The sequence below is a fragment of the Cynocephalus volans genome, chromosome X (assembly GCF_027409185.1).
Source record: "Cynocephalus volans isolate mCynVol1 chromosome X, mCynVol1.pri, whole genome shotgun sequence".
Lineage (NCBI taxonomy): Eukaryota > Metazoa > Chordata > Mammalia > Dermoptera > Cynocephalidae > Cynocephalus > Cynocephalus volans.
Window position 1 is genome coordinate 123,167,319 of NC_084478.1, and position 72,089 is coordinate 123,239,407.

General features: G+C 36.6%; 1 pseudogene; it reads left to right on the plus strand.

Moving 5' to 3' along the window:
* The first annotated feature begins 22,084 nt into the window (after nucleotides 1-22,084).
* Nucleotides 22,085-52,769, plus strand: LOC134368320 (large ribosomal subunit protein eL8-like; annotated as a pseudogene).
* Nucleotides 52,770-72,089: the final 19,320 nt, after the last annotated feature.

Below are 72,089 nucleotides of genomic sequence, written 5' to 3' on the forward strand. Positions count from 1 at the left end.
CAGCCTGTTACTGTTTGACTTTACAAGTTCCTGCATACCCTTGAACAAATTACTTAGTCTTTCTCTGTGCTTTAATTTCCCTATCTATAAAGTAAGGCTATCAAGAGTATCTACTGCATAAGGTTGTTTTGATGATAAAAAGAGATGCTATATATACAGTGCTTCAAAAAGTAACGAATATGGGGTGTCACTCAATAACTATAAATCATTATTAAATTGTAGATTTCCTAGCATTTTTACCCAGGTTTATGTTTTTCCATTCAAAGTTCCTTAGTGTTCTCTGCTCTTAGAAGTCTTTGCAACTGTAAATTGTTTGGCCTCATTTTATTTGGCATTTTGCATGAATTAAACATGAGGAAATTGCTTTTCACTTCTCTCCCTTTGGAATATTTTGATAAACTATAGAATAATAATAATTACTTTGTGTCCAGATCAGAATATATCAAATATTCCTATCTTACAGTATTATTTCCATTTATTGGATCACTTACAGTTCATCTATGAAATCTGACTGATGTGACCTCACATTTCTGGGTAAGGAACAGAATATTTTATGAAGTCAGTAGCCATTTGTTTGATGTAAACACTCAGTTATGCCTCCTGTGATTTTTGCTATCAGCTAATGAAGTTGCTTCTTTTTATTTTAAATTGAAATTCTAACTGTATTTAGTAATATGCACAGACAGACATACACTTACGTGTACATGAGAATAACGAGAACATGCATAGTGGTTAAACAATGCATCAGTTACTAGAATATTGATACCTCAGCAACATAAGTAACCTCAAGCAAAAAAAAAAAAAAATTCTGGAGGAAACTACAGGTTAATGAGAAAAACCTTTTTGGTCAACCTTGATCCTTAGACCATATCTAATACAATAAACCTTGCCCTTTCCTGTTTGAATAACCTATATTTTTATCACATTAACATGTTTATTTATTTATTTAAAAACAAACATCTTTACTAAGAGTACATGTACAAAATCAAAAATCATTTATCTCTAGATTAATTGAACTTTTAAAAATTTGCATGTACTTAAAGTATATTTATAATTATAGTTCACACATATCCTTGATCATCTGAAATTTATCCCTATTTTAAATTGAGCATTTGAAATTTGTTTGTATTTCTTTTTAAAAAAATTTTTATTGAATCAAAATTAATTATACATATTTTTGGATTTCAACATTGAGATATGTTGATCAAATCAATATTCCTAGCATATATATTGTTACAAATCATAATTATTCTTTATACCCCTTGTACAATCTGTCCCCATCCACCTCTCCTCCCCCCTCCCCCCTCTATTAACCCTAGATTTCTTCTCCTCTTCTGAAAGAGTAATGGTTAATCTGTTGATTTGTTGCTTAGATGATCTGTCCAATGCTGAGAGGTATGATCAGGTCCCCCAATATTGTCATAGAGCAAATGCTTCTTCTGTCACTCTGAAATGGGCTTTGTGGAGAGAGATATCCCTTCTTTTCTTTATATCTGATGGTGACTCCCCTTGTGTCAACGCACACCAGTGGCTGGCGAACCATCTGCATGGTTGTTGTGGCATCTAGCCACTTTTGTGGCAGTCATGGTTATTGTGATGGCTGTGGTGGGCCACCCACATGGAAGTGGTGTTTTTGGCATGTTCCTCGGTGCTGGCAGTGTGCCAAGTTGTGAGTCGGGGGAGTCCAGTCTCCAGCTCTATTCCCCAGGCTCCTGGGCAAGGTCCAGAAGCACTGGCGGTGTGCCTGGTTGTGGGCAGGGGTGGGTCCCGTCCCTGGCTTCATACCCTGAGTCCCCAGGTGGGCTCTGGGGTGCTGGCATGGTTCCTGCCTGTGGGAAGGGTGTCTGATCTCCTTCTCCATGCCTCAGGTCCACAGGAAGGCCCCAAGGTTCTGGCACAGTGTGCCTGGTTGTGGGAGGGGGGTCTGGTCCCTTTCTCTATGCCTTGGTTCCCCAGGTGGCCCCGAGGTGCTGGTGTGGTGTTCCTGGTTGTGGGAGGGTGTCTATTCCCTGGCTCCATACATCATGTCCCTTGGTGGGCCCCAAGGTGCTGGTGGTGTGCCTGGGCCAGAACTAATTTTTTGTCCTTTGCTTACTTCTAAAATGGGGGAACATCCTGTGGGAACCAGTACTTGAGCTGTGTTGTTCAGCTAAATTGCTGCTTTGCTGCTGCTTCCCTAAGGAAGGCATTTTGCAGCTCAGGGTTTAATAGTTGACTTCATAGGTACTTCCAGCTCTCCAGATACCCGGTGCACCTGGGTTGTGTAGAAACTCTGATCTGGGACTGAGGTTTTTCATCAAACTGCACCCCATGCACTTCTGCATTCCTGACCAGTCTCCTCTGAGTGGTCCTTTGCTGATTTGGGGGTAGGTTGGCTGTCCTTGCTCTGTCCCAGTGTTCTCCTGGTGGGCTTGTCTCGACCACCACTCATGCTCCAAACACTTCCCATGGGACGAGCCCTGCGCCAGTCCCTTGCAATTACTCACCAGCCTCTGAATGGCTCCCTTTTTTCTGTTGTTCTGGCTCCTCGCTCCTGCGTGGGTCCATGGGAACCCTATTAATGGTCTTGCTGTCCTGGGGGCCACCACAACCCTCTTCTCCCCTGCCACCTCCAGGTAACTCCATCTGAAGGGCACAGCTGTGGCTTCTGCTGGCTCCTGCTCCATGTGTTCATCAGCTCGAGCCTTAAAGCAGCTGCGGCCCGAAATGCTCAGAGTAGCTTTTTCTTTCTCTCATCATGGTTTCTCTTACCTTCATGAACTCTGTAGGTCTCTCCTCCTCTTCCCCTGAGCCCCAGCTGCCCCAGATTGGCTGGTGTTACATTTTTGTAGTTGTAAATTGATTGACTTGTGGGAGAGAGTGACACTGTGGACTGTCTATTCTGCCATCTTGACTAGAACTCTTCCAGACATCTGAAGCTGCCTCTTAGGAGGCAAAGGAAAAACTCTAATTATAATTTAGAAATGCATCAGTGGTTTTAGAATGATATTCCTTGAAATATTCCTATCTCCAGTAGACTAAGGAAGTATTTTTCTTTGGAGGTAAATGTTCATATACACTCTTTATAGCATATTTCTCTTCTACCTTTTTGGAGGGATCATTTTATATGTACTTTATACAGTGTATGTTGTGTTTTTCAGAATAAGGCAATCTCTTTTCTCTGATTAGGTCTGACTTTTATATTGAGGGTAGATAGATTCCCATCTCCACCCTCACCACCCTTGTCCTGGATGAACTATTTGGATTTTGAGTGGTTGGAAGTTAGACAAGGGTTACACAGAGATCATGCCCTACTATAATTCACCCCATGATGCATTCAGTGCTAAAACTGAGAAAATGGCCATGGTGAGAAGGAGAACATGGTGCATTTGCCTTGTCACCCTTTACACTTTTCAGAGTATTTTCACAAAGTCAGTAGACAGGTAGAAAAATGCAGAGCTGGGGAAAGAAATAGAGAAGAAAAGGGCTGGAGAGAGATCAGTAGATAGGAAGGAGGGCAAGGGTATGTTGGAGAAGAAACTTCTCAGCCTCCTCATCTGTCTCCTGGAAGTCATCCCATAGTTTCACCTGTCTCCATATAAGAGGGTGTGATCAGACATTGGATGTAGGCCCCTTTCAACCAATGTGGGTAGCTCTGAAAAACAATTAACTTCTGATTCCAGCACAAAAGATCTTTAAAATCTTGATACTCTTCAATACCCTGTACTTTTTCAATACCCCAATTACTCCATACTCCCTCAACTTTCCAGTCTTCTCTCCTTGACTGTACCCTTGATCCTTTCCTCCAGATTCCATCCTTCTTACACTTGGCCCACCTCTCTCAGTCCCTACTTTCTTCTTGTTACTCACTTCCCTGACCTGCTGCTAAAAAAGCCGTGATTCCTGTTTATAAATAGCTACTAAAGCAGCAGGTGGTGAAGCAGCAGGGTGAAGTGCTACCTATATAATGCACAGAGGTCAAAATATGAATTTTCATAGAGAAAAATGCTGATAGACTAGTAAGTGAGCATGAATTGTTGTCACTTATTAGAACTGTAGAAATGAGAACTCTTTTAAATTCCCTAAACGCCATTTCCCTTCCACAGTTTGTTTGACTCCTTTCTCATTCACTGCTCACCAGCAATCCCTCACAAGGTTAGATTACTTCCAGTCTCCTATTCTGCACCTCCATAGTCTACCTGGCCCTTCCCCTGCATAGCCATAGCATGAAAAGTGTACTTTTACATCGATCAAGGTAATGAAATAGCAGAATGATTTTATTGTCTTTGATTGATGAGGATATCCTATCAATTAAATCAAATCTGCAAGTTGACAGAGAATGCTACAGTATTTATTTTAAAAGGGACATGTAAAATGCATGCTATGGAGTGCGTCACTCATTTTATTATGCTTCCAGCAACTCCTGTAAAAATGAGGACATGGCTTCTGCCCTCAAAAAGTTGATCATCTTCTTGGTACGACTGAACATACACAATGGTAAAAATTTAACAAGCAAATTATCAACAACTGCAAGTTGATTTTCTTACAAATTGGGCCCCTAGTAAAGGTGAGACCCTCTCCTAGGGCAATAAAGAAAGAGGTCTGATGGGTGCCAGTTATACTTTAAAAGGTATTACATGGAATCATGTGAGTGAATTAATTTACAGAGAAAACAACCAGAGGGCTTAGGACTAAACCCTGGTGCCTTCCAAAAGTCAATGGGTAAACCCAAATTTGAATTCATCACCATCTAGTGATTAATCACTGTGTCCTAGGCTTGGTGTTTTACATATGTTATCTCGTGCAGTTATCATAACAGCTTTGTGATGATACTAATTCTCAGAAGGATTATGTGAGTAGACAAGATCACACAGCTGGAAATTGATCATTTGGATTCTAATGCTTGATTTCTGACTCTAAATCCAGAACTTTTAAAATTATACTCCATGAAAAAGAAGGGAAATGTGAGAAGGAAGCAGAGAAATAAAATCTTGAAAAGCAGAAATGATAATGCAGCTAAGAATCAGACAATCTGAGAGGGGACCATTAGATTTGGCTAAGTAACATAGTTTGTTTTCAGTGAAGGATCCACATAAAAACAAGCTAGCAGATAAGTGCTAATTCTCACTCAGGGAGAGCACTTTGTGGAAACTTCAGCAGCATTTCTACATTCTTTGCATTAAGAAGGATTCATTGCAAATTTTTCAGGCTACAATATTTTCTTTGGTAAATTATGATTACTGTCTTTCTCCAATATTGATGTGTGCAAATTGAATTCACAGTAATGTAAATTGTATTTGTAATGTATGTTGCCTTTGCATTCTGACAACTTGAGGTTTGTCACCAAGAAAGAAAGAAAATAAAATGGGCAAATGAGCTAAATAGGCATTTCTCAAAGGAAGATATACAAATGGCCAACAGACACATGAAAAAATGCTCAACATCACTCAGCATTCGGGAAATGCAAATCAAAACTATACTGAGATGCCATCTCACCACAGCTAGGATGGCTGTTATCCAAAAGACTCCGAACGATAAATGTGGTGAGGTTGTGGAGAAAAGGGAACTCTCATACACTTTTGGTGGGACTGCAAAATGGTGCAGCCTCTATGGAAAATGGTATGGAGGTTCCTCAAACAATTGCAGATAGATCTACCATACAACCCAGCTATCTCACTGCTGGGAATATACCCAGAGGAATGGAAATCATCAAGTCGAAGGTATACCTGTTCCCCAATGTTCATCGCAGCACTCTTTACAATAGCCAAGAGTTGGAACCAGCCCAAATGTCCACCAGTGGATGAGTGGATACGGAAACTGTGGTATATCTACACAATGGAATTCTACTCAGCTATAAAAAAGAATGAAATACTGCCATTTGCAACGGCATGGATGGACCTCGAGAGAATTATATTAAGTGAAACAAGTCAGGCACAGAGAGAGAAATATCACATGTTCTCACTTATTTGTGGGAGCTAAAAATAAATAAATAAATTCACACACACACACACACACACACACACAAAAAAAAAAAAAAAAACCGGGGGGGTGGAAGAAGACTTAACAACTACAATTCCTTGAAGTTGATATGACAAGCAAACAGAAAGGACATTGTTGGGTGGGAGGGGGGAGAGGGAGAAGGGAGGGTGGTTTCGGTAAAGGGCCACAATAATCAACCACATTGTATATTGACAAAATAAAATTAAGAAAGAAAAAAAAACAAAACCCACAATGAGATATCACTGCATACTTATTAGAATGGCTAAACTTTAGAAGACTCACTATGCCAAGTGTTGGCAAGGGTATGGTAAAACTGGAACTTTGTACACTGATGCTGGGAACATAAAACTGTACAGAAACCTCGGAAAACAGTTTGCCACTTAGAAGTTAAATGTCCACCTATCATATGATCCAGCCATTCTACCTATAGGTACTTACACAAGAGAAATAAATGCATATGCCTCTAAAATTCTTTTTGCATGAATATTCATAGCAGTTTTATTTGTAATTTTCAAAAACTGTAAATAACTCAATGTACATCAACAGGTGAATGGGTGAACAAACTGTGTTACATTCAACATTGATACATGCAACAGCATGAATGAGTGTCTAAATATGCTGAATGAATAAAGCCAAACAAAAAGAGTTCATATTGTATGATTCAACTTATATGCAATTCTAGAAAAGGAAAACTAATTTATAGTGGTAAAACACAAATCAGCAGTTGCTTGGTGGAGAACTTTAGGAAGAGTAGGATAGGATTACAAAAGAGCACAAAGAAAGTGTTGATGGAGGTGATGTGTTCATTAGCTTAATTGGAATGGTGGTTTCTTGCATTGGTGTATCAAAACACATCAAACTGTACACTTTGAACATGTGAAGTTTATTGTATGCCAATTATACTTCAATAAAGCTGTTTTAAAAAGTAAGGAAAAGGTTCATTGACAAGATTCCACCCTCTTTGGGGACCAGGACCTCTCACCCTGCAGAACCCAAAATTGTGGAGCTGGAAAGTCCAAAGTACTCCTTACTGGATGTAACAGTAAGGGGATCACTCCTTCTTCTACCTCTTGGTAACTGGACTCATATAGTCTTCCTCTTGGGGACACAATTCCATACAGAGATCTCTAATTTAATATATCTATACTGCTTCCTGGAGGATGATGCCCCTCCTTTTCAGAGCATTGCTTTATCTGTGCGCTTAAAAGGCTATTCCAGTGCTCTATAAAGCCAGTTGCTTCTGGATGGTGCAGTATGTGATACCAACTGTGAATGCCACGATGATGAGCCATTGCTGCACCTCCTTTGTTTTGAAGTGTGTACCCTGGCCAGATGTTGAATGCAATGTTGTGTAGGATTCTATGTCAATGGATTGGACCTCCCTTAAGCCCCTGGATGGTAGTGCTGGATGGGCCTCTTCAGACAGGAAATGAAAGCCCATACCTGGAATAGATATATATTCCTGTGAGGATGAATCACTGACCTTTTTCAGACAGATAGGACCCAATGTAGATGACTACCACCAAGTAGATGACTGGTTGTATTAGTCCATTTTCTGTCATTCATAACAGAACACCTGAAACTGGGTAATTATAAAGAAATGAAATCTATTTATTACAATTTTGGAGGCTAGGAAGTCCAAGGCCACGGGGGCATATCTGGTGAGAGCTTTCTTGGTGGGGACTTAGTACAGAGTCCTGGGGCAATGTAGGGTATCACGTAATGAGAGCTGCGTGAGAGTGCTTCTTAACATGCTCATTTGCTCTCCTTATAAGACCACCAGAGCCACTCCCTGATAACCCATTAAGCCATTAACCCATTGCTCCATGATGGCATAGATCTCATGATCCAATCACCTCTTAAAGGCCTCACCTTTCAAATACCATATTGGAAATTAAGTTCCAACAAGAGCTTTGGAGTAGAAAAATATCCAAACCATAGCACTGTGGGATAACAAGAGCTCAGCATTGATTTCTGTTTGCTGACAGGTTAGAGGTTCAAAGGCAGCACTAAATGGACTAGCCTTAGAAAGTGGTAGTCCATGCTGTTAGGCCTATATAGCCTCCATCTCTGCCACCCTGGCCATTCTGTTCATGTGCCCATTCTGTTCATGTGCCCTAGTATTAAGTATCCAATGGCAAAGGTTGGCTAATGACAACTGACTGAATTATTTTGTTGCTTGTTTGTTCTGTGCCTGTTCCATGGTGGTTGCTTTCTGATGGGCATTAAAATGTAATACAAAATCACTTTATATTTAGTGCCCACTCCCATATGTTCATCTGTATAGCTCTACCCCAGACCTTTTTGTCTCTGATCTTCCATTTCTTTTCCTTTTAGGCTACTGACCAGATGGCCAAAAACTTATCATTTCCTTTATACGTTTTATTCATACTCCTTCTAACAGCTTGGAAGGAAATACACTCTATTTTCATACTTTTAGTAATTACCTTTAAAAATGTAAGATGCATGCTTAATGGATGCTAAAGTCAGTCACTATTTTTATGCTCCTCTTGAACAGTCTCAGGACTTAGAACGCTGTAAGTCTGATCACCCGATCCCTATCTTAAATGTTACTGCTGTCTTATATTTTAGTTTTATCTTGTCTTTCTTTTTACTCACCTAATAAGACATTGCTACTTTTTGCTCAGTTAACATTTGCTTATATTTGTGCATATCCTCATTCTTTTTTCATCATCCCTCTTTGTGTTTTAAACCTTCCTTTTGGGATAATTTTGCTTCTTCCTGAAGTACATCCTTTAAAATTTGTTTCAGTGAAGGTCTGTTTTATGTAAATTCTCTCCATCTGTTTCCCCAAAAAAGTGAATTTGGAATGAGAGCTGATTTGAATGTCAGATTATAAACTGAATTATATTCTTTCAGCATTTTTTGTTATTGTTACATTGTCATGTTTTCTATTACTATCCTGGAAAAGTCTGTCAGTTTAATAGTCATTCCTTTAAAGGTATTTTGTCTTTTCTCTGTAGATGTTTCTAACATGTTTTTGTTTTCATGTCCTGCAGTTTCACTATGACTTGCCAGATGTGGACTTCTTTTAATTTATTCTGTTACGACTCATTGTGTTTCCTCAAACTGAAGGTTGAGTCATTAACTCTTTGACTCTTGTCTCTCCCCCATTACCATAATTCTCTTCTTCTAGGACTTCTATCATACCCTCACTGGATCTTCTTATTTTACTTCTATGTCTCTAAACTTCTCTTTTAATATTTTCCATCTCTTTGTTTTTCTGGACTACAATTTTTGGGTAATTTCTTCAGATGTATCTTCTAGTTCACAGATTTTTCCTTTAGTGGTGCCTATTCTGCTGTCTAATCCATTTATGGAGATTTATTATTTTAGCTCACATTTTTTCATTTCTAGATGTTTTATTTGGTTTTAAAACGTAGATGTTCTTTTAAAAATAATGTCATTTTCCTTGCTTAAGTTTTGATTACCTCTTATTTTTTAACAAGTACTTTATGTATTTTCTATCTTGTATCCATTACTTCCACTCTTTCATATCTTTGAGGATCTGACTTTATTTCTCATTTTATCTGCCACCTCACTGTGATGGCTTATTTAATTGTATGCTTTGTAGATTGGGATTGTGTGGGAATATGCATGAGGGTTTATCTGTGGAACTCCATGGAGGTGCAGATCCATGTCTAATTCTTTCACAGAAATTTTCGTTTGCTTCTGCTAGTCACTTCAGGGTGTTACCAACTTAAAGCCATTTTAAGTTAATTTCTTCACTTGGGATTTTCAGGGTCATGCAAAAGGTATAAATTTAACCACAAACCTGTGTTACAGGCCTGTGGTTATGAGTTTTCAGGGGAGATATTTTTCTATCAAGAAGCCAAGTTGAAACAAACAAGTAGTCTTTTCATCTCTCTTTCCTAGCGGGTAGATTTTTCTCAGTTCATTATTTCACTGAAGCATGAAACTTTGAGATTCTCACTTTTATGTGGTGTCTCAATTCCTATTCTCCACCTTGTTCAAACTTTGTCTTTTTTCCGTATTTGGCTATTAAGCCAAACATCTTAATTTTTGGTATTAGTAAATCTATGCCAAGCAGCTGAAACTTCATGATCAGCTTAACCTTCTGATTTCTTTTTCCTTCTCTCTCCCTCTCTCTCCCTTGGTCTCTCCCACTCTCTCTCCTCTCTCCTTCCTTCTCTGACTTGAAAATTTGCTTGCTTTCTTGGGATCTTATACATGAATGTTTTAAATTTCATATTTTTATCAGCTGTAAATTCAAGATGTCCAATCTGTCATATTTCTAGAAACATAAGTTGACTTGCACGACCTTTTTTTTTTTAAAAAAGTAATAAAACTAATTAACACCATGTGTACTAACTTGGGGTTATTAGTTAAGCGAATTTTTCTTGACTTCAATCTAAGTGGTAATAACACCAGGCAGTGGCAAAGGACCTGAAACTTTTTCAAAGCATTTTCATATTCTACCTAATTTGATCCTCACAAAACACCTGTAATCACTTTGATTTTACAGAACAGGAAACTGTGCCCCGGGGAGATGAGGTTACTTGTCCAAGGTCACGTAGTGAGTTAACAGGAACCCAGACTATTATATTCTAAGGCAAACACACTCCTTGCTATCAATTGTTCACAACGTATGGTGTTTGTTTCTTTGCCTGAGAAAACTCTTCTTTGATGTCAGAAATCCAAAGATCTACAACTACTTCTTCCTATTAGAAAGCACATGTTGGATGCTAAAGCTTGTGATTTTGGATTGGAATGTACAAAGGAAACTACACTAGAAGCCCTGGTTGCAGTTTTCTTTGGGTTATGAAAGCAGAACAGTTTGTTTATACTTTTTTGGCATTCATCATGTCATCTATTAGCAACTGTCCTTCTGTTCCTATGTACTTTCATCACCCAAATCACTAGAGTTTAGCCCTGTGCCCCCTGCTATTCAACATGTAAAAGCATCTCTAGGCCCACCTTTCAGTCACAGTGACATTCTGCATGGCCTGACATGCAGATGGGTACTTCATTGAATATAATCCAGAAGGAATGCATCTGGAAATTTAACCTCAATGGAAGTTAAACTGATTCAAACACAGGTGGTAAAAACCAAAGATTTCTTTTTTTGTGTGTAAATAGTATGAGTTGGTTTCAAGCTAAACAAACCTATGTAGGTGGCCTCTGTGAGTTTACTAGCTTGAGACTTGTCAGTGTTTCTTGTCAGTGCTTGCAGGACATACATAGAAACAAAATCCTTCCATTAATCACCTGAAGGTGACTAGGCAGGAGAGACCTGGGATAAATTTAAAGAAGGAGGGAACAAAGGCTAAGTGAGGACTTTTTGTTTGCTTGTTTGTTTTAGTTTACTGGAATGGGAATTAGGTCAAAAGTTTATTTCCTTTAATTGGGAATCCAGTGAATAGGTAAAAGTGGCAAATATAGATCACATTTCTATGTGGATTTAGGCAGTATGTTCTCTGGACTTTGAATACTGAGTTTTAGAACATGGCTGATCATACATACTGCATGATACAATAATATAGCAACAATTAATATTTATTGAGCACTTATTATGCAACAGGCACTGTTCTAAGCCCTTTACATATATTAACTAGATGCATTTTCAGAACAAACATTAGGTAGTACTGGTATCCATATTTCACAGATGGGGACTGAGTCTCAGAGAGGTTAAGTAGTTTGTCAGGGTTACAAACCTAGTAGTTAAACCTAGGATTTGAACCCAAACACCTGGCTTCTGTGCTTTTTGCTATCTCCATTTCTCCAGAACTCTTATCTAAACCTTCTTTTCCTCTCTCTTACAGGGAACGCCTACTGCTTCTGGGCACAGAGGTCCTATGGTGCCTGTATAATGGGATTAATATTAAAACTGTTTTTAGGATACTATCAGAAAGTGCCACTAACCAAAAATGTTTCCACATTCCAGGTGAAAGTTTCAGGTGTTCATTAGGAAGTCTACTGAAATGGTCTGAAAATTACAGATCCTGTGAGATGACATGTGCAGTAGAAGGCTGATGTAAGTTATCTCAGTTCGATTGAGGTTTATCTGGTTTTGCTTTCAAAAACAGGGCCACAAAGAGCAAGGACATTTTTCTAGTGCAGCGGTCTGAGTTCCGGAAGTTCTTTCATAACGTAGGCCTTTCTTTTGGTTCTTAATTCAGCAAATATTTATTGACTGCCTACTCTGTGCCAGGCACTGTGCTAGGGACTGAGAGTATGCTGATGAGCATGGATGGCATGTCACATCCTTTCATAAAGTTTGTGGTCAGAGATGAAAGCAGACAATCTACCAATCCCACAAACAAATGTGCAGTTACAAACTGAGACATGATTAAAAAGGGAAGGCAGTTGAAACCATAGTAGTGTTCGTAGCATGGAAAGAATATGGCCTCATCTAGAAAATTAGACACTTCTTTGAGGAAGTGGCATTCCAAGTAGAGGAAGCAGCATGAAAAGTACCTATGACCCTTGTTCTTAGTGTCTAAAATGAAAAATAAATTCATAAAACAACTATGCTTATAACTTTGTGTACCATTCATCATTTTTAAAGAGGTAGACATGCTCTGTTAGCTTATTGTTGGTAAAAACAAAACCAAGTGAAGCAACTTTCTTGCGGGAAATGTTTAAGTCACTTCTGTTTTTGCTAAGATCCTCAAATTAAGGAAACTGTCATCTATTCATCAGGCTACCTTCTCAAGCTTCTTTTTCCTCTCTCCTTTTTTTTCACCTTTACACAAAGACTTATCTATTATGTGCCGGGTAATCGGATTCTTCTCTTCACAGCCAAACATCTTGTTCAAGAACTGTACACTGCTGCCTCCATTTTCTCACATTCTTTTATTTTCCCATTTGAGATCTGTGATAATGATTTTATTTAAAAATTTTTTTCTCATATTTCTGTTCTTAGATTTTACTTAGTCATTACTGTTGACAACCATTCTTGGCATGGTATTTTAGTAAGGGATAAACTCAAACTTTGGAATTTTAAACTTTTAGAATTTATGTGGCTTTTGGTAGCTCAGGATTCTAATCTGTTTTATGAAGTAAATAAAAAGAATTCATGCTTTTGTTCCATGTTTATTATGAAGACCAAATTTTGTGTATTTCTATACATCTCTGCCAGCTTCTGACACCATAGGTAGCTTACCCACCCTCTCCCATGTGATAATAATTTTATTTATTTTTTGTTATTTTAACATTTACTTGTACATTTTTGTGGGGTGCAATGTGTTGTTTCAATACATACATATACTGCAAAATGATTCACTTTGAGTAGATAGCATAGTTTTGTACCCATTAGTCCACCACTTCTCCTCCCGCCCACTCTGCTCCCCTCCCAATCTGTGGTAAACATTATTCTACTGTCTACTTCTATGAGAACCACTTTAAAAAAAAAAATTCCACATGTGAGTGATATCATGTAGTGTTTGTCTTTTTATACCTGACTTACTTCCCTTAACATGATGGTTTCCAGTTCCATCCATGTTTTTGCAAATGGTAAGATATCATATCTTTTTATAGCTGAATAGTATTCCATTGTGTATATATACCACAGTTTTTTTTTTTATCCATTCATCCATTGACAGGCATTTAGATTGATCCCATCTCTTGGCTATTGTGAATAGTGTAGTGATGAACCTGGAAATGCAGGTGTTTTTTGATATATTGATTTAATTTCCTTTGGGTATATATCCAGTACTGGAATAGCTGGGTCATAAGGTAGATCTATTTTTGTTCTCTGAGAATCTTCCAAACTTTTTTCCACAATGGCTGTACCAATTTACATTGCCACCAACAATATAGGAGGGTTCTCTTTTCTCTGCATCCTCTCCAGCATTTGTTATTTTCTGTCTTTTTGATAATAGCCATTCTAACTGGGGTGAGATGATATCTCAATGTGGTTTTGATTTGCATTTCTCTGATGATTAGTGACGTTGAGCATTTTTTCATACACCTGCTGGTCATTTGCAAATCTTCTTTTGAGAAATGGAAATATATGCAATGGAATACTTCTCAGTCATAAAAAAGAATGAAATTGATCTCATAGAAGTAGGGAGTAGAATAGTGGTTACTACAGATTGATGTGGAAAGGTGGGAGGGGAAAGGGGAGAGGGTGTTCAGTGGATACAAAATTGTAGAAAGATAAGAAGAATGAGATCTAGTGCTCTATAGCAATATAGGGAGACTGGAGATTACAGTCAACAATAAAGTACTGTGTATCTTTGAATAACTACTTAAGATGATGTTGAATGTTCCTAACACAAAGAAGTAACATATGTTTGAGGTGATGGATATACTAAGTGCCCTGATATGGTCATTGCACACAGTATGAATGAACCCAAATATCATATTGTGCTCCATAAACATATATAATTATCATAGGTCAATTAAGAAAAATAAATTAAAAAGAGAAAAAAAAAAGAGAGAAAGAAATAGAAAATAGAATAGACCAGTACAAAGTTACAAAGTTACAGTTAATTAGGAAGAATAAGTTCTGGTGCTCTAGGGTGACTACAGCTAATAATATTGTATTGTATATTTCAAGATAGCCAGAAAAGAAGATCTTGAATTTTATAACCATGAAGAAGTGATACATTTTGAGGTGATAGATATATTAACTATTCTTATTAGATCATTATACAATATATGTATGTATTGAAACAGCAAACTGTACAATGAAAAAAATTTAAAAAAGAAAAACTAAGAAAAAGATAAGGTTAAATAAAGTTTTATCTAAAGAGTTGAAAAGTATAATACATATATTCAAAGAAAAAAAATATATATATTTGACAGTTGCAATCATATGGAGAAGTATACATGCATGGTTAAATGATCTACACTGTAAGAAGGGTGAAGATGGGGCTCTATCAGCGTGGTTGGAGTTACTGAAGCCAGTTAAGACTATCATAGAAATACAATTTTTAAGAGGTTTTGGAAACCTTAGATATTGTCTAATATCTAATGGTTTTGTTTTATAGATGAAAACACTCCAGACCAGAGAAGGGACATCACCTATCTAATGACTATCAGTTAGTATGTGATAGAGCCTGGACTAGAATCCAAGCATGAAAAGCTTCATATAGAAGAGAATTTAGAGTTTGGGCTTGGGTGCTCTGTAGGTGCTGGTGACTCCCCAGAGCAGTGAGTGTATATGGGGCCAAGGGGAAGAGCAGTGGTGTTTGGAGGGTTTCAGGAGACTTCAGCCAACCTCAGGGGACAAGGGAGAAAGGACATGGGGCACAGAAGGTAGAGCATTATTTGGTTAGAGTCATATGTTGGATGGGGAGCCTGGACTGAATGACATGAAAAATAGTGCTACAAAAGTTGTATTGAAAATAGAGGTGCCTGGGGATCTCAGGAACCACCACAGGCAACCCCCCACCAGGTAGATGGCAGGAATGTGCTAAGGCACACCATGAGCTCCCATGGGTAGCCCCCTGCCTGGCAGATGGCAGGAGCACACTTGGGAACTTCAGGAGCTGCCATGGGCAGTCCCACCACTGCCACAGACACAACTTCCATGCAGGTGCTCTGCCATAGTCACTGATACTGCAAAGCAGTTATGGCCTCTGTGCAGGCAGCCTTCCAACCACTTGACTGCACTGATACAAGGAGAGTCACCAGTGGAGTCCAGGGAAAGAGGTGAGCAAGTACAGACCCATGACCCAGTGACCCAACCCACAGGGGGAATTTTGCTACTACATGTGGTAGCATACCTGGGGGTGGGAGGTACATGTGAAGCCCACTTGACTGCCTTGATTTGGGGAGAGACACATTCAGAACAACCAAAGAATGCAGAAACCGAGGATACCCAAACAGATTAAGAACAAAAATTCCCAATTACCACCAACCCAACCCCCAGTCAGGGAAAGCAAGGATCCTGAAGGAGCCTCTACCTGTAGAGAAGGGGAAAGAGAAACCCCACCCAGGGTCACTCATTCAAACTGAGGAGCTCCAGTATACACCAGTGTACCAGTCAGAGTCACATGACACTAGCCTGGGTGTCAGAAAGCCCAAACTGGGACATTCATCCCAGCCAAAGAGTGACAGGTCACCCAGGAATGTCTTCCAAAAACTCAAGAGCTTTCCCACATCCTTGATGACTCAACATGGTGTCACTAATCTCAGCAAGGAATCACTAAGTTCCCCAGTGCCTAGGCCATGGAGGCACCCACACCCAACTCCAAGACTGAATATGGCTGAAGTACCCACACAGATACTACACTACTGCAGCTACCTGGAACCAATACTAAAACACCCTAGTCTATGGTGAATATAAAACATACCTACAAGAGGAAGTCGCTCTACTCAAAGCTCATTCAAAAGTAGTAGAAGAAGCAACTGCTCTACCAGATGACCAGACACCAACAAAAAGATACTACAAATACACAAAAACAAGAAAATATGACACCACCAAAGGAATGCAGTATTTCTCAAGTACTAGACACAATAGAGCAGGAAACCCTTGAAATGACCGAAAAGGAATTCTGAGCAGCAATCTTAAGGAAACTCCATGAGATACCAGAAGACTCACTTAGAAATGCATTGAAAGGAGAAAAGGGATCCAGGATATGAAGGAGGAAATTTACAAGAGATTAATACCTTAAAAAAGAATGTAGCAGAACTCCTTGAACTGAAGGATTCATTCAGTGAAATAAAAAACATAACCTAGAGCTTAAGCACCAGGCTAGAGCAAGCAGAAGAAAGAATGTGTGATCTTGAAGATGGTCTTTTAGATATAACACAAGTGGACAAAGAAATAAAAAAGAAAAACAAACTTAATTAGATGAAGACAATCTAAGAGCTAGCAGACAACTACACAAACATCCAAACCATGAGTGTTCTGGAAGGGGAAAAGAGAGGAAAAGGCATTGAAAAGCTACTCAATGAAATAATAACAGAAAACTTCCCAGGTATGGGGAGAGACAAGGATCTTCAGATCCAGAAGGCTCAAAGATCTCCAAACAGATTCAATCCAAAAAGATCTTCTCCAAGACACATTATAGTCAAACTGACAAAGGTCAAAGACAAAGAAAGAAAACTAAAAGCAGCAAGAGAAAAGCCTCAAATTACCTATAAGGGAGCTGCCATCAGACTAACAGCAGACTTGTCAACAGAAACTATATAGGCCAGAAGAAAATGGGATGATATATTCAAAATACTAAAAGAAAAAAAAAATGTCAGCCAAGAATACTATACCCAGTAATGCTATCCTGGAAATGAGGGAGAAATAGTGTATTTTCCAGACAAACAAAAACTATGGGAGTTCACTGCCACATGACCATCCTTGCAAGAAATCCTCAAGGGAATCCTGCATCTGGAATCTGAAAAATGATAACTACTACCATGAATATACAGAAAGAACAAAAAAGCAAATGAGAAAGAGAAAGAAACTAATCTTTTCACCTCACACACACACAAAAAAAGGCAACAAACACCAAAAACAAACAATAAAAGGGCTAGAAAGGAACAAAATTTATTTAAAACATCCAAAGGAAAAGCAATAAAATTCCAGGAGTAAGACAATTCCTTTCAATAACAATCGTAAATATAAATGGATTAAATTCCCCACTCAAAAGACACAGACTGACTGATCGAGTTAAAAATCTAGATCCAACTATATGCTGTTTTCAAGCAGCTCACCTCGTGTGTGAAGACACACAGACTAATAGTGAAGGGATGGTAGAAGGTATACCACGTGAATAGAAACCAAAAACGAGCAGGAGTAGCTATTCTTATATTGGGTAAAATAGACTTCAAACCAAAAACCATAAAAAGAGACAAAGAAGGTTACCATATAATGATGAAGGGATCTATCCTTCAAGAACTCATAACAACCATATGTGTATATATATTTACCCAATACCAGAGCACACACACATATAAAGCAAACACTGTTAGGTCTAAAGAATGAGATAGACCCAAATATGATAATAGTTGGGGACTTGATCACCCATCTCTCAGAACTGGACAGATCATCTGTCCAATAACTCAATAGAAAAACAGGATTTAAGCTAAACTTTACACCAATTAGATCAGGCAGACATCTACAAAATATTTTATCCAACAACTACAGAATAGATATTCTTCTCATTAGCACATGGAGCATTTTTTGGAATAGACCACATATTAGGTCACAAATCAACTCTCAGTAAATTTTAAAAACTTGAAATAATTTCAAGTATCTTTTCAGATCACAATGGTTTAAAACTAAAAATTAATAACAAGCAAAACTCTGGAAACCTACAAATACATGTAAATTAAATAGCATGTTCCTGAAGACCTATGGGTCCAAGAATAAATTAAACAGGACATCAAAAAATGTCTTGCAACTAATGAAAATAAAGACACATCATACCAAAACCTGCGGGATACTGCAAAAGAAGTACAAAAAGGGAAGTTTATTGCAATAAATGCTTCCATCAAAAGAATATAAAGATCACAAATAAACAACTTATTGTTATACCATAAAGAACTAGAAAAACAGGAACAATCCAATCTTAAAATTAGTAGATGGAAAGAATTAAGATTAGAGTGGAACTAAATGAAATAGAGACCCAAAAAATGATACAAAAAGCTCACTGAAACAAAAAGTTGGTTCTCTGTGAAGAGCAAGGCTAACTAAAAAAAGAAGAGAGAAGAACCAAATAACCAACATCAGAAGTAAAAAAGGTGACCTTACAACCGATACTACAGAAATACAAAGCATTAACAGACTATTATAAACAACTATATACCAACAAATTTGAAAACCTGGAGGAAATGGGTAAATTTCTGGACACATACAAACTACTAAGACTGAACAAAGAAGAAATAGAAAACCTGATCAGACCAATAACAAGCAACAAGATAGAAGTAGTAATCAGTAGTCTCCCAACAAAGAAAAGCCCAGGACAGATGGCTTTACTGCTGAATTCTACCAAACCTTTAAAGAGGAATTAATACTAATTCACATACATCAGGGAAAGGACTGCCTCTTCAATAAATGGTGCTGGGAAAAGTGAACAACCATATGTAGAAGAATGAAACTAGACCTGTACTACTCATCATATACCAAAATCAACTAAGAATGGATTAAAGACTTAAATATAAGACCTGAAACTATAAAATTTCTAAAAGAAAACATAGAGGAAACACTTCAGGAAGTAGGACTGGGCAAAGACTTTTGAATAAGACCCCGAAAAGCACAGGCAACAACAGAAAAAATATAAAAATTGGGTTATATCCAACTAAAATGTTTCTTTCACAGCAAAAGAAACAATTGACAGAGTGAAAAGACAGCCTGCAGAATGAGGAAAAATATTTGCAAACAATGCATCCGGCAAGACATTAATTTCCAGAATATATAAGGAACTAAAACAACAGTAAAAAAACAAGTAACCTGATTAAAAAATGGGCAAAGGAGCTAAATAGGCATTTCTCAAAAGAAGATATACAAATGAAAAAATGCTCAACATCACTAAGCATCTGGGAAATGCAAATCAAAATCACATTGAGATATCATCTCACCCCTGTTAGACTGGCCATTATCAAAAAGACGGAATAAAAAGTGCTGGTGAGGAAGAAGGGAAAGGGAAACCCTCCTACACTGTTTTTGAGAATGTAAATTAGTACAGCCATTATGGAAAATGGTATGAAGGTTTCTCAGACAACTACAGATAGAATTGCCATATAATCTGGCAATTCTATTGCTGGGTATATACCCAAAGGAATGGAAATCATCATCTCTCAAAGGTATACCTGCACTCCCATGTTTCTTACAGATCTATTTACAATTGCCAAGATTGGAACCAACCTAAATGTCCATCAACAGATGACTGGATAAGGAAAATGTGCTATATATACACAATGGAATACTACTTTACAATAAAAAAAATAAAATTCTGCCATTCACAGCAACATGGATGAACTTAAAGAAGATTGTGCTAAGTGAAATTAGCCAGGCTCAGAAAGAGAAATGCTGCATGTGTTTACTCATAAGTGGGAGCTAAAACAAACAAATAAATGAAAAAAAGGACAAAAGATAGAACAATCACAATAATCTGTTGAACTTTCAAAAGGAGAGACCATTAGAGGTGAGAAAAGGGGAGAGGTTAGTGAGAAATTGGTAAAGGACCACAGAAACGATTACATTCTGTAATGTTAAATATCCTAATTATCCTATGAGGATCACATATTGCACACAGATATGGATATTCAAATCTGTACCCCGCAGATATGTACAATCAATTATGCTTGAATTAAAAAAAGAAGAAGAAGAGAATTTAGGTGTATGAGATATGCTTTTGCAAAAAGGTAATGGAATCGTGTCAAAAATGCAGAGAATAATAATCTACCCAACTCAGGAAGAGAGCATAAAGTGGTTTGTGCCAGCAAGTGAGGGTATTAGGTAAATAAGTTTGGGGGAGATGTCTTTGATACTCACAAACAACAGTTTTTATTCTTTACCAAATATATCAGTAACAACTGTGAGGATTAGTTAAGAACTCTCCAGAGGTCCTAGTCCTCAGTCTGGGCTATAGTTGCCAAAATTTATGGAGCCTTGCCCTCTGCTGTTGCTCCTATTTTCTCACACCAAAAGGGCTGTTTAAAACTGGAGCAAAAGGCAGAGAACCTATTCTATTCAAAGAAACAGAAAGCCTCTTAACTCTTTCTGTGTTAAAAATGGGGTCACAAATACAGATGACAACAGGGGCCAGGCAGATAAAATAAACAAATCTGGCCTCTCTTTGATAGTAGGGAGTGGTGGAGACTTGCCAATGCAGGCAGGTAATGCTCAGCTCCAGTCAATTATTACCATGCGTGAATGTACATTCAGTTTTACCAGGTATTCCACTTCTTTAGAAAAGATAGAAATCTTGATTTCTATGTGACATGTCCAGATTACTTAATGTTCAACAACTAATTTTGAAAAAAAAAAATGCCATGGGAAGCTAAACAAAACACATCTGTGGGCTACATTTAGCCTGTGGGTAGCCAGTATGTGACCCATGATATAAAGGACACAAGGAGGCAATTTCCTAGATATGCAAGAACAGGAAACCAAAAGTATAGTTTTGCTACCTTGGTATTGGAACTGGAAAGTTTAAAACTGAGGATACTCTTTCTGCCTTTTACAGAGCCAACTGATCTGTTACCTACATGCAAGCCCTGTTTCCCAGTGTTGCACTACAATCTTGATTTTTCTCTGTTTACTAATGGCTTCTTTGATCTCATATGAGTTTGGTTTGTCATCGCACCTCTTCTAGCCTTAAGTATCCAGTCCATAAACATGGGATATCTTTTCATTTATTTAGGTCTTCTTTAATTTCTTTCAGCAATATTTTGTAGTTTTTGGTGTATAAGTCTTGCACGCACTTGTTTAAATTTATTCCCAAGTATTTTTTCCATGCAATTGTAAATGAAATTTTCTTAATTCCCCTTTTGAATTTTTTATTGCTACTGTATAGAAATACAACTGATCTTGTATTTTGCAACTTTGCAGAATTCATTTATCAGCTCTGATAGATTTTTAGTGTATTCTTTAGGATTTTCCATATATAAGATCATGTCATCTGTGAATAGAAATACTTTTAACATTTTCCTTTGCAATTTGGATGCCTTTTATTTCTTTTTATTGCCTAATTGCTCTGGCTAGAACTTCCAGTACCATGATGAATAGAAGTAATAAAAACAGGCATTCTTGTCTTGTTCCTGATCTTAGGGTGAAAGCTTTTAGTTTTTCAACATTAAGTATGATGTTAGGTATGGGTTTTTCATAAATGCCCTTTATCAGGTTGAAGTTCTTTTCTATTCCTAGTTGAGTGGTTTTGTAATGAAAGCATGTTGAATTACTCAAAGAAGTTGTTAATATTAGCAAGAGAAAGGTGTATTATAAATGTTTTGCTCTGGGACTGGACTAGATGGGGCCACTTCTTCCCTTCTCCTCCAATGCTTATGACTCACAGGATCTGAAGTAATAGCACCTCCCCCTGACCCAGTTCTATCAAGAGAGAAATGAGGTGTAACTAGTTACCTAACAGTGAAAAAGCAGAGGTCTAGAAGAAGGAAGCAAAAGATCTGTACCCTAGGGAGAAGTGTAGAGAAATAATGAGACCAAGGAGTTATGGGAGAAGAGGAAAAGAAGGAGGGAGAACTTAGAGGAGGTCTCTCTGTCCCTGATGACCATCAGAAGCAGACTAGATCTAGCTTGTTAGACAACTATATTGGAAACGTAAGTAGTATGATGGTACTTCAAAAAGCTCATGGGAAGATTTGTATTATCTTTTAATTACATTTTTTTCACTAACTTTTTGAAGTACCCTTGTATTTTGAAGCATCATTTGGATTCCATATATAGTAGTCCACACTTATCCATGGGGAATACATTCTAAGACTCTTAATGGATGCCTGAAACCACAGATAATATCTAACTCTATATATACTGTGTTTTTCTTTCTGTACATATGAGTACATATCTACAATAAAGTTGGATTTAATTAAGATTAAGTTAATCCAGTGCACCTTGTTGCCATCAATCAGAACACGTTTTCTGTTGATGTCTTCCACCCACAAATGTAATGCCTTTTTTCTACCTTAACTAAGCACTCATCACCCTCTGTGGCTGTAACTTTTGCCATTTGAGGTATGACAGCAAAACTAGCACAGATTTGTTTTTCCTTCTTCACAATTTCATGGATAGATTTGTTCTTATCATAGATCTTAGCAACCTCAGCATATGATTTTTCTCTTTCCTTATCAAGTTGAGAACTTTCACCTTTTCACTTAAAGGGAGTACTTTATGACTTCTGTTTGGCATATCCAAGTTTCCAGTATCACTACTCTTACACTTTGGGGCCATTATGACACAAAATAAGGGTTACTTGAATATAAGCACTGTGATAAAATGACAATTGATCTGACAACCAAGAAGGCTACCAAGCAACTAATAGGCTGGTGATGTCTACAGCATGGAGATGGTGGGCAAAGGGATGATTCATGTCCCAGGTAAAACAGGGCAGTATGGCACGAAATTTCATCACACTACTCAGATCAGTAGGCAATTTAAAATTTATAAATTATTTCTGGAATTTTCCACATAATATTTTTGGGCCCCGGTTGACCCCAGGTAACTGAAACCACAGAAAGTGAAACCTCAGATGGGGGGGAGGGCTACAGTACAAACTTGATCATCTAAAAACAGTATTTTCTTTTTGGTAATAAACTGTATTTTAACACCCCTTCCAAGTATTAGTTGCATAATTTAGACATTATAATTGGATCTGGAGAGGTGAGGAAGAATTGGTGGTCACATGTCACATAGTGCTACTGTTTGCCCTCCTACCTAACTGTATGATGACTGAGTCAGCATACCCTTGTTAAGTTGCAGAAACCTAATGGACATCTATATGTAGGCAACAGGCATTCAGGGAAGATGTCAATGCTGGGAATATATGCTTGAGGGTCATCAGCACAATTAATAAGACTGGATGATATCACCAAGGAATGAAAGATAGAGGAGAAAGAACTCTAAGGACTAAGTCCGGAGGCACATCAGTATTAAGAAGTGACCGGCATGAGTGCGCATTGCTCAGAGAGGCACGCAGCCAGAGAAGTGGAAGATCTGTGGAGACCACGTGCCTTGCAGTGCTAGAGCATGATCCAGCAGATAGGCCTTCCTGCTGTTGCCCGACTCCATCCCCAGCCCAGCCGAGTTCATGCTGACCAAAGAGGTGACTCCCCAGAGAGTCCCAAGACCCAAGTTGACCATGCACCCAAGGCACTAGTGGGCAACCAAGCGGATAATGAGGCAGCCATATGAAATTGGCAGCCCCAGCAGTATCCTAGCCATACAATACTGTCAAACCAGTGGACTGTGAAATCCCCTGCCACAATGACTAAACATCAAAGGAAAGATAACAGGAATATGAAAAATCAAGAAAGTACACCACCAAAGGGTAATAACTCTAAAGTTCTAGATCCTATAGAACAAGAAGCCCTTGAAATGCCTGACAAGGAATTTCAAGTGATAATTCTAAGGAAACTAAATGAGGTACAAGAAAACTCAGCAAGACAACACGATGAAATGAGGAAAAGTATACAGGACCTGAAAGAAGAAATGTACAAGGAAATCAATGCCCTGAAAAAGAATGTAGCAGAGATTGCCGAGCTGAAGAATTCATTCAATGAAATGAAAAACACAACAGAGAGTTTAACCAGCAGGCTTGCAGAAGCAGAAGAGAGAACTTCTGACCTTGAAGATGGGATGTATGAAATAACAAAGGCAGACCAAAAAAAAAAAAAAAGAGGGAAAAAGAATTAAAAACATTGAAGAAAATCTAAGAGACATATCAGACAACCTTAAGCACTCAAATATCTGAGTCATGGGTATTCCAGAAAGGGAGGAAAAAGGAGATTGCATTGAATACATATTCAACAAAATAGTGGCAGAAAACTTCCCAGGTATAGGAAAAGACACAGATCTTCAGATTCAGGAAGCTCAAAGATCCCCAACTGTATTCAACCCAAAAAGGTCTTCTCCAAGACATGTTATAGTCAAATTAGCAAAACTCAAAGACAGAGAGAGAATCTTAAAAGCTGCAAGAGAGAAGCATCAAATCGCCTATAAGGGAGCCCCGATCAGACTAACATCCGACTTTTCATCACAAACCCTAAACGCCAGAAAGGAATGGGATGATATATTCAAAATACCAAAAGACAGATATTGTCAGCCAAGAATACTCTACCCTGCAAGGCTATTTTTCCGAAATGAAGGGAAAATAGTATATTTCTCACACAAACAAAAACTGCAGGAGTTCACCACCCCATGACCACCCTTACAAGAAATTCTCAAAGGAGTACTGGGTTTGGTTCCTGGAAAATAACTACCACTGCCATAAAAACTCAAGAAAAATCAAAAACCACTAGTAAAATAAAAATGACAACAATGAAGAGAAAAAACAGTTTATCTACAACCCAAGGAACCATCAAATACAGAAGACAAATGGTAAATCAGAAAGAAAGGAACAAAAGACACTTAAGACATCCAAACAAAAATCAATAAAATGCTAGGAATAAATCAACACTTTTCAATAACAACTCTTAATGTAAGAAGATTAAAATCCCACTCAAAAGACACAGACTGACTGACTGGATTAAAAAGGAGGATCCAACTATATGCTGCCTTCAAGAGACCCACCCAACCCATAAAGACTCACATAGACTAAGAGTGAAAGGATGGAAGAAGATTTACCATGCAAACAGAAAAGAAAAATGAGCTCGAGTAGCTATTCTTATATCTGATAAAATAGACTTTAAACTAAAAACCATAAAAAGAGACAATGAGGGACAGTACGTAATGATAAAAGGACTGATCCATCAAGAAGACATAACAATCATAAATATATATGCACCCAATGTTGGAGCAGCCAGATTTATATAGCAAACTCTATTAGACCTAAAGAAGGAGATAGACACTAATACCATAATAGCAGGGGACCTGAACACCCTACTATCAATATTGGGCAGATCATCTAGGCAAAGAATCAGCAGAGAAACACAAGATCTAAACAACATTCTAGACCAGTTGGACTTGGGAGATATCTACAGAACATTCCATCCAACAACCTCAGAATATTCATTCTTCTCATTAGCACATGGATCATTCTCCAGGATACATCACATGTTAGGTCACAAATGAAGTCTCAAAAACTAAAAAAAATTGGAATAATTCCATGTATTTTTTTCAGACCACAATGGATTAAAATTAGAAATCAGTAACAAAGGAAATTCTGAAAATAATGCAAACACATGGAAATTAAACTGCATTCTACTTAATGACATATGGGTCCAAGAGGAAAACAGGAAATCAAAAAATTTATTGAGAATATTGAAAATAATGATACATCATACCAAAACCTGTGGGATACTGCAAAAGCAGTACTAATGGGGAAATTTATCACATTAAATGCTTACTGCAAAAGAATGGAAAGATGGCAAGTAAAAAACCTTACACTTCACCTTAAAGAACTAGAAAAACAAGAACAATCCAAATCCCTAGTTAGCAGACAGAAAGAAATCATTAAGACCAGAGGAGAACTTAATGAAATTCAAACCTCAAAAAACAATACAAAAGATCAATGAATCAAAAAGTTGGTTTTTTGAAAAGATAAATAAAATCGACAAACCATTAGCACAGCTAACTAAAAAAAAAAAAAAGTGAGAATATCCAAATAACAAAAATTAGGAATGAAAAAGGTGATATTACAGCTGATATTTCTGAAATACAAGGAATCATTAGAGACTACTATAAACAACTATATGCCAACAAATTTGGAAATCTGGAGGAAATGTATAAATTTCTGGACACATACAAGCTACCAAAACTGAGCCAAGAAGATGCAGAAAATATGAACAGACCAATAACAATAAAAGAGATTGAAGCTGTTATCAGAAAGCTCCCAACAAACAAAAGGCCAGGAGCAGATGGATCCACAGCAGAATTTTACCAAACATTCAAAGAGGATTTGACACCGATTCTCTACAAACTATTCCAAAAAATTGAAACAGAGGCAATGCTCCCAAGCTCATTCTATGAAGCAAACATCACCCTGATACCCAAAAGAGATAAAGATACAATTAAAAAAGAAAACTACAGGTCAATATCCTTGATGAATATAGATGCAAAAATCCTAAATAAAATACTAGGTAACAGAATACAGCAGCACATATGCAAAATTATACAGCATTATCAAGTGGGATTCATCCCAGGGATGCAACATTGGTTCAACATACACAAAGTAATAAATGTGATACACCATATCAATAAAATAAAACACAAGGACCATATGATCATCTCTATAGATGCTGAAAAAGCATTTGATAAAATTCAACCCTCATTCATGACAAAGACTCTATAAATTTAAGTATAGATAGAAAGTATCTCAAAAAATTAAAGCCATTTTTGACAAACCCACTGACAATATCTTCCTGAATGGGGAAAAGCTGAAAGCTTTTCCTTTAAGAACAGGAACTAGACAAGGATGCCCACTCTCACCACTCCTATTCAACATAGTGTTGGAAGTACTAGCCAGAGCAATCAGAGAAGAGAAGGAAATAAATGGCATCCAGATTGGAAAAGATGAAGTCAAACTGTCTCTGTTTATAGATGACACAATCCTATATATAGAACAGCCTAAAGCCTCTACAAAAATACTCTTGGAGTTGATAAAGAATTTCAGCAAATTTCCAGGATACAAAATCAACACACAAAAATCTGTAACATTTCTATTCTCCAATAGTGAACATGCAGAAAGAGAAATCAAGAAAGCTTGCCCATTTATAATAGCCACTAAAAAATAAAATACTTAGGAATAGAGTTTACCAAGGATGTGAAAAATCTCTATAATGAGAACTACATACCACTACTGAAAGAAATTAAAGAGGACACAAGAAGATGGAAAGATATCCCATGCTCTTGGATTGGAAGAATCAGCATTGTGAAAATGTCTGTACTACCCAGAGTGATATACAAATTCAATGCAATCCCCATCAAAATTTCAATGACATTTTTCTCAGAAATGGAAAGAATTATCCAGACATTTATATGGAATAAGAAAAGACCATGTATAGGCAAAGCAATGCTGAATAAAAAAAAAAAATAAAGCTGGAGGCATACCATGTCACCTGAATTTAAACTATACTACAAAGCTATAATAACCAAAACAGCATGGTAGTGGCATAAAAACACACACTGATCAATGGAATAGAATAGCTAACCCAGAAATCAACCCCCACACCTACAGCCATGTGATCTTTGACGAAGGCACCAAGCCTATACACTGGGGAAGTGACTGCCTCTTCAGCAAATGGTGCTGGAATTACTGGATATCCATAAGCAGGAGATGAAACTAGACCCATACCTCTCACCATATACTAAAATAAACTCAAAATGGATTAAAGAATTAAATATACACCCTGAAACAATAAAAATTCTTAAAGAAAACATACAAGAAACACTTCAGGAAGTAGGACTGGACACAGACTTCATGAATATGACCCCAAAAGCATGGGCAACCAAAGGAAAAATAAACAAATGGGATTATATTCAACTAAAAAGCTTCTGCACAGCAAAAGAAACAATTAACAGAGTTAAAAGACCACCAACAGAGTGGGAGAAAATATTTGCAAAATATATATCAGACAAAGGATTAATATACAGAATATACAAGGAACTGAAACAACTTTACAAGAAAAAAACAAGCAACCCAATTAATAAATGGGCAAAAGAGCTAAATAGGCATTTCTCAAAGGAAGATATATGAATGTCCAACAGACATATGAAAAAATGCTCAACATCACTCAGCATCCAGGAAATGCAAATCACAACCACACCGAGATACCATGTCTCCCCAGTCGGGATGGCTAAAATCCAAAAGACTGTGAATGATAAATGCTGGCAAGGTTGCGGAGAAAAAGGAACTCTCATACATTGTTGGTGGGACTGCAAAATGGTGCAGCCTCTATGGAAAATGGTATGGAGGTTCCTCAAACAATTGCAGATAGATCTACCATACGACCCAGCTATCCCACTGTTGGGAATATACCCAGAGGAATGGAAATCATCAAGTCGAAGGTATACCTGTTCCCCAATGTTCATTGCAGCACTCGTTACAATAGGTAAGAGTTGGAATCAGCCCAAATGTTCATCATTGGATGAGTGGATATGGAAACTGTGGTATATCTACATAATGGAATACTACTCAGCCATAAAAAAAGTGAAATACTGCCATTTGCAATGACATGGATGGACTTAGAGAGAATTATATTAAGTGAAACGAGTCAGGCACAGAAAGAGAAATATCACATGTTCTCACTTATTTGTGGGAGCTAAAAATAAATAAATAAATAAATGCAGTAAAAACCGGGGGCGGGGGAGGAGGGAAGAAGATATAACAATTACAATTCCTGGAAGTTGATACAATAAGCAAAGAGAAAGGACATTTTTGGGAGGGAGGGGGGAGGGAGGAGGGAGGGAAGTTTTGGTAATGGGCCACAATAATCAACCACATTGTATATTGACAAAATAAAATAAAATTTTTAAAAAAGAACACTAAACATTAATGAATCCATAATTAAATGTAGAAAAGCTAAAAAAATAAAAATAAAAATAAAAAAAAAATGGACTAGCAAAGAAAATGTAGAAGGAGTGACTTGGGAGAAAAACCAAAGAATATGGTAGTGTGAAAACTAAGGCAGTAAACTATTTCAAGGAGTGAGTGAATGTTTACTCTCTGATATGCTGCTGATAGCTTAAGATGATGACTGATAACCTAGGGTTGCCATAACAAATTACTACATATTGGGTGGCTTAAAAGAGCAGAAATTTATACTATCAGTTTTGGAGCCTGGAAGTCCAAAATCCAGGTGTAGGCAGAGTTCCTTCCTTCTGGAGGTTCTGAGGATATTTGTTCCCTGTCTCTCTCCTAGCTTTTGGTGGTTACTGGCAATCTTCGGTGTTCCTTGGCTTTTAGGCACATCACTCTAATCTCTGCCTTCATCTTTATATAGTGTTTTCCCTGTGTCTTCTGTTATCTTCCCCCTGTGCATCTGTCTCTGTGTTTTTTCTCCTTTTCTTATAAAGACACAGTCACATTGAATTAAGGCCTACCCTAATCACCTCATCTTCTTAATTACATCTGCAAAGACCTTATTTCCAAATAAGGCCACATTCACAGGTACCAGGGGTTACGTCTTTAATACAGCTTTTGGGAGACAAAATTCAACTCATAACTGATGTGTTCAAGAAAGGATAGGAAGAGGAGAATTTGAAACATTTTTTAAAAAGAGTGGTTTTGTTGTTTTCTTAGTTTTATTTTATTTTTTGCTTTGTTTTTAAGATGGTAACGATGTATTTAAATGTTGATGGAAATAATCTGGTAGAGTGAAAAATCAGTGCTTCAAGAGAGAAAGAGGAAAATTTCTGCATCAATGTTTTTGAGTAAATGAGACAGGATGGGATCTAGTAAAAAAGCAGAGAGACTGGCCTTAGCTAAGAATGTAGATAATTCATCCACAGTAATAGGAAGGAATGCTGAGTATATAAGCATTGATGTTGGTAGGTTGGTGCATTTGGTATTGAAAGCTTGTGAAATATTTCTTCTCATTGCTTTAGTTCCTCATTTCTAGGTGATATTCTTTGTGGTGCAGTATTATTAACTAAGAATTTTAGTATTTCCTTAGAATTAAAGCTTGTTATATTAGTTATCCATTGCTCTATAACAATTGTTTTTCACAGTGTCTGTGGGGTCTGAATTCAAAATGTTGGCCCAGTCTTGTCTGAAAAAGAATTTACTTTAGTGGTTGCTGAAAGGATTCTATCTTTCAACAGTTGTAGTACTTGAGGGCCTCAGTTTCTCATACGCTGTTGCCTGGAGTCTATACCTTCAGTCAGTCCCTTGCCATGTGAGTAGGGCAGCTTGCTTTATCAAAGCATGTAAGCTGAGAAGGCAACAGCAAGAGTCTGACAGCAAGACAAAAATCACACGTAACATCTCATCATCTTTTCCCTCTTCTATTAGTTAGGAATACCTCAAAAGGAGGGGATTAAACAAGGGCACAAATGCCAGGAGGGAGAAATCATGAGGGTCATCTTAAAAGTCTGCTTACTACAGTTGCTTTTCTTTCTTAAGCCTCACATTTGTCCTCCTTCTTTGCATATTTACAGGCAATGGCCTAGTTTGACTGCAAGTTCTGAGTTGTGTTGGCTATTGTGTAGGTAGTAATAATATTTCTGTATTTGCTTAGCTGGTCAGCAGATAGAGAAGAGTGGAAAATATGCTTGAAAACGACCTGATCACCCTAGCAGTATACTAGTTAGATTTGCTAAAATGATACCAAAGTCTTCAAGTTACTTGAATGTAGAAATTTCCCTATACAATCTCCTCCAAATTCTTTTGTTTTTGTAAATTCTTTCTATCCTATGGAATTTCTACAAAAAAGTGAAAAAACACAGATAAAATGAAATTTTCTCCTATGGGCTGACCTTGTGCCTTTCACAAGCTAAGTTAAATAGATAAGAAGGTTAATTTTTCTTTTGCAGATAAGGCATTTGTCACAGCAGTTTCCAGGAGAAATAATGTGATTTGACTGGAGAAAAACTCATTCTGATCAGTCAGACTATATCTTTTAACATATCAGGACTGAGCCTCAACAAGTACTTAAGAATTCTGTTTCCTGCAGACTGCTTTTTGTCCCCCAAAGACTTTGCTTATTATTCATTTTCATTTTCCATTATCTGAACATTAATGGTGTGTTATTGCTTCCTTTTTCTCATGCTGGTAAGTAATTCAAATAGAAAGTTATTCATTGTATTTGCAGAGAAAAATTTAAATAAAATGTCAGGAAGCTTGTAGCTTTTACAAATATCCCCCTGTAAGGAAAATCTTATCCTTAAACCTCAATGGTTCATTGATTATAAAAGTGCTTTCTATTTTCCTTCGGGTTAGCCATACTGAAAATGATCCATTATTTTTGCTTGAATGTTCTTGATGAAATTCATCTTTTCTCTTATCTCCTCTTAAATAGTGTCTTTACAATAGAACCTTTTGCAAAAATGTGAATATTGTAGCCTGGTGTGTGTGTGTATATATATATATATATAGTTTACTTTTAGATCTTCTATTAATTAGACAAAAAAGCAAAACCTTTTAGTTATATTTTCTTAAGCTAGGTTTCCATAGTCAAAGCTGTTGGCATTGTAGTTATCTAAATGCTCTGTAAAGAACAATGAGGATGTGGTTAATCTGGAGGATATTTTTATATAAAGTAGAATAAAGGCAGTCTCTAATCAAACATCCCAGTCTACATAGTCACCAGGCTCTTGCATGCAATGTGGGTTCTTGCTCGAGCAAAATGAGGGATTTTAAAAAAGGGTACAACTAACAACACTATTCCAAGTTTTTTGCTCTTTCCATATTTGTGACACATACTTAAGGTCTAGTTCATAGAAGCCATGGAATCTATGCATAAAGAAAAAGGTAGTTCAGTAACTTTACTTTAACTGAGTTTGCTTTTCTTAAAAACTTAACCAGAAATACCAATTAAACCTAAAGTCAGGACCCTGGCTTGTGTTTCTTTTGCTCCAAGCTCTATCGCTTATAAATAATGAGATGAAAAAATTGCTTAATCTCCCTGAGCACCATTTTGCTCATCATTTGATGCTGTGTCATAGGTTCAGATAAGATAATGGATGGGAAGGAACTATGGAGTTGTAAATAGTGAGTGTTTAAGTACGGGAGTGAGGGTGAAGTGATGGTATTAGAAGATGATGTAGCTGCTTAATCTGGACCTGTTTTGTTGAAAATAAGTCAAGTTCCTTAGTAGAAATCAAGTCACATGAAAGCACATGTGGCCTAGAATCAGAGTCAAATGGAAGGAACCCAAGTTAAAAATCTGTCATGGTGAACTTACAAAATACATCTTTGTTCCCCCAAGCCTTGAGGACCTGACCAAAGATTGTACATCAAATCAGACATTCCGATTGGTTTAAGTGGGATGATATCTAGCTGTGTTGGCAAGCTTTGACATTATTGCACCAGCACAGTCAGTCAGCTGCCTAGGCTTTTACTTTTGTTGTTTTTAGTCTTTTATCAGTTTGTTTTTTACAGCCTGACTTAAAAAAGTTTCTATGCTATTTATCTGTGTAATAAAATAAAACATCATATGAATTTACAAAGTTTTCTGGACCCCTTCCTTAACCCCAGATGTAACTACCCTTACATGTTTGTAGCATATTCTCTAGAACTTTCTTATTTTTTTCCCACTTTGTAGCTTTTAAAAAAACCCTTCTTGTTACTTGTGGTAGACACTGCCAATTGTCTACTCATCATCTATTTTCTTTCTTCATTATCTACAGAATTCCTAATTAATTCAGGATGATGAAGTCTCTAGCTCAAAACAACTTGACTTCCTTGGTTCCCCTGTAGCTATGATTGGCTTTGTGACCCAATTTTGGCCAAGGAGATATATGTGACGTTCTATTGGTTGGGGCTCTCAGTAAAACTATTGTTTTCCTCATCAAAAGGGACAGGACTCAACTGGCATGTGCTTTTCACCATTCTCTCTTCCCCCTCCTCCTGCAACCATCCTATAAGCACAAAGATGGAAGTCTGCATCTCGGATGATGTTGTAAAGGTGCTGCAACAGTCTTTAATAGCTACCTCCAGAATTCTTGTTACACGAGAAAAGGAAACTGGTGTGTTTAATCATGTTATTCTGATTTTCTGTTATGTAAGGCTTAGAACTATTAACTGACATAAAAGCTTTTTCTTTTTGTGTGGGTTGCAAAGTCCTGGGAACTCCTCATTTGGAAACTACATGTATCTGATCCTTACAGGAAAGATTTCACAACTCCTGAATTGCATAGGCAAAGACAAATCTATATTGCAAGGCAGGAAGGGGATGATAGGGAGACTTGTCACTTTGGGATCTATGTGAACTTACGGGAAATTCCTGAAATTTAGGGTCACATTCCTGGTCATAGGCAAATCTGTGGGAGAAAGGAAGGGTGTCTTTGGTGCCCCATTCACCACGCAGCTGAATTAGTGGTTAGGCTACAGTACCAAGACAAAGAAATGCAGTGAATAAATTCATTCCAGGTTCTAGTGATAGCTAAGCTTTCCTTTACCCTTTTAGGAAAGGATTAAAGGATTTCTAGGCAAGATTTGATTTAGTCGATTAATATGAATTTCTCCTGGTAGAAGTATAGGGGTCTGTGGTACCAGGTGGAGGGGCTGTTGTGGATCAGAGGGCCTTTCTGTGGCTGCTAAGCTCACACAGCACTGGTGCTTCCTTAATCCACCTGCTGCTGGTACTGTCTTTAGTAATGTGGAAAGAGAAAGGAATTTTACTTTACTTCTTGTTTGCCTAGTGGTTGCTTTTAAGAATTATTAAAGACTAACAGATATTTGCTAACAAGTCTCCTTTTTAGCCTTCAGGTTTCAAGCTTTTCTAGCCTTCATTTTAATACAGAAAAGCTTAAATTCTTACACAGATTTATGGTTTCTAGCTCTGCTAGGCCCTCAGCATTGCTTGCTGATTATTGTACTCGTCCCTAGTCAGTCAAATGATGCCATATGTGGCTGTTTGGCTGTTTCAAACTTCAGTGAATTTCTTCCGCGATTCTGTATCATTTATTCCTCCTTGCCTCATACTCCAAAAGAAGAGGCTGTCTTTTGGGAAATCGCCACTTTCTCTTTATGATCTTGCATTTCTTTAATTTCATGCATCTTGTGTCCTTCCTACCTGCTCAGAGCAAAGATTTCCTTTTCTTCAATGCTAATTAATTCAGTACCACATTCCAAGCTGTGTTTTCAGGAATCTTTTTCCCTTAAGTCTGTCCCTCAACCTGGTCAAAACTACTTCTTCCGCAGCAGAATTAATGGGAACTTATTTCAATTAATGACATCTCAATTAATGGCATTTTCATTAATGGCAAATCTATTATTTTAATTGTTCTGGTCAAAAGTCCTGGGGTCATTCTTTTTTTTATTTTACTTCTCAAAATACATTGTACTTGATTTTCATGTGCCTTTACCCATTCCTCTCCACCCCTCCTTCCCCTCCAACATCATATCTATTCACTTGACTTAAATAGTTCAAGGAATTTTTGTACTTATTCTGTCTTCTCCCCCCCACCCTTTATTTATTTTTGTGTTTATTTATTTTTAGCTCCCACAATTAAGTGAGAACATGTGGCATTTCTCTTTCTGTGCCTGACTTGTTTCACTTATTAAAATTTTCTCTAAGTCCGTCCATATTGTTGTGAATGGTAATATTTCATTCTTTTAAATAGGAGAGTAGTATTCCATTGTGTAGATATACCACAGTTTCCTTATCCACTTATCAGATGATGGACATTTGGGCTGATTCCAGCTCTTGGCTATTGTAAATAGAGCTGTAGTAAACATTGGAGAACAGGTATCCCTTCAGCATGATGATTTCCATTCCTCTGGGTATATTCCCAGCAGCGGAATCACTGGGTCATATGGTAGATCTATCTGCAATTGTTTGAGGAACCTCCATACCATTTTCCATAAAGGCTGCACCATTTTGCAGTCCCACAAACAGTGAATGAGAGTTCCTTTTCTCCACAACCTCACCAGCATTTATCATTCACAGTCTTCAGGATGTTAGCCATCCTAACTGGAGTGAGATGGTATCTCAGTGAGGTTTTGATTTGCATTTCCCAGATGCTGAGTGATGTTGAGCATTTTTTCATGTGTCTTTTGGCCATTCATATATTTTCCTTTGAAAAATGCCTATTCAGCTCCTTTGCCCATTTTAAAATTTAGTTATTTGGTTTTTTGTTGTAAAGTTGTTTCAGTTCCTTGTATATTCTGGATATTAATCCTTTGTCACATGTATATTTTGCAAATATTTTCTCCCACTCTGTTGGTGGTTTTTTTTACTCTGTTGATTATTTCTTTTGCTGTGCAGAAGTTTTTAGTTTGATATAATCTCATTTGTTTATTTTTCCTTTAGTTGCCTGTGCTTTTAGGGTCCTATTCATGAATTCTGTACTCACTCCTACTTCCTGGAGAGTTTCCCCTATGTTTTCTTTAAGGATTTTTATTGTTTCAGGATGTATATTTAATTATTTAATCCATTTTGTGTTGATTTTGGTATATAGTGAAAGGTATGGGTCTAGTTTCATTCTCCTACATATGAGTATCCAGTTTTCCCAGGACCACTTGTTGAAAAGTCAGTCTCTTCCCCAGTATGCAGATTTGCTGCCTTTGTCAAAGACCAGATGGCTGTAGGCATATGGATTGATTTCTGTGTTCACTATTCTATTCCATTGGTACATGTGTCTATTTTTATGCCAGTACAATGCTGTTTTGGTTATTATAGCTTTGTAATATAGTTTAAAGTCAGGTAGTGTTATGCCTCCAGCTTTATTTTTTTTGCTCAGGATTGCTTTGGGTATGCATGGTCTTTTGTTGTTCCGTATAAGTGTCTAGATAGCTTTTTTCATCTCAGAGAAAAAATGTCATTGGAATTTTGATGGGGAATGCATTTAATCTTTAGATCACTCTGGGTAATATGGACATTTTCAAAATGTTAATTCTTCCAATCCAAAAGCATAGGATATTTTTCCATCTTCTTGTGTCCGCCCTAATTTCTCTCAACAGTGGTTTGTAGTTCTATTCGTAGAGATTTTTCACATCTTTGGTCAGCTTTATTCCTAAGTATTTTTTTTTTTTTTTTTTTTTTTTTGCTATTTTAAATGGGCTAGCTTTCTTGATTTTTTTTTCTGCATGTTCAGTGGTGAAGTATAGAAATGCTACTGATATATGTGTGTTGATTTTGTATCCTGCAACTTTGCTGAAATCATTTATCAACTCTAAGAGTTTTATTAATAGAAGCTTTAGGCTGTTCAATATATAGGATCATATCATCTGCAAAAAAGGACAGCATGAGTTCATCCTTTCCAATCTGGATGCCCTTTATTTCATTCTCTTCTCTGATTGCTCTCCCTAGTATTTCAACCCTATGTTGAATAGGAGTGGTGAGAGTGGGCATCCTTGTCTAGTTCATGTTTTTAAGGATGTTTTCAGGATTATATTGGCTGTGGGCTGATCATATATGGCTTTAATTAGGTTGAGATACTTTCCATCTATGCCTAACTTGTAGATGGTCTTTATCATGAAAGGATGTTGAATTTTTTCATGTTTTTTCAGCATCAATAGAGATGATCATGTGGTTTTTGACTTTGCTTTTATTAATGTGGTGTATCACATTTATTGATTTGCATATGTTGAACCAACCTTGCATCCCTGGGATGAATCCCAGTTGATCATGGTGTATAATTTTCTGTGTGTGTTGCTGTTAGCTACTTTTTTATTGAGGAATTTTGCATCTATATTTGTCAAGGATATTGGCCTCTAGTTTTCTATTTTTGATGCATCTTTGTCTGGTTTTGGTATCAGGGTGATGTTTGCCTCTTAGAATGAGTTTCAGAGAATGGCATCTGTTTTAATCTTTTGGAAAAGTTTGTAGAGAATTGGCATCACTTTCTCTTTCAAGATTTGATAGAACTCTGCAGTGAATCCATCTGGTCCTGGGCTTTTCTTTGTTGGGAGCCTTCTGATAACAGCTTCAATCTCTTTTATTGTTATTGGTCTGTTCAGATATTCTATATCTTCTTGGCTCAGTTTTGGTAATTTGTATGCATCTAGAAATTTATCCATTGCCTCCAGATTTTCAAATTTGTTGGCATTTAGATATTTATAGTAGCCTCTAATGATTTCTTGTATTTTAGATGAATCAGTTGTAGTGTCACCTTTTCCATTTCTAATTTTTGTTGTTTGGGTCTTCTCTCTTCTTTTCTTATTTAATCTTGCTAAAGGTTTGTTGATTTTGTTTGTCTTTTCAAAAAATCAAACTCTTTTTTCATTGATCTTCTGTTTTGTTTTTCGGGTTTCTATTTCATTTAGTTCTGTTGTGATCTTAATTATTTTTTTCTGTCTACTAACTGTACATTTGGATTGTTCTTGTTTTTCTAGATCTTTAAGGTGAAGTGTTAGGTTATTTATTTGCCATCTTTCCATTCTTCTGAAGTAAGCATTTAATATGATAAATTTCTCCCTTAATACTGCTTTTGCAGTACTCCACAGGTTTCGGTATGATGTGTCATTATTTTCATTAGTTTCAAGAAATTTTTTGATTTCCTGTTTAATTTCTTCTTGGACCCACATGTCATTAAGTAGAATGTTGTTTAATTTCCATGTGTTTGAATAGTTTCCAGAGTTTCATTTATTATTGATTTCTAATTTTAACCCATTGTGATCATTAAAAATACACGGAATAATTCCATTTTTAAAAAATTTGTTAAGATTTGCTTTGTGACCAAACATGCAGTATATCCTGGAGAATGTTCCATGTGCTGATGAGAAGAATGAATATTCTGAGGTTGGGTGGAATGTTTGGTAGATATCTGCCAAATCCAATTGGTCTAAAATATTGTTTAGATCTTTTGTTTCTCTGTTTATTTTTTGCCTAATCTGTTCAATGATGAGAGTGGGGTGTTGAGGTCCTCCACCATTATGGTGTTAGTGTCTATCTCTTTCTTTTTATCTAATAGTGTTTGCTATGTAAATCAGGCTGCTCCAATGTTGGGTCCATATATATTTATGGTTGTTATGTCTTCTTGATGGATAGATCATTTTATCATTATATAGTGGCCTTCTTTATCTCCTTTTATGGTTTTTGATTTAAAGTCTATTTTATCTGGTATAATAATAGCTACTCCAGCTCATTTTTCATTTCCACTTGCATGATATATCTTTTTCCATCCTTTCACTCTTAGTCTATGTGTTTCCTTACAGGTTAAGTGAGTCACTTGGAGACAGCATATTGTTGGGTCCATCTTTTTAATTCAGTCAGCCAGTCTGTGTCTTTTGAATGGGGATTTTAATCCCTTTACATTTAGAGTTATTATTGAAAGGTGTTGATATACTCTTAGCATTTTACTGATTTTTGTTTAGTAGTCTTAAGTATCTTTTGTTCCTTTCTAATTTTCTGTTTGTCTTCTGTATTTGTTGGTTTCTTGGGGTGATAGATAAACTTTTGCTTTTCTCTTTTCTTAGCATTTTTGTTTTGCTGGTAGATATCGTTCTTTCTTGTGTTTTCATGGAAGTGATGGTTGTTTTTGTGGTAACAAACCCAGTACTTCTTTAAGAATTTCTTGTAGGACTGGTCGTGTGGTAGTGAACTTCTGCAGTTTTTGTTTGTCTGAGAAACATACTATTTGTCCTTCATTTTGGAAGGATAGCCTTGCTGGGAAAACTATTCTTGGCTGGCAATTTTTCTCCTTTAGTGTTTTGAATATATCATCCCATTTTTTTCTGGCTTTTAGAGTTTCTGATGAAAAGTCTGATGTTATTCTCATTGGGACTCCCTTGTAGATGATTTGCCACTTCTCTCTTGCAGCTTTTAAGATTCTATTTTTGTCTTTGAGCTTAGTCAGTTTGATTATCACTTGTCTTCGAGAGTACCTTTTTGGGTTGAATGTGTTTGCTGATCTTTGGGCATCCTGAATCTGGAGATCTGTGGCTTTCCCTATACTTGGGAAGTTTTCTGCTATTATTTCATGGAATATGTTTTCAATGCCATTTCCTTTTTCCTCCCCTTCTGGAATATCCATGATTCAGGTATTTGAGCGTGTAAGGTTGTCAGTTGTCTCTCTTAGATTTTCTTCAAATTTTTTGATTATTTTTTCTTTTTTCTGGTCTGCCTGTGATAATTCAAACAGCTTGTCTTCAAGGTCAGAAATTTTTTCTTCTGCTTATTTAAGTCTGCTGGTTAAACTCTCTGTTGTGTTTTTTATTTAATTGAATGGATCCTTCATCTCCACAAGCTCAGCTACATTCTTTTTCAAGGCATTGATTTCTTCATACATTTCTTCTTTCAGGTCCTTTATACTTTTTTTCATTTCATTGTGATGTCTAACTGAGTTTTCTTGTATCTCATTTAGTTTCCTTAAAATAGTTACTCTAAATTCCTTGTCTGTCATTTGAAAGACTTCCTGTTCTAGAGGATCTAGTCCTTGAGAGTTATAACTTCCTTTGGTGGTGATGTACTTTCTTAATTTTTCATATTTCTCATGTCTTTCCTTTGGTGTTTTGTCATTGTGGCCGGGGGTATCACAGTCCACTCATTTCACCCTGATATCTGGCTTGGATCCTGAAGAGACTGCCACTTCTTGGCAGCAGAAAGTAGCCTGCGCCAGAAGTCCTGCCCTGCCTGCCTTCTCCAGCTGGGCTGCCTCGAGGTGTGGGGGCTCATAGGCTGTTAAGTCACTCTCAGAGGTTGGGACCAGCCTGTGCCAGAAGTCCCGCCCTGACTGCCTTCTCTGGCTTGGCTGGCTCAGGGTGTGGGAGCCCTGAGGCTTTTATGTCTCTCCCGGTGGTGGGACCAGCCTGGGCCAGAAGTCCCACCCCACTTGCCTTCTCTGGCCTCCAGGCTTGGGGCACATGGGCCCAGAAGCTCCAAAGTCTCTCTCTGGAATGGAGAGCAACCTGAACTGGGGTCCTGTGGTGGGCGGCTCCCATCCGCTCCAGTGCAGATCTCAGGCCTTCCATCACTGCTCCTCAACAGCTGCAAATTGGTTGCTCTGTGGGAGAGAGCAACACCAGGAACCAACTATTCTGCCATCTTGACTGGAACCTCCTAGAATTGACCTTTACTGAACTTCTTGGGGTCATTCTTGATTTCTCTCTTTCTCTTACCTTCTAATCTATTTTATCAGCAAAACCTATTGGTAAAAATTGGTTGTATGCAGCACAGATTTCAGAGATAGGATGGATTACATTTTCTGGTGGATGGTATGTGAAGTATGAGAGAAAGAGACAAGTCAAAGTTGTTGTCAGGGATTTTGGCATGAGCAACTGGGTAGATTGTGGTCCCATGTAGTGAGATAAAAACCACTGTAGGAGTTACAAATTCTAAAGATGGGATCAAAGGTTCTGTTTGTACTATTATATTTTATATTCCTATTAGACATCCAAGTGGATATGCGTGTTAAGCAGTTGTATATGTGAATCTGTGTTTCAGAGGTGAGATTAGAGCTAGAGATACGTACTTGACAGATACAGCAAAAGCTATCCATCACCTCCATTTTCTTCCCTCTTTCCATGAAGATATTCACTAGGCTGAATATCCTTCCTCTGAATGTCTTTTTGTTTATTTTTAATTTTACTATATAGGAATATAAATATATGGTATTATTTTGTATGCTTTCAAAATTTAATGGCATGCATATATACATTTTTTGCAATTTTCTTTTGTAATTCAATTTTGTTTTAGAGATTTACTTGGTTGATCAAAGTATCTATGGTTCATTAAGTTTAACTGATCTCTAGTAATTTATCATACACCTAAATAAAATTTTAATTATTAATTTCTTCTCTGAAAGTGTTAGATTCCGATTTTTTTTCTTAATTCAATCAGTGCTACAATGAGCATCCTTATACACATTTTGTCATGGGCCAATGTGTACAAGTTCCTTTTGGGAATATAACTCAAAATACAATTGTTGGATAACAGGGCATTCACATGTTTAGCTTTACAAGATGTTTTCAAATATGTCTCCACAGCTGCATACCAATTTACATATTCTATGGCAAGGCTTAGAGTTCCTCTCTGCATACCTGAAATAAGAATAAGTGTGATCAAGCATGATGTTTGCATTATGTTTTGTTAAATGCATTTCATCTAGCTAAGAAAGTCTCCATAGACTTGTAATTTGTATCTCATTTTATTAAGAATAGATGTCAAATTTCATCATCTGCATCCAGTGAAATTGTCATTTTTTTGTTTCTTTAATCTGTTAATTCGACAATTTGCATTAGTAGATTTTCTAATGTTTATCAAGTTTGCATTTTAGGACATATTATAATTGGTATCTATCTATCATCTATCCATCCACATCTCAAGATGGGTATCAGGATTATTGTGATGCATATACTTCCCTCCTATTCAATTATCTGGAACACAGTGACTAATACAGGGATTATCCCTTAGTTTGGTGTATTTACCTGAAAAATTGTGTAAGCCTGATACCTTTGTGTGTATGTGTGGTAAAAGATTTTTGCTTTATGAATCAATTTCTTTAATAATTATAGATCTATTCAGGTTATCCATGAGTCTTTTTCTATTTTGCAAGTAATATTTATTTAATAAATTGTCCTTTTCATTTGTTTTCCAATATATTGGCATAAAGTTGTTATTAGTAATTTTCTATGGTTTTTAAGCTTTTTATTGTATATTCTAATATGTTCTTTTTGTTTTTAATAAAATACTTATTTTTGCCTTCCTTTTATTCTTGATAATTCCTATCAGAGGTCTAATCTTTATTACTGGAGTAGCTTTTAGTTTTGATATTCTCTTTGATTGCTTGGCTTTTCTTTTTCATTAATTTCAGCATTTATATGTTACTATTTACTTCTTTTTCTTTGTGTTTATTCTTTTGTTTTGTTAAAAATTAACAAGTTGAATGGTTAGCTCACCAATTGTATATTTTTATAATATTTGATTTATTAGTATATACATATTAAAATATATTTTCTAAAGAATATATGTCATATATATAAGAATATGTGAATTATGAACCACAATAATAAAATAAACATCTGTGGATACACTATCCAAACAAAGAAATACAACGCAACCATTAATGTTAAATAAAGTTCTATTCTGTTTTAAAATGCACCTGGGATTTTGGTTTCATTTAGATATACTTAAGCCAACAGATCAGGAGAAAATTGCCATTGGAAAGATAGTTTATCACTCGTAGTTCCCAAGAGGAGGGAGCATGCCAAACCATGCAGGGCTTTTATTGTGGTTTTCTTGGAAATGAATGGACAAGGCAGTATAAGCAGATTTACCAAGTTTAGAATTGGCTAGTTTGAATAATTTCAGCATGCTCCAGGGTGTAGGGATTGTATCTAGTTGTCTAATGTCTGATCTTAGGGTAATTAAGGCAGAGGATTAGTGTTTCACAAATGTAAGAGCGATGTAAAGCAGACAGGTGGAGGATAAAGGCCCTAGATTGGTGAGTTTGTATATGAAAGGCACACCCATTGGAGAGTAGCTTGTTACCTTTAAGAATCTGCTAACCTTTGGAGGGGCAGTCCCTCCCTAGTCAGCAAGGCCCCAAGATGTGAAAAGATCTGATACAGAAACTAAAAAACATGTTTAATATACATCCCTAGAACACTCTCCTTATTTTTGTTTTTGTTATTTTTTTACTATATACAATAAGATATAATTTGTGTAAAGTTAAAACAATATAAAACTAATCAATATATCCTCTAGATACATATATAAGGGTACTTCAAAAGGTTAGTGGGAAAATGGAATTAAAAGATAATACAAATCTTTCCATGAAGAATTCTAGTACATATGCAGTAAAAAAACAAAAAAAGCTCATTAATTCAGTAAACTTAACTTTTTTTTATGTTCTGGTAAACCCATTGGAAGTTGAAAATATCATTAACTTGAAGATACATTTAATACATTTAATCTACCAAACCTCATAGCTTAGCCTAGCTTACATTAAATGTGTTCAAAACACTTACATTAGCTTACAGTTGGGAAAAATCATCTGGCAACACAGTATACTGTACAGTATCAGCTGTTAACCCTCATTATCTCATGGCTGACTGAGAGCTGTGGTTCATTGCCTCTGCCCTGGGAAAGAGTATCTTTTACCACATATCACTAGCCTAGGGAAATATCAAAATTCAAAATTAAAAGTGCAATTTCTATTGATTGTATATTGCTTTCACACCATTGTAAAAAAAAAATCCTAAGTCAGGGACCAGCTGTATGTATATTTAAGGCTATATATTTATTTTTATTTACTGCCATAGTTGCATTCGCACTTTATTTACATTTATTTAAGTGAAATTCAGTGATAGCCCCTACTGCCTGGCAGAAGACAGGAGCATGCATGGGGTCCTAGGCAGGAGCTGTGGGAAGCCCCCACCACCCAGCAGAAAGCAGGAGTATGCTGAAAACACCACTTCCACATGGGTGTCCCACCACAGCCACTGCCACCATAAGGGCAGCTTGCCGCCACAGCAGAAGCCACAGCCACCATGCAGATGGACTGCCACCTACATGATTACATTGACACAAGGAGAGTCACCAGGAAAGACCATAAAAAGAAGAGAAAGTCTCTGTCCTCAAAACTCACTCCAGAGTAATAGAAGAAGTAACCACTCTACCAGATGACCAGATGTCAATGAAGAGATACTAGAAATACAAAAATCAAGAAAACATGACACCACCAAAAGAATATAGTAATTCTCAAATACCAGACCCTATGGAGCAAGAAACCCTTGAAATGATTGAAAAGGAATTCTGAGCAACAATCCTAAGAAAACTCAGTGAGATATGAAAAGACTCAGTTAGACAACATAATGAAATGAGAAAAATATATCCAGGATATGAAGGAGGAAATTTACAAAGAGATTAATACCTTAAAAATGAATGTAGCAGAACTCCTGGAACAGAAGGATTCATTCAATGACATAAAAAACACAACTGAGAGCTTAAGCAGCAGGTTAGAGCAAGCAGAAGAAAGGATTTCAGATCTGGAAGATGGTTTTTATAAAATAATCCAAGCAGACCAAAAAAAAAAAAAAAAAAAAGGAAAAAAGAATTTTAAAAAATGAAGAAATTCTAAGAGAGCTAGCAGACCACCTTAAACATACAAACATCCAAATAATGGGTGTTCCGGAAGGGGACAAGAAAGGTAAAGGCATTGAAAATCTGTTCAATAAAATAATAATGGAAAACTTCCTAGATACAGAGAGAGATACAGACCTTCAGATCCAGGAGGCTCAAAGATCCCCAAAAAGATTCAATCCAAAAAGATCCTCAGCAAGACACCTTATAGTCAAACTGGTGAAGCTCACACAAAGGGAGAATCCTAAAAGCAGCAAGAGAAAAGCGTCAAGTCACTTATAAGGGAGCCCCCATTGGACTAACAGCAAACTTCTCAACTGAAACTCTACAGATGAGAGGACAATGCGATGATATATTCAAACTACAAAAAGGAAAAAACTGACAACCAAGAATACCATACCCAGCAAGGCTATCTTTCAGAAATGAGGGAGAAATCATGTATTTCCCAGACAAACAAAAACTGCAAGAGTTTATCAACACCCAGACAGTCCTGCAAAAATTCTGTGTCTTGAGACTGTCTCTACTGAGAAGACAGTAGCTCACTATCCTACAAGTTAGCTTCTGGCACTTGAGAATTTTTCTTTTGAGTTCAGGTACATATGTAAACTTATTTTGTGATAATTCATCCAACATTTCTAGACCTGTAGAGGGAACTTCTTGTTAGTTTATTCTGCATGTTGCCCCCTATTCATTCTTTGACCTATTGCAATTGGGCTTCTACTGCCAACACTCCAATAAAATGATTTTCTAATTTTTAATTTCTGTGATGTTTTTGCTATCACCTCTGTTATTTGACATTATCGACCCTTAGATCTTTGAAATTCTCTTCTCTTTTTGTCTTGCATTCTGTAACACCTCTCTCCTTTTTACTTCTCTGACTACCTTCTGGAACTCTTTGTCAATATTTTTTTACCTGCTTCTCTTCCTTTTGTAAAAAAAGAAAAAGTTAAAGAAATATTTAAAACAGAGAAAAAGTATAAGAAAATACAATGAACACCAGGATACCCAACACTGAGCCTAAGTCATAAACATTACGAAAACATTTGAAACAACCTGTGTTTTCCTTTTTGGTGTTATCTCCCTCATTTTCTCCCAGAAAAAAAATTATTTTATTTTCTATCATAAATTGGATGTTTATCATTCTTATGTTTTTCTTTTTATTTTATTATATACATAAGCATCCATGAATAATACATAGTATTTTGTGCTCTTTCAAACTTTACATAAATTATGTTATATTATACTGTACAAGTTTTTTTGCTTAATACTATAATTTTTACTTTCATCCATAACACAACATAATATTAATCAGTATTTCTACTTTCTTAAACAATACATGGTCATAAGACTGCTTTAACTTAGGTCACTTGTTTAACTTCTTTCATGTCATTGTCTAGTGCTTTGTTTTTATATCCCCTCAAATTAGCCATTAGGATTTCTGATCTTGTTTGAGGCTGACATTGTTTCTTTAAGTTTATCTACTTCTGCTTATTTCTTTAGTTACTGTTCGTTCTTTTTGTTTGTCAGATTGTCTATTTTTTAACCTTTATTCTTTTAAAAAAATTACTTATTTTTAGATTTTAACTTGCACATTGTAATTGTATACACTTATGGGGTACAATCTGATATTTTAATACATATATAGGTTGTACAATAATCATGTCAGGGAAGATATATCAATCACCTAGTGCATTTATCATATATTTGTAGCAAAAGCGTTCAAAAGCCTCTCTTGTAGCTTTTATGTAATATACAAAAATTAACTGTTAACTATAGTCACCTGTGTAATAGAACATCAGGATTTATTACTCCTATCTAACTGTAATTGTGTACCTGTTGGACAAACTCTCCCTGTTGCAACAATATGGATGGAACTGGAAACCATCATGTTAAGTGAAATAAGTTAGGCACAGAAAGACAAATACTGCATGATCTCACTCATGTGCAGATATCTCTTTGACATACCGACTTCATTTCCTTTGGTTATATACCCAGTAGTGGGATTGCAACCATTGATAGCAATGGTTGTTCTATTTTTAATTTTTTCAGGAAACTTCAAACTGTTTTCCTTAATGGCCATACTAGTTTACACTCCCACCAACGGTGTGCAAGTGTTCCCTTCTCTCCACATCCTCACCAACACTTGTCTTTTGTCTTTTTGCTAGTAACCATTCTAACTGTAGTGAGGTGTAACCCTCATTCTTAAATATTGGTTTAGTTGGATATAAAATTCTAGGTTAGTATTTGTTTTCTTTTAGCACTTAAAGTTATTATTCCTCTGTCTTCTGGATTCCATTCTTGCTCTTCAGAAGTCTGCTATCAGTCTAATTGATGTTCCTTTAAAGTTGATATGCCTTTTCTCATTAGTTGCTTTTAAGATTTCTTTGTCTTTGATTTTCTTTGGCTTTTGCTATAAACTCTCTCGCACTCATGGTCACTTACTTTTACTCTCTCTCTCTCAATCTAAACTCTGATTGAAACTTGGCATTCATCTTCAATCTGAAGATACATGTCTTCAACAAATTCTGAAAAGTTCTCTTTGTTATACTTTATCCAACACTTCCAGGTGTTATGTAGAGAGAAAGATTTAAAGTTGTATAATTGGCTTTATTGCCAGAAACTGAACTGGTCTATATTACTTATCATATTATGCAGCAAATTTGTTTAAATATTTCTCTTCTGTTAGACTATGAGTTCCTTTCAGGTGGGGGGAATGTTATATTCCTTTTTGTATTCCTGGCACTGGTCATAGTACCTGGGACATAGTAAAGTTCAAATATTGTTAATTTAAATAACACTTATTGGGGTAAATTTAAAGCAAAATATAGATGGTCCCAAACTTAGAAAGGTGCAACTTACAAAGCAGGCTTTCAATTTTCTGAGTTTATGGTAGTAGTTTCCTTTGTTGTTTGTTACTTGAACTATTTCACTAAATATATATTTTATTTTTGGTATGCAGACTTTCAAATTCCTTTTTTCCTTCATTTTTAGCTAAATGTAACAAAGTTGTTACAAGGTCAGAAGTAGAATTTATAAGTAGAATTTTTGTTTAAACCTCACAGAGCAACCAAAACTTGTTATAAAACTCAATTGGCAAATAATATCTTCATTCATTTTAGAGAGCAAAAGGAATATAAGTTTACCTTTAAAATAAACAAGAGAAAATAGATTTTAGAAGCTTCTTTTTATACCTTTTGTGAGGTATTATTGTGTACTAGCTTCTTGAAAGCTGTGGTGCTCCATGCATACACACAGACATGTTTGATAACTAGGAAAACTTATATTAATATTTATTGCCATCAACAGTTCTTCCTCACAACGTGGTCAGAAATATGTTATATCAAGTGACATTTGTTGAAATCAATGCCTGATGACCTCTTTTTATGATTCCATTAGATAATACTACTCGATGAAAATTATTTACTGAAATGAAAATAAGGAAATAAAATTCATGCATGGGAGCAGCTGATTTGGTACTGCGTCAAGGTTTTAGCACATTTACAAAATCCATAAAGCACTTCTAAATGGCTATATTTTCTAGTGTTCTAATAGCAAATTAAATGATACAGATCTCTTTTTCATTGTGCCAGCTAAAAATACATTATTTTCCAGGTGCTTTTCTCTATTTTCATCCAAAAATGATATTCAATTTGAATTTCCATATGAGTGAACAATTAGGAAATTGATACTTGAATAGGTCTATTTTTCCTACCTCAAAGTTAAATCAGGTTTCTCTATTTTCTTCAAAGGAAGAATGAGAGAAAATAAGTGTGAGAACCGACATTATTTGTGAATTAACAAAATCTGACTGGGTCCATATGCTAGGTGGCAGAACCAATATAGGAACCTTGCAACTGTAACTTTGGTCAAACTAATCACCTGCCATCTTTTATGGAAAGACAAGAATGGCTATGACATAGGTATAGAAAAAGTTATACAATGGCAGCAGAATAATAGTTCAAATTCAACTGGTACTACTAAACTCATTCTTTAAGTTCAGCATGCCGTTGGCAGCATCAGAGGGCATAAGGTGGTCATTTCTTTCAAAGAGATTAATGTATCATTAGAGGGAGAGAAAAATGTTAAAGCATGCCATATTTGTATCACCCTAAGAGGATGTATTTGTAATATTAGCTATCAAGGTGAGCAGTAGTAATGGTAGGATGGAGTGAGATATTAGGAGTGAGCATTAATTCCTTTCTCCATCCCTTACTTTATTTCCCCCTATCAGTACTTTCACCTTCCTTCCTCCCTCCTTTTACTCTCCATTCTCTTTATCCTCTCCTACTGCTATGTTAAAATAAATATCTAAATTATTGCCAGAGTGAGTAGCAAGCAGTAAGAGTACTTATTTCTTTCTTCTGCTTCTTTACCAAATTACATGTTCTCTGTTCTAATCAGGAAGGCAACAGACACTAAGTAAGGTATTGACTGAATTCTATTCTTCCAGCTTCTTAGAATAATGATAATTTTGAGAAACACCTCAAAAGGGTAGAAATTATATTCTCTGGAGCCTGGTCTGTAACATTGTTGCTTTGTGTGGTCTTTGGCTACATTGTCCACCTCTAATTTAATAGAATGTAGCTATTATATAAACATCTGGTCTTTCTAGTGCCTGAAAACTCATACCAGAAGTAAGCTCCGAGCAAATTTGGTTGTATGAAGAGAGGAATAAAGCAGATGGCAATCTTTTCAGGCATGTCTATTCAGAATAAAATTTCTACAGCCAGATTTATGGAAATTCAGAACTAAGTACAAAAACACTTACAGTTTCTTTCTTTCTTTCTTTACTTATTTATATACTTATTAGCTTCATGTTAATTTCTTCTATAATTTGTATTTATTTATTTATTTATATTGATTATACATATTCATGGGGCAAGAGCTGACTGTTAACATCTATGCCCAAGTTGTGCTGAGCAAATCAATGCTATCAGCATGCCCACCACCTCAAATTGCAATTATTCCCTATGTCCCCTACCCAACTTCTCCCCAATGCCTCTCCCCGATCCTGGTAACTGTAAGTCTAGTCTCTCCCTCTACAAGGTTTGCAAATATTTCCTCCCATTTTGTTGGTTGTCATTTAACTCGGTTGATTGTTTCCTTTGCTGTGCAGAAGATTTTTCATTTGATATAATCCAATTTATTTAGTTTTTTTGTTTGTGTTTTGGGGGTCTTGTTCATAAAGTCTTTGCCCAGTCCAATTTCCTGAAGTGTTTCTCCTATGTTTTCCTTTAGGATTTTTATACTTTCAAGTCTTGTATTTATGTCTTTAATCTATTTTGGGTTGATTTTGGTATATGTTGAGAGGTGCAGGTCTAGTTTCATTCTTCTGCATATGCATGTCTAATTTTCCCAGCACCACTTATTGAAGATTTATTCCCATTTATCCCAGCACCATACATTGCAGTCTTTTCTGCAATCTATGTTCTCATTGCCTTTGTCACAGATGAGTTGGCTGTAAATATGTCGGTTGATTTCTGGGTTCTCTATTCTGTTCAATTGGTTTTATTGTCTGTTTTTATGCCAGTACCATGCTGTTTTGGTTGCTATAGCTTTGTAGTGTAATCTGAAGTCAGGTAGTGTTATGCCTCCAACTTGATTCTTTTTGCTCAGGATTGCTTTGGATATTTGGGGACATTTGTTGTTCCGTATGAATGTTAGGGTTGTGGTTTCTATTCTGTGAAGAATCTCATTGGTATTTTGATGGGGATTCCATTGAATATACAGATTGCTTTGGGTAGTATGGACATTTTTGCAATGTTAATTCTTCAATCCAAGAGCATGGAATGTCTTTCCATCTTTTTGTGTCTTCTTTAATTTCTTTCAGTAGTGATTCATATTAATCATTGTAGAGATTTTTCACCTTCTTGGTTAAATTGATTTCTAGGTATTTAATTTTTTTGGTGACTATTGTAAATGGGCTAGCTTTCTTGATTTCTGTTTCTGCTAGTTTGTTATTGGAGAATAAAACCACTACTGATTTTGGGGTGTTGATTTTGTATCCACAATATTACTGAAATTGTTAATCAGCTCTAAGAGTTTTTTGGTAGAGTCTTTAGGTTTTTCTACATATAGCATCATGTCACTTCATCTTTTCCATTCTGGATGCCTTTTATTTCTTTCTCTTGCTTGATTGCTCTTGCTAGCACTTCTAACACTATGACAAATAGGAGTGGTTATAGTGGGCATTCTTGCCTTGTTCCTATTCTTTTCCTCATTCTTTACTGAAAGCTTTTTCCCATTCAGGATGATATTCATGGTATTTTGTTGAGAAATTTTACATCTATGTTCATCAAAGATATTGGCCTATAGTTTTCTTTTTTGTAGTATCTTTGTTGGGAGACTGCTGGTTGTTGCTTCAATTTTGTTACTTGTTATTTGTCTATTTAAGCTTTCTATTTCTTCTCGGTTCAGTCTTGGTAGCTTGCTTGTGTCCAGAAATTTATCCATTTCCTCCTGATTTTCAAATTTGTTTGCATTTTTATTTCTGTGGCATCAGTTGTAATGTCTCTTTTTCATTTCTGATTTTTGTTATTTGGGCCTTTGGGTCTTCTCTTTCCCCCACTTCCTCCTCCTGCTTCTTCTTCTTCTTTTGCTATTAACCTAGCCAATGGATTGTTTATTTTGTGTATCTTCTCAAAGAAACCGTTTTGTATCATTGATCTTTTGTATTGATTTTTGAGTGTCTCTTTCATTTAGTTCTGCTCTGATCTTCATTATTTCTTTTCATATACTAACCTGGGATTGAATTGTTCTTGTTTTTGTGGTTCTTTGAGGTGTAGCATTAGGTCATTTATTTGAAATCTTTCTATTCTTTTGATGTAAGCATATATTGCAATAAACTTCCCTCTTAGTACTTCTTTTGCAGTGTCCCACAGGTTTTGATATGATGTGTCTTTATTTTAGTTAGTTTCAAGAAACTTTCTCATTTCCTTTTTAATTTCCTCTTGGGCCCATTGGTCATTCAGGAGCCTGTTGTTTCATTTACAAGTGTTTGCATACTGTCCTGAGTATACAAACTTTTTTCACTTGGTTTTATTTTCTAGTTTTAATCAATTGTGGTCTGAAAACATGCTTTAGATTATTTTGATTTTTTCTATTTATTTTACATTTATTGAGGCTTGATTTGTGACCTAACATGTGGTCTATCCTGGAGAATGTTCCATGTGCTGATAAGAATGTATATTTTGTAGTTGTTAGATGAAATGTTCTGTAGCTCTGCCAGGTCCAATTGGTCTAAAGTATAGTTTAAATCCTGTGTTCCTCTGTTGATTTCTTGGTTAGATGATCTGTCCAGTGCTGACAGAGAGGTGTTCAGGTTCCCCACTATTATTTCATGAGTGTCTATCTCTTTCTTTAGGCCTAATAGTGTTTGCTTTATATATCTGGGTACTCTTGGCGGGAATGTAAATTGGTGCAGCCTTAATGGAAGACAAAGTTAAAAACAGAACTACCACGGGACCCAGCAATCCCTCTTTTGGTATATACAAAAAGGAAACAAAGCCAGTACTATGTAAAAATATCTGCACTCCCATGTTCATTGCAGCATTATTTGCATTAACCAAGATATGAAAACAATCTAAGTGTCCATCAGTGAATGAATGGATAAAGAAATGGACATGTATATAATTTACATATATATGTATAATTCAGCCTTAAAAAATGGGGATATCCTGCCATTTGTGACATGGACAAATCTGGATGACATTGTGCTAAGTGAAATAAGCCAAGCATAGAAAGACAAATACTGCATAATCTTACTTATATGTGTGTTCAATACAAAGTGAACTCTCTGTTCTCCAGCTATCCAAAATACTGAAAGGACAGGCCAAGGGGAAGAAGGTGGCCCTGGCCCCTGCTGTTGTGAAGAAGCAGGAGGCCTAGAAGGTGGTAAAACCATTTGTTTGAGAAAAGGCTTAAAAATTTCAGCATTGGACAGGATATCCAGCCCAAAAGGGACCTCATGCACTTTGTCAAATGGTCCCACTACATCCATCTGCAACGTTAAAGGGCTATCCTCTTTAAGCGGCTGAAAGTGCCTCCTGTGATTAACCAGTTCACCCAGGCCTTAGACAGCCAAACAGCTATTTGACTGCTTAAACTGGCCCACAAATACAGACCCGAGACAAAGCAAGAGAAGAAGCAGAGGCTATTGCCTTGGGTTGAGAAGAAAGCTTCCGACAAGGGGGATGTCCTCACAAAGAGATCACCTGTCCTTCGAGAACAAGAAGGCCCAGCTGGTAGTGATTGCACATGATATGGATCCCATCGAGGTGGTGGTTTTCCTGCCTGCCCGACTGCATTATCAAGGGGAGTGCCAGACCGGGATTTCTAGTCAACAGGAAAACTTGTACCGCCATTGCCTTCACGCAGGTTAACTCAGAAGACAAAGGAGCTCTGACTAAGCTGGTGGAAGCTATCAGGAACAACTACAATGAAAGATATGATGAGACCTACCATCACTGGGGACACAATGTCCTGGGTCCAAAACACTGACTTGCATTGCCAAGCTGGAAAAAGCAAAGGCTAAAGAATTTGCGACTAAACTGAGTTAAATGTATACTGTTGAGTTTTCTGTACATAAAATAATAAAAATTTTCCTTCAGAAAAATACAAAGTCAAATACACAAAAACAGGCAGACAGGGAAACAGAGTAAAATAGTGGTTACCAGTGGATGGGAATGATGGGAAGACGTAGGTAAAAGGGTACAAAGTTGCAATTATGTAGGATGAATAAGTAGAGAGATCAAATGTACATCATGAGGACTATAGTTAGTAATATTTTATTGTATACTGGAAATTTGATAAGAGAGTAGATTTTAGGTTCTCTTACCACAGACAAAAAAGGTAACTACGTGAGATGATGTGTACATTAATTTGTGTGACTGTAGTAATTATTTCACTATGTATATGTATATCAAAATGTCATTTGTACACCTTAAATATAGACAATAAAAAAATGGCAAGAGGAAACAAACCATTACACACCTATCAGAATGGCCAAAATTCAGAACACCGACTACATCAAATTCTGGCAAGGATGTGGAGCAACAGGAACTCTCATTTATTACTGGTGGGAATGCAAATTGGTACAGCTACTTTAGAAAACAGTTTGGCAATTTCTTACAAAACTAAATATACTCTTACCATACAATTCAGCATTCATGCTCCCTGGTATTTACCCAAAGAAGTTGAGAACTCATGTTTATACAAAACCTGCACTCAGATCTTCATGCAGCTTATTATAATTGCCCAAACTTGGAAGCAACCATGATGTCTTTCAGTAGGTAAATTGATAAATAAACTGTTATACATCCAGACAATGGAATATTATTAAGCATAAAAAGAAATGATCCAACAAGCCATGAAAAAACATGGAGGACACTTAAATGCATATTACTTAATATAAGAAGTCAATTTAAAAAGGCTATATACTATATGATCCCAACTATATGACATTCGGGAAATGGCAAAACTATGGAGACAGTAAAAAGATCAGTGGTTGCCAGGGGTTAGTGAGGAAAGAAGGATGAATAGGCAGAGTACAGAGGATTTTTAGGACAGTGAAAATACTCTGTGGTACTATAACGGTGGATATATGTCATAAATTTGTTCAAACCCACAGAATGTACATCAAGAGTGAACACTAATGTAAACAATGGACTCTGGATGGTAACAATGTGTCAGTGTAGGTTCATCAATTGTAACAAAATGAACCACTCTGGAGGGGGACAATGATAATGGGAGAAGCTATGCATATGTTGGGGCAGAGGGTATATGGGTTACCTCTGTACCTTCTTCTCGATTTTGCTGTGAATCTAAAATAGCTCTAAAAAATAAAGTATTTAAAAAATGGCAAGAGGTAGCTGGGGCTAGCTTATGCAGGAAATTGTCAGCCATGATGGGAGGTTTTGTTATTTTCTACTGCTAGCTGCTTTTATTGTTGTCATATCTGTCATGTGTACATATGCTTAATGACTTTTCGGCTACTTTTTGGGAGGACTGTATAGGTGCTGTCACACAATGGTCTAAGTTTCTTTTAAAAGATGATTTGATAACCATGTTATTAGTTGCTGTATAGAAAACAAATTTCAAACCTTGGAAATCTTTAATAAAATTTACTCATCTGTCTTCTAATTATAAAATGAAATTCATGTTTACATTAACACATCTTGAAAGAATGCTTATTACATGCATATATCACACTTAAAATCTTTTCTTCTGATATCTTCCTATAATTTGGCTATTCAAATATGAACAAATGATAAAACATGTAAATATTCTGTACAAGGCAACCAATCACCAGTATGTGAGACTGCAGTTATTATCCTTTAGCTGAACAATGTCTTGGTGAATTGAAGACTAGTTACTTATACAACACCAGTTTTAAAAGTAAAGATGTAATCAACAAGCAAAAATCAGTTGCATTTCTATACAATAGCCATGAAGAATCCAAAAAGGAAATTGCAAAAAAAATTTAATTTGCAACAGTATCAAAAAGAATAAAATGGTTGATAACAAATTTAATCAAAGAAGAGCAAGATGTGCACACTAAACACTACAAAAAATTGCTGAAAGAAATTAAAGAAGACCAAAACAAAGGGGAAGACATTTCATGTTTATGTGTTGGAAGATTCAATATTGTTAACGTGACAATACCACCCAAAGGGATCTACAGATTCAATGCAATTCCTAACAAAACCAACACACATTTTGTATAAATTGAAAAGCCAGTCCTCAAAATCATATGAAATTATAAGTGACCCCAAATAGCCAAAATGATCTTGAAAAAAGGACAAAGGTGGAAGACTCACACTTCCTGATTTCAAAACTTACTACAAAGATGCAGCAATCAAAAATATGTACTGGCATGAGGTGAGGATAGACATATAGAAGAATGGAATAGAATTGATACTACAAAAATCAGTCCGTACATTTATGGCCAGTTGATTTTGACAAGGGTAGGAAAAGAATACTGTCTTTAACTAATAGTATTGTGGCAACTGGATATCCACATCAACAAGAATAAAGTTGAACTTCTACCTCACACAATTACAAACAATAACTCAAAATGAATAAAAAAAATAAATGTAAGAGCTAAAACTATAAAACTCAGAAGAATTCATAGGGGTAAATTTCTATGACCTTGGATTTTGCAATGGGTTCTTAGATAAAAACACTAAAAGCACAAGTAGCATAAGAAAAAATAGATAAATTGGGTTTTATCAAAATTATATTTATTTGTGCCTCAAAAGACCTATCAAGAAAGTGAAATGACAACCTCCAAAATGGGAGAAAATGTTTGCAAATCATATATCTAACAGTCTAGTATCCAGAATATATAAAGAACCCTTAAAACTCAACAACTAAAAGAAAAACAATACAGTTAGAAAATTGGCAAAGATTGTAAATAGACATTTGTTCAAAGAAGATATACAAATGGCCAACGAGCACATGAAAAGTACATTAGTCATTAAGGAAATGCAAATCAAACCCACAATGAGCCATCCTTTTATACCCACTATAATGGCAATAATAACAATAGTAATAAAATGGAGACTAGCAAGTGTTGCCAGGGATGTGGAAAAAATGAAACCTTTATATATTTCTGGTGGGAATGTGAAATGGTGCAATCACTGTGGAAAACAATTTGGCAGTTCTTCAACAAGTTAAACATAGAACTACCACATGACCTAGCAATTCCATCGCTAGTTATGTACCCTAAAATTCGAAAACAGGTATTTCAATCAAATGCTTAAATGCAAATGCTCCTAGTGAGTTTTCAGAATAGTGAAATGATGGAAACAACCTGAATGTTCATCAATTGATAAATGGATAAATAAAATGTGATATATCGATGTAATGGAATATTATTCAGCCATTAAAAAGGATTGATGTACTGATCCATGCTACAACATGGATAAACCTTGAAAACATACCAAGTGAAAGAAGTCAGACACAAAAAGTTCACATATTATTTGCCTCCATTTATATGAAATATCCAGGACAGGTGATAGAGTTTGGGTATGTTGTCCCCCCAAAGCTCATGTTGAAATCTGATCCCCAGTGTGGCAGTGTTGGGACTTGTTTGGGTCATAGGGGGCAGATTCCTTGTGAATGGATTAACACTCTCCTTGGGGGGTCTGTAGTGAGTGAGTTCTCTATTAGTTCCCATGAGAGCTGGTTTTTCAAAAGGACCCTGCTGCCTCTCCTCTCTTTCTCTTGCTTCCTCCTGACATGTGTTTCTGTACCCACCGGCTGCCTGCCACGAGTGGAAGCAGCCTGAGACCCACACTAGATGCAGCTGTCCCAAAATCATGAGCCAAATAAACCTCTTTTGTTTATAAATCACCCAGTCTCAGGTATTCTGTTATAGCAACACCAAAACGGACTAATGCAACAAGTAAATCCAAGAGACAGAAAATATTAGTGGTTGCCAGGGGCTGGGAAAGGGAAAAATGGGAAGTGACTGCTTAATGGGTGTGGGGGTCTCTTTTGTGGTTCATGAAAGAGCTCTGGAACTAGATAGAGGTGGTGGTTGCATGACATTATGAATGTACTAAATTCCACTGAATTTTACCCTTTGAAATGGTAAACTTTTGGGTATGTAGATTTTACTTCAATAAAGAAGCTTAAAACAAACTAAAATTTAAAAAAATAAAATATTGTTATGGGTTGAATTGAATTGTGTCTTCCCCCCAAATATATGCTGGAGTACTAGCCACCAGCACCTCAGAATATGACCTTATTTGGAGATAGTGTCTCTACAGAGGTAATCAAGTTAAAATGAGGTCATTAGGGTGGACCCTAATCTAATATGACCGGTGTTATTATAAAAAAGGAAAAATTTGTCACAGAGAAAAACACACAAAGAAAAAAAGTGATGTGCAATGAAAGGGTTTATATTCTATAATAGATATAAAAGCAGAAAAATTGGAATAAAAATGAGTAAAATTCTACACGGACAGTACAGATGAAGGTATAGGTGTGGTCAGGAAAGGCTTCGAAGAGATGACCTTTTAATTTATTCTTGAAAAGGTGAAGCCGAGCATAGGGTATAAAGGGACATTCCAGAAAGAGGGAGGAGAGTGAAAATGGTTCAACATATGCAAATCAATAAATGTAATACATTGTCGGGGTGTGGGGGAGTCGGTGCCCGCACCTGGTGCCCCGACAACTAGCTAAACCGCGCTCGGCTCAAGGGAACGAAGCGGAAGATGACTCCTTGCCTCCTCCTCCCCGTGCAAGAGGGAGCGGGGCAGGAGAGCCCAGGAGATAGGTAAGTGCAGCCACCGGCCCCAACCCGGCTTGCAAAGGAACACTCAGACGCGGTGGGGGTTCTGTCAAGCAGTTCTGTTTATTCAACTCAAAGCCTACATATTTATGCATAAATGGGCTAAATGGGAGGGGGATTCTGGCGGGGGGTCTCCACCTAACAAGCCAATCACCCTATAGGTCATGTGTGCATGCATGGCTCCTGCCTATGCTTATAGTAAAGATCATGAAGTGTCCACGAGCCGGGAAGGCTTTCTGCACCAATGATGCTAAGCCCCGTAAATGGGGTGCGGTTTTACCCGACACCATAGTCACTCCCCCTTTACATCCTCCAGGCGCCATCCTGAACATGTGTGAAGAACAAAGAAGGGAACAAGCAGTCGTCATTAGGTGTAGCAACCATCTGTGCCAGGAAGGTAGCTGCCACCCAACAATACATCACATCAAGAGAATGAAGGGAAAAAAAACCCCAAAAACCATAAGATCATTTCAACAGATGCAGAAAAAGCACTTGATAAAATCCAACACCCCTAGAGGATAAAACATTCAACAATTTAGTTATAGAAGGAATGTACTTCAACACAATAAAGTCATATACAATAAAGCCACGGTTAATAACATACTGAATGAACAAAATTTGAAAGCTTTTAGTCTAAGATCTGGAACAAGGTGGCGGGTGAAGCCACTAGGCAGGCCTGCAGAGAGGGGATCCAGCCAGCCATTTCTCAGGTGGTGGAAAAGGCTGCTAAGAGGCCTGCTGAGAGGGGGCCTGGCCAAACTCTTCATGGGTGGTGGGCAAGGCCACTAGGCAGGCATGAAAGGGGGGGCCCTGCCAACAGCTTCTTGGGCAGTGGGTGAAGCCACTAGGCAGGTCCACAGAGAGAAGGCATAGCCAGCTGCTTCTTGGGTGGTGGGTGAGTTCAAGAAGTGAGCCTGTTGAGAGGGGGCCTGGCCAGCCACTTCTCAGGTAGTGGAGACCATCATGTTAAATGAAATAAGCAAGACATAGAAAGACAAATACCACATGATCTCCCTCATTTGTGGAACCTAACGAAAAAGTGGTCTCACAGAAGTAGAGAGTAGAAAGAATAATGGTTACCAGTGCTGGGGAAGGGAGTGTGAATCAATGTACAGCATATGCATGTATTGAAACAAGACACGGTTCCCCACATATGTGTACCATTAAATGTTAAAATAATAAAAAAGGAAAGTTGGGGAATGAGATGTTTATAAGCGTGCTGAAAAGCTTAAACAAATTATTTGGATTCTAGAAGGCCATGTACACATATAGACAGACTGAGAAATCCCCAAGCTCTCACTCCTGGTTTACCTTGAGGCTATGCACAATCAGGAAGTGAAGGATAAGGGTGGAATTGTAAACAGCCAATAAAAACTGTTTTGGAGGAAGCCTAGAAGTTGGACTTGCTAGATAAAGACATTATGCATGAATAACTAAAGCAACGTATGAGAGTAATGGCTCACTAAATGAAGAATATCAGCAAAGACATATAAATTATTTTAAAAAGTACATAGAAAAAGAAAGACAGAAATTCTGAAATCTAAAAATACAGTAACAGCACTGAACAATTTACTAGAGGAGCTTATGTTAGCTTGCTAGGGTTGGCAAAACAAAATACCACAGACTGAGTGGCTTAAACAACAGAAATTTATTTTCAAGCCACTGGGATCGGGTTATTGTAGCCTCTCCGGTAAATGCATTAAGCCTGGAGATGGACTATGGCTAGTGGCTCCAGGGCAGTGGATCTGGTTTCAAGATGGTGCTGGATTGCACTGGCTTAGATCAAGAGGGTGGGGGGTGGAGAACACATGATGCATTCTCCTGTCGCAGAGCAACACAGTACATGTGTTCTAGGCAGCTCCCCAAACTTGGCTCTGTACTTGCAAGTGCTGTGGGATCTCCCTGAAGTAGGAACTGCTGACCTCTGTGGTGAGGATGGGGGTTGCTGTAGGCCCTCTTTCTATGTTTTCCCCAGAAGGGAAAGTCCTTGCTGCACTGATCCCACTGATGGAGACTTGGTAGCTGAGGGTGTATGCCTCTCTCTCCTCTCTATGCTGCCATCCTGGGCTTTAGTCCTCCATAGTGATCTCACTTGTCTTCTGCTGCATTTCTGTGCTTTCCCACAGATACTTATGTCAGTATTGAACTGTCAGTTCTGGTCCTTTTCTGTGAGAAGGATGTGCCCTGGGAACCTCTAGTCAGCCATCTTACCCGCTGTGCTCTGTTATCTTTTTTTACTTTCCTTGGTTTGAAGCCTATTTTATCTGATATAAGCATAGCTACTCCTGCTTTTTTTTGTGGGGTTTTTTTTTTTTTTGGTTTTCATTTGCATGAAATATTTTTTTCTGTCCCTTTACTTTTAGTTGATATGTGGTCCTTATAGGTGAAGTCAGTTTCTTGTAGGCAGCATATTGTTTGTTCTTGTTTTATAATCCATTCAGTCATTTTGTGTCTTTTAATTAAGAAATTTAATCCATTTACATTTAGATTTATTATTGATATATGGGGACTTATTACTGCATCTCTTGTATGACTTTCAGTAATTTTTAAAATTTTGAAAATGTTCACTCTGACAATCTTTGCTTGTTGTCTTATTGCTTTCATAAGGAGAGAATTTTCAGGGGTCCTCACTCTACCATACCTGTTGATATCACTCCAACCTATCAATTTTTCTTTCTAAGTAATAGAATTTGTTTTTATAGTGTTTTTAGGTTTAAAGAGAAATTGAGGAGAAAGTACAGATAGCTCATATAACCCACCCTCACACAAATACCCATACACCCACACAGTTTCTCCTATTATTAACATGTTACATTAGTGTGGTACATTTGTTACAGTTATAAACTAATATTGATCTATTATTATTAACTCAATTTTACATTAGGGTTCCCTTTTTGTTTTGTACATTTCTATGGGCTTTGCTAAATGCATAATGTCATGTATTCACCATTACAGTATCATACAGAATAGTTTCATTGGCTTACAAATCCTCTGTGCTCCTATCCATTGATTTTAATTTGTTTGTGGTCTCAGAAATTACTCTCTATGCTTTCATTCTTCCAAAAATTATTGAGAATTAGTTAATGGCTAACTGTATGATCTATTTTGGTGAACATAGTATAGATACTTGAGAAGAAGGGTCATTTTGTAGTCGGTTCTGATGCTATACTGATATAAATTAGATCAAGCTTGTTAATATTGCTATTCAAATTTTCTCAATCATTACTATTTTAATCTAATTATTATATCAGTTTTTGAAAAAGAAATATCAAGATCCTTATGATTTTGGATTCATCTAGTTTTCCCTTTAGATCTGTACTTTTTTGCTTCATATATTTGAAGCCCTGTTATTAGGTGCATACACATTTAGAATTTTTATATGTTTTTGATAATTTGACTTACTTATTGTTATGAAATGTCCCTTTTTAATTTATGGCAATGTTATTTCCCTTGAAGTGTACTTTAGTAGTTACATAGCACACTAGCTTTCTTATGCCTGGTGATTGGATGTTGTAAAGTTTTCCATCCTTTTACTTTCATCCTGTCTGTGTCTTTATATTTCAAGTATGTTTCCATAAACCTCATTTAGTTGGGGTCTACTTGAATCCAACAATCTCTGCTTTAATTACAGTGTTTAATTCATTTACTTAATCATATGTTGTGTTTCAGTCTACCACCTTGGTATTTATTTTTTATATAACCCATCTGTTCTTTGTTTCTCTGTTCTTCTTTTATCATTTCTTGAGTGTTTAAGTAATATTTTGTTTTTCTCCTCTATTGACTTACTTTTATTATTTTTATATATTTAGTGGCTGCTAGAGATATTACAGTATGCATCTTTAACTTATTAGAATATATTTTCAAAAAATTTATACTGTTTTATAAAAATGCAAGTACCTTACAATAGGATAATTCCATTTAGACCCTCTTTCTCTTTGTGTCCTCAAAGCTACATATTTTACTAATTTATTTTGTTTATTTATATTATTTTTATAAGCCCCCAATACACAGTTACTTTTATCCTTTTAATGAGTTAATAGTCTTTTAAATAAATGTAATAAATACATATATAATACAGAAAAATAAAAAGGTCATTTGTAATTACCCACATGTTTCCCACTTCTGCTGCTTTTTATTCCTTCTGCAGATCGGGATTTCCATCAAATTTTATTTCCATTTAGCCTGAAGCACTTCTTTTTGCATTTCTTGTGTCGCATGTCTGGTAAAGATGAATTATCTCATTGTTTGTCTATCTAAAAAATTATTTTGCTGTCATGTATGAAAGACGTTTTTGCTGAATATAGAATTCTTTTTTTAAAAAATTTTTGAATTCCATCATACTGCCTACATGGTTATTAAATCTCTAAGTGGCTCTGTGGACATTCCAAAACCAGAAACTTATCAAAGTGCTATTTTAGTTATTCATTCATTCATTCATTCATTTATTTTATTTTGTCAATATACAATGTGGTTGATTATTGTGGCCCATCACTGACACCTCCCTCCCTCCTCTCGCTCCACCCTCCTACCCAACAGTGTCTTTTCTGATTGCTTGTCATATCAACTTCAAGGAATTGTAATTGTTATGTCTTCTTCCCCCCCAGTATTTTTTTTTTGTGTGTGTGTGTGTGAATTTATGTATTTATTTTTAGCTCTCACCAATAAGTGAGAACATGTGATATTTCTCTTTCTGTGCCTGACTTGTTTCACTTAATACAATTCTCTCTAGGTCTATCCATGTTGTTGCAAATGGCAGTATTTCATTCGTTTTTATAGCTGAGTAGTATTCCATTGTGTAGATATACCACAATTTCCGTATCCACTCATCCGATGATGGACATTTGGGCTGGTTCCAACTCTTGGCTATTGTAAAGAGTGCTGCAATGAATATTGGGGAACAGGTATACCTTCGACTTGATGATTTCCATTCCTCTGGGTATATTCCCAACAGTGGGATAGCTGGGTCGTATGGTAGATCTATCTGCAATTGTTTGAGGAACCTCCATACCATTTTCCTTAGAGGCTGCACCATTTTGCAGTCCCACCAACAATGTATGAGAGCTCCTTTTGCTTTGCAACCTCGCCAGCATTTATCGTTCAGAGTCTTTTGGATATTAGCCATCCTAACTGGGGTGAGATGGTATCTCAGTGTGGTTTTGATATGCATTTCCCGGATGCTGAGTGATGTTGAGCATTTTTTCATATGTCTGTTGGCCATTTGTATATCTTCCTTAGAGAAATGCCTACTTAGCTCTTTTGCCCATTTTTTAATTGCGTTGCTTGTTTTCTTCTTGTAAAGTTGTTTGAGTTCCTTATATATTCTGGATATTAATCCTTTGTCAGATGTATATTTTGCAAATATTTTCTCCCACTCTGTTGGTTGTCTTTTAACTCTTTTAATTGTTTCTTTTGCTGTGCAGAAGCTTTTTACTTTGATATAATCCCTTTTGTTTATTTTTCCTTTGGTTGCCCGTGCTTTTGGGGTCGTATTCATGAAGTCTGTGCCCAGTCCTATTTCCGGAAGTGTATCTCCTATGTTTTCTTTAAGAAGTTTTATTGTTTCAGGGTGTATATTTAAATCCTTAATCCATTTTGAGTTGATTTTAGTATATGGCGAGAGGTATGGGTCTAGTTTCATTCTCTGCATATGGATATCCAGTTACCCAGCACCATTTGCTGAAGAGGCAGTCCCTTCCCCAGTGAATAGGCTTGGTACTTTTGTCAAAGATCAGACGGCTATAGGTATGTGGGTTGATTTCTGGATTCTCTATTCTATTTCAATGGTCAGTGTGTCTGTTTTTATGCCAGTACCATACTGTTTTGGTTATTATAGCTTTGTAGTATATTTTAAATTCAGGTAGTGTTATGCCTCCAGCCTTATTTTTTTTTTTGCTCAGTGTTGCTTTGGCTATGCATGGTCTTTTGTTATTCCATATAAATGTCTGGATAGTTCTTTCCATTTCTGAGAAAAATGTCTTTGGAATTTTGATGGGGATTGCATTGAATTTGTATATCACTTTGGGTAGTATGGACATTTTCACTACATTCATTCTTCCAATCCAAGAGTACGAGATATCTTTCCATCTTCTTGTATCCTCTCTAATTTGTCTCAGCAGTGGTTTGTAATTCTCATTATAGAGATTTTTCACATCCCTGGTTAACTCAATTCCTAAGTATTTTATTTTTTTGGTGGCTATTGTAAATGGGCAGGCTTTCTTGATTTCTCAATCTGCATGTTCAATATTGGAAAATAGAAATGCTACTGATTTTTGTGTGTTGATTTTGTATCCTGCTACTTTGCTGAAATCATTTATCAACTCCAAGAATTTTTTTGTATAGGCTTTAGGCTGTTCGATATATAGGATCATGTCATCTGCAAACAGGGACAGTTTGACTTCATCTTTTCCAATCTGGATGCCCTTTATTTCCTTCTCTTCTCTGATTGCTCTGGCTAGTACTTCCAACACTATGTGGAATAGGAGTGGTGAGAGTGGGCATCCTCGTCTAGTTCCTGTTCTTAAAGGAAAATCTTTCAGCTTTTCCCCATCCAGGATGATATTGGCAGTAGGTTCATCATATATGGCTTTAATTATGTTGAGATACTTTCCCTCTATACCTAACTTATAGAGGGTCTTTGTCATGAATGAATGTTTAATTTTATCCATGGTTTTGTAGCATCTATAAAGATTACCATATGGTCCTTTTGCTTGATTTTATTAATATGGTGAATCACATTTATTGATGTGCATATGTTGAACCTACCTTGCATCACTGGGACGAATCCCACTTGATTGTGGTGAATAATTTTACATATGTGTTGCTGTATTCTTTTTGCTAATATTTTAGTGAGGATTTTTGCATCTATATTCATCAAGGATATCGGCCTATAGTTTTCTTTTTTGGTTGTATCTTTACCTGGTTTTGGTATCAGGATGATGTTTGTTTCATCGTATGAGTTTGGGAGGATTGCCTCTGTTTCAATCTTTTGGAATAGTTTGTAGAGAATTGGTGTCAATTCCTCTTTGATTGTTTGGTAAAATTCTGCTGTGGATCCATTTGGTCCTGAACTTTTGTTTGTTGGGAGCCTTCTGATAACAGCTTCAATCTCCTTTATTGTTATTGGTGTTTTAGATTTTCTACGTCTTCATGGCTCAGTTTTGGGAGCTCGTGTGTGTCCAGAAATTTATCCATTTCCTCCAAATTTTCAAATTTGTTAGCGTATAGTTGTTTATATTCGTCTCAAATGATTCTTGTATTTCCGATGAATCAGTTGTAATATCACCTTTTTCATTTCTAATTCTTGTTCTTTGAATCTTCTGTCTTCTTTTTTTGTTAGCCATGCTAATGGTTTGTCAATTTTATTTATCTTTTCAAAAAACTGACGTTTTGATTGATTGATCTTTTGTATTATTTTTGGGGTTTCAATTTCATTAAGTTCTGCTCTGATCTTAATGATTTCTTTCCGTCTGCTAACTTTAGGTTTGGATTGTTCTTGTTTATCTAGTTCTTTAAGGTGAAGTGTTAAGTTGTTCACATGCCACCTTTCCATTCTTCTGAAGTGAGCATTTAATGCGATAAATTTCCCACTTAGTACTGCTTTTGCAGTATCCCACAGGTTTTGGTATGATGTATCATTATTTTCATTAGTTTCAAAAAACTTTTTGATTTCCTGCTTGATTTCTTCTTGGACCCATATGTCTTTATGTAGAGTGCTGTTTAATTTCCATGTGTTTGTATAGTTTCCAGAATTTCATTTGTTATTAATTTCTAATTTTAATCCATTGTGTTCTGAAAAAATACATGGGATAATTCCAAGTTTTTGAATTTGTTGAGACTTGATTTGTGACCTAATATGTGATCTATCCTGGAGAATGATCCATGTGCTGATGAGAAGAATGAATATTCTGAGGTTGTTGGATGGAATGTTCTGTAGATATCTGCCAAGTCCAATTGGTCTAGAGTATTGTTTAGATCTTGTGTTTCTCTGCTGATTCTTTGCCTAGATGATCTGTCTAATATTGACAGTGGGGTGTTCAGGTCCCCTGCTATTATGGTATTAGTGTCTATTTCCTTCTTTAGGTCTAATAGAGTTTGTTTTATAAATCTGGCTGCTCCAACATTGGGTGCATATATATTTATGATTGTTATGTTTTCTTGATGGATCAATCCTTTTATCATTACGTAGTGTCCCTCATTGTCTCTTTTTATGGTTTTTAGTTTAAAGTCTATTTTATCAGATATAAGAATAGCTACTCCAGCTCGTTTTTCTTGTCTGTTTGCATGGTAAATCTTTTTCCATCCTTTCACTCTTAGTCTATGTAAGTCTTTATGGGTGAAGTGGGTCTCTTGAAGGCAGCATAAAGTTGGATCCTCCTTTTTAATCCAGTCAGCCAGTCTGTGTCTTTTGATTGGGGAATTTAAGCCTTTTACACTAAGAGTTGTTATTGAAAGTGATGATTTATTCCTGGGATTTTATTGATTAATTTTTTGGTTGTCTTAGGTGTCTTTTGTTCCTTTCTTTTTGATTTACTGTTTCTTTTCTGTATTTGTTGGTTCCTTGGGTTGTAGATAGCTTTTTTGTTTGTTTTCTCTTCATGAATGCCATTTTTATTATACTAGTGGGTTTTGATTTTTCTTGGGTTTTTATGGCAGTGTTAGTTATTTTTCAGGAACTAAACCCAGTACTCCCTTGAGAATTTTTTGTAAGGGTGGTCGTGTGGTGGTGAACTCCTCCAGTTTTTGTTTGTGTGAGAAATATACTATTTTCCCTTCTTTTTGGAAGGATAGCCTTGCAGGGTAGAGTATTCTTGGCTAGGAATCTCTGTATTTTAGTTTTTTGTATATATCATGCCAGTCCTTTCTGGCTCTTAGGGTTTGTAATGAAAAGTCTGATGTTAGTCTGATTGGTGCTCCCTTATACGTGATTTGACGCTTCTCTCTTACATATTTTAAGATTCTGTCTTTCTCTTTGAGTTTTGCCAATTTGACTATGACATATCTTGGAGAAGGCCTTTTTGCATTGAGTATGTTTGGAGATCTTTGACCTTCCTCGATCTGAAGATCTTTGATTTTTCCTATACCTGGGAAGTTTTCTGTCACTATTTTGTTGAATATGTTTTTAATGCAATCTCCTTTTTCCTCTCCTTCTGGAATACCCATGACTTGGATATTTGAGCACTTAAGGTTGTCTGATATCTCTCTTAGATTTTCTTCAATGCCTTTGTTTCTTTTTTCTTTTTCTTTTTCTTTTTTTTTTTTTTTTGTCTGCCTGTGTTATTTCAAACAGCCCATCTTCAAGTTCAGAGGTTCTCTCTTCAACTTCTGCTAGCCTGCTGGTTAAACTCTCCATTGTGTTTTTTATTTCACTGAATGAATTCTTCTGTTCAGCAAGTTCTACTACATTTTTTTTCAGGGCATTGATTTCCTTGTACATTTCTTCTTTCTGGTTCTGTATACTTTTCCTTGTTTCATCATGTTGTCTAGCTGAGTTTTCTTGTATCTCATTCAGTTTCCTTAGAATTATCACTCATAATTCCTTGTCAGTCATTTCAAGGGCTTCTTGTTCTATAGGATCTAGAGGTTGAGAGTTATTACCCTTTCGTGGTGTACTTTCTTGATTTTTCATTTTTCTGGTATCTTTTCTTTGATGTTTATTCATTGTGGCAAGTGGTTTCCCAGTCCACAGGTTTGACCCTATTATCTGACTTAAATCACGTATAAGATGTTGCTGGGGTTGCCAATTTGGTATGGCTACCTCAGTGACTGCTCAGTTGGTCACTAGTGCCTTGTGTGTGTGGTTGCCTTGGGTCTTGGGCCTCTCCGGGAAGCCACCTCTCTGGTCAGCTTGGACTCGGCTGGGTTGCTGGGTCACAGGGCAGTACCACAGGGTGTGTGGTCTAGTTTTGGAGGCTAGGAAGTCCAAGGTCCAGTGTACACATCTGGTGAAGTCCTTCTTCCTGGTAAAGTTTCTCTATAGCAACTGTGGACCTTTTCCAAACAGGCTGAAAATCTCCAATCAGTTTGGGTGGGACTACCTCAGGGGTTTCGGGATAGCCCCCAGTTCTTCGGCCTGGCCTTAGCTCAAGACTTATCTGAATATAGAATTCTTGATTGGCAGCTTTTTTCCTCTGAGCACTTTACAAATGTTTCTCCATTTTGTTTTTTGCTTGGTCATTTCTATCAAGAAGTCAGGCAGCATTCTTGTCATTTTATGCAATGTGTCTTTTTCCTTACTGTGATAGCTGTTAAGAATTTCTCTTTATGTTTGGTTTTAAGCAGTTTGACTATGGTATAGATTCGCATGAGCTTCTTTTTATCTATTCTTCAGGGGTTTAACCGAGGTTCTTATTTCTGTGGCTTGATACCATTCATCATTTTAAAAAACTTTTAAGCTTATTTTTCTTTAAATATTTCTTCTGCCCCACCTTCTGTATACTTCCATTTGGAACTCTAATTACACGTATATTATAGTATATAATCTTATTCCACAGATCTCATTTGCTTGGTTTCTTTTTGTTTTGCTTTTGTTATAATTCAGTGAATCAAGTATTTTCCTCTGCTGTATCCAACGTGCTGTTAAGCCCATCAAATTTACTCCGCCTCCCTAATACTATAGTATTCTCTGTAGCATTTCCATTTGTGTTTGTCTTTTTAAAAATTTTGTTATTATAATTTCCATTTATTTAATGAAAATTTCCGCCATTAATACATGGTTTCTATCTTTTCCACTAAATCTTTTATTATTTTAGAAGCATTTTGTATTAATTTCAATACCTTGGCCATCTTTTAATCTTTTACTCTTAACTATTTACACTCTTGTCCATGTGTCAGATTTTGTAGTTTCTTTGAGTGTCTTTTAAAACTTAAGTTATTTTTTAATTGTACATTTTTATGGGATACAGTTTGTTGTTTCAATACATGCATATATTGTATAATAATCCAATCAGAGTAGTTAGCATATATATCACCTAAATATTTATAATTTCTTTATGGTTATAACATTCACGATCCTTTTTTCTGACTATCTTGACATACACAATGCAATATTATTAGCTTTGGTCACTCCAGGGCACCAGAACTTATTTTTCCTATCTAACTGTAACTTTGTAACTTCGTACCCTTTTACCAATCTCTTCCTATATCCCTGCCCCCTCCCTTTTCCTGCCTCTGGTAACTATTCTATGTTTGAATGTCTTTTAATTTTTTATACTTGCTAGACGAGGGATCTTCCAAAAATTAATGGAAAGGTTCATATTATCTTTTAATTCATTTTTTCTACAAAATTTTTGAAGTATCCTTGTATGTTTAAGAAAAATAATGACTAAAGTAAATAATGTTCGTATACAAAAAAAAGGTATATTCATTCTTCTGTCAAGCTGTGAGTGTTGGAGGCTGGTTTTGGCTTTGTTTCAGTTTTATTTAAATTTAGTTTTCCATGGAATTTAATTATTTTCAGGGTGGGGTTATGTATTTCTCTTCAGAATCGTTGGAAATCTGAGCACTGGGGTGACTGCAGTTCTTTTAATACTTCGGCTCTTTGATGAATTTTAAAAGCTTACTTGCATTGTTCTAATTGTTAGCATGTGAATAATGGCTTTTTGCCACTTTCCACACTATAAATGCAAATCCAATATTTTAATAAAGGATTTAGTCTTGCTTCTCTCACTTGTGAAATCTATGGCATCTATAAAAACCATGTATGGGGTAAATCCAGAGATTACACTAAGGTAGACTTACTCTCAAGCCTAGGCTATACATTGTAACTTATTTCCTAGATCCTGGATAAAGAAAGTGTAGTGCACTAACTGAATTATTCATGATCTTAGCATAGCTCCAAAATTATGATTAAATGCAATAAAAGTTGTGTTAAATTTCCAACTTTCTGATTTGCTGTCAGAGTGTTGCCATTAAAATTAATTTTGAATGAGATTCAGCTCCTAATTACTCTCAAGAATTAAGTCACAAATACCAGCTGTGTCCTCTAAGGGTAGATTTTTGTGATGTGAGTTGAAGCACTTTTCTCACTAGGGGAAGCATCAGGATGTCAGAGCTTGAATTAGACAACCTTTAAAAAAGAAAAAGCAATGAAGAAGATTGCTTTTTTTTTCTTTTGCCTCAAAAGCTCCTTACAACTATGATAAGTGTCTGTGAAATAAATCTGTTAGTTTTTTCTTTATAATTCAACATTTGTAAATAAGTATACACCTGTATTTTTTCTTAGTTCCACATGATGCCTTCAAATGTTAGAAAACCACCAGCCCAGAGTTCTTATTGTCCACTGAACATATAGTGTTCATTTCTGCCTCACTGCTTATCTACATCTTACCTGTCCTTCAAGATTCAGTTGGCCCTATCCCATATGGATTTTTTTTTTAGCTCTAGTATACTGCTCAGACATTTATCACTAACTCTTTCATGTGTGCATATTTTCACACTTGATAAAGATTACTTCTTTGAAAGTGAAGAGCTTGTTTTATGATTTTTTTGATCTGGCCCAACCACTCATCTTTCTACACATGAATGCCCATGCACATACACACAAACACATAACAAATACTTATTTTACATGTTAGAGTCACATATTTATGGTATAAGAATTTATGAGAGTCCATGAACTTCTGCTTATAGTTGAGATTCTTTAATTCAATTCTATCATTCACATTATTTAGATATGTCCTTAATAGTAAAACATTGAGCTTATGTTAGAAATTTCATATGTTTTCTTTACAAATTTCTTTAACCTGCAATTGCTATAGTTTAAATTCCATCAAATAGCAGCTCTATTTACAATAGCCAGGCTATAGAACCAACCTAAATGTCCATTGATGGACGACTGGATAAGGAAAATGTATATATACACAATGGAATACTGCTCAGCCATAAAAAAGGAATGAAATTAAATCCTGCCATTTGCAACAACCTGGATGAGCTAGGAGAAAACTATGTTAAGTGAAACAAAGCAGGCACAGAAAGAGAAATACCACATGTGCTCACTCATAAGTGAGAGCTAAGAAAGTGTATTAGTCCATTTCTGTTGCTTATAACAAAATATACAGAACTGGGTATTTGCAAGAAGATGAAATTTATTGCTTACAGTTTCAGAGGCTGGGAAATCCAAAGTCCAGGGAACATATTCGGTGAAGGTCTTCTTTGGTGTTGGCTTTACAACAATACATGGTTTCACATGACAGAAAATGGTGGAGCAGAGAGAGAGAGATAGCTCTTGATGCATTCTCCTTTTAAAGCCCTCAGAACCATGCCCATGACCACCATTAAAGCATGAACTTAATCAACTCTTCAAGACCCCACCTTTCAATTGCCATAATAAGATTTCCCATACTCAACTGTTACAGTGGGGATTAAGTTTTGGGGGGACACTCAATCCAAGGCATTCTGCCCTTGGACCCCCAAAACTCATGTCCTTTTCACATACAAATACATTCATTTCATCCCCAAAATATTAACCTGTTTCAACTCAAAGGTCCAAAGTCCGAAGTACCATGTATGAATTCAAAACAAGTTATCTACTTCCAAGATACAATCGTGAGACAAACAAAGGGTACATATTCCCATTAGAAAAGGGAAAAATAGTCCAAAAGAATGGGGTAACAGGTCCTTAATAAGTCCAAAACCGAGCAGGGCATGCATTGAATCATAAAGCTGGTGAATCATGTACCTTGACTCCATTTTTGGCAACCTCTGCATGCTGGTGCAGGAGCTGGGTCCCCGATTCCTCAGGCAATTCCCCTTCTATGGTTTTCCTGGTCTCAGGCCATGATTCAGCTCTCACAGGCTGGCACTACACACTGGTAGCTCCACAATTCTGGGGTCTTCATGGTGGTCCTGCTCTTATGGCTCCACTAGACATGGTGCTGTTGAGGTTTTTCTGCTGCAACTCCGACCCCATGTTTCCACTTGGCATTGCTCCAGTGAAGGCTGTCTGCAGTGATTCCAGCCCTGTGACAGATCTCTTCCTGAGTCCTCAGGCTTTCCCATGCATCCTTTGAAATCAGGGTGGAGGCTCCCAAGCTTCCACTGCTCTTTCATTCTGCGAGCCTGCAGGCCTCACACCACATGGATGCCACCAAGGCTTCTGGCATATATGTTCCAAAGCTGCAGGTCCAGCCAGACCTGGGGCCAATTTAGCCATGGCTGGAGCAGTCAAAGCAGCAGGGGTGCTGGTGCTGGAAGCAGCATCCTGAGGGAGCCCTGGCAGTAAGCCTGTGGGGAACACATTGGGCCTGATCCTGAAGACCATTCTGTCTTCCTAGGCCTCTAGGCCTATAATGGAAGACACAGACTGCAAGATCTCTGAAATGCCTTCAAGGTCTATTTCCCCTTCTCTTCATAATCCCTTTCTTCTGTACTCATCTCCTTAGCAAATGGTGGCTGTGCTATTGCATTTTTCTCCTGAAAATGCTCTCTGCTTCTCTACTACATGGCCAGGCTGCAAATTTTCTAAATCTTTACACTTTGCTTCCCTTTTAAATTCTGGCTTTATGTCATGCCTTTGCTGCCATAACTCAATGTAGCCTTTTACAAGTAGCCATGCAGCTTCCTTAATTCTTTGCTGCTTAGAAAT